General features: G+C 47.4%; 2 protein-coding genes across 2 annotated transcripts in view; one reads left to right on the plus strand and one right to left on the minus strand.

Moving 5' to 3' along the window:
- Nucleotides 1-2,629, minus strand: part of rpl14 (ribosomal protein L14) — a 5,545-nt gene extending 2,916 nt beyond the window's left edge. Inside the window, exons 1-3 of the mRNA XM_067981690.1 lie at nt 2,522-2,629; nt 1,597-1,698; nt 13-107 (exon numbers count right to left, since the gene is read on the minus strand). Of these exons, the coding sequence (XP_067837791.1) occupies nt 13-107; nt 1,597-1,698; nt 2,522-2,524 (200 nt within the window). The 5' untranslated portion in view covers nt 2,525-2,629. The remainder of the gene's footprint in view (nt 1-12; nt 108-1,596; nt 1,699-2,521) is intronic.
- A 20,345-nt stretch (nt 2,630-22,974) lies between these two features.
- Nucleotides 22,975-55,217, plus strand: gask1a (golgi associated kinase 1A). The gene is made up of 4 exons (XM_067981702.1): nt 22,975-24,112; nt 39,112-39,234; nt 49,682-49,785; nt 54,619-55,217. Exons 1-4 carry the CDS (start codon nt 23,066-23,068, stop codon nt 54,818-54,820), a joined length of 1,476 nt encoding a protein of 491 aa, XP_067837803.1. The 5' UTR covers nt 22,975-23,065; the 3' UTR covers nt 54,821-55,217.
- The last annotated feature ends 16,872 nt before the right edge of the window (nt 55,218-72,089 follow it).

Here is a 72,089-nt window from a genome sequence, read left to right on the forward strand (position 1 = left end):
TCTAGATCTTACCTATGTGGTATTTGAATCTTGAAATCAGTGAGCTGCATGCATTTAAATGGCAAGGCCTGTCTCCTTACTCCACTGCAAGGGCCATCCACCAATGCCTAGGAAAGAGTGGCCTGAATTAATGCAGTTCCAAAACCTCTGATGTACATGGTCCTCTTTGCAAATAACGATCTCACAAAGCAAACTTATAGAAAGGGTGGAGAGAAAATAAGTGTATATTCAACAGCCAGAATGAAGAGGATTTTTATGGATTAATTTACCTTAGTGGAAAATGGGAGGGTTTGGGGAAAGGTTCCAGACGGGAAGGACCTGTGACTGAAAGAACACCCTCTGATGGTAGAGCAGAGAATTGGTGTCTGGTGGAGAGAGGGCAGCTGCAGGGTCAAGTCAGGGGAAGGATATGAAAGCAATAAGCAAGTCAATTCACCAGGATACAGGTAACATGGCACAGATAGGGATTAGGGGACTTAAGACTACAAAGGTGTACGGCCTTTAAAAATATGTCATTTAGACAAAATATTTTCCAGAGCGGAAGTCTAAATTCTCAATTCAATGGATAAATCATTATGGAGGATAGCATTTTACTTAGTCATAGTCATGTAAGCTTAAAGTTTTTAAAAGCACCTTTCAGGCAAATTTTCTTCCCTCTCCTGAAGGTGTTGACTCCTTGCTGGGGTACAAGGACATAAAACTTTTTCTTGGGAGGCAAGAGGCCTCCAAATCACAATCAGGTAAGCTCAGGCCACTATACAGAGGAAATGAAAGCTGCTGGCCACAAACTTGTCCAGTTGCCCCAAGTATTGAGTGGGAAACTGGGCTAAACACAAAAATAGGACAGGAAGGAGCCGGCGAGCTTTGAAAATCAGGTTAAAACCAGAGAGGCCTAGGATGCACAACAGCACCAACCCAGTGCCTGCAAAGCTTTAAAGAAAAGCAACGTGACTACCAAATGTTGACATGCTTCAACAATGACAAAGTGTTAACATGTAGGCTGCATATACAAATGACAAGTCCTGGCCAGAATGGAGATGATTGGGTTAATCACCATAAGTGACTGGGATTGATTTTATACACATGTAATGTGTGTTATGTAACCATCCTCCACTCGCTGCATTTTGCTGGAGAAAGCACCCTGCTGTACTCTGGAGACTAGTCATTCGCTGTAGTTTCAGAGACACTAAATTAAAACAAGTCCCATCCCCACCTCATTGCCTGACAGCAGTGCCAATATACACTTCAAGACATATAAAGCATTGCAAAACTCCATGGAAGTAGTTGATGATGTGTACAGGGGGTGCACACCAACTTTATAGAAGATATACAACACACATATATCATATATACATACATGATATACACATACATGTAGATGATAAATATACACAAATAATACACACACATTTATATAAAATACAGACAAGACATAAAATATAATTCTGCCACAATGAGATCAGTCTCATAGAAAACTATTGTCCAGGTACCAAAGTTAAGGTCCAGACTACACAACCAGGGGGGAGAGTTTCACCTGCAGAGATTGAGGTCTGGAGTTTAATATGAAATACAAGGGAGAAATGCGAGCGCACATACCCTGTTCTGGTCAATAACATCGACAATAGCCACCAGCTTGCCGGCGTGTGGGCCAAAGGCGATATAGGCAACGCGGCCAATCTCCACGTAACGCTTGTACACCTGAAAATAGAAGAAAGCAGAATGAAGAGTGAGCCGGGCCCCTCACCCGCCCGCAACCGGGCACCGAGCCGGGCCCCTCGCCCGCCCGCAACCGGGCACCGAGCCGGGCCCCTCGCCCGCCCGCAACCGGGCACCGAGCCGGGCCCCTCGCCCGCCCGCAACCGGGCACCGAGCCGGGCCCCTCGCCCGCCCGCAACCGGGCACCGAGCCGGGCCCCTCGCCCGCCCGCAACCGGGCACCGAGCCGGGCCCCTCGCCCGCCCGCAACCGGGCACCGAGCCGGGCCCCTCGCCCGCCCGCAACCGGGCACCGAGCCGGGCCCCTCACCCGCACCGGGCACCGAGCCGGGCCCCTCGCCCGCCCGCAACCGGGCACCGAGCCGGGCCCCTCACCCGCACCGGGCACCGAGCCGGGCCCCTCGCCCGCCCGCAACCGGGCACCGAGCCGGGCCCCTCACCCGCACCGGGCACCGAGCCCCGATCTTATCCACCCAGGCCCACAATCTCTCTTCCCCCACCACCAACAGCCTCCTCCTCAGTCACCCGGGCCGCAGACGGACGGCGACCAGTGGATTCACCTTCCCGCTCAGCGCCGCCCGCTCCTCCCACCCCGGGGCCGGGCTGGGTGCCCGCCGGCAGCAACACGCGGCCCGGCCCGGCCTGCTTTCAGGGTAGGGGGCGGGGGAACCGGCCGGTGGAGCGGCCCATTTATTTATGAACAGCCGAGTTCCCCCCCCCCCCGGCCCGCAGTGAATGTGAGGCGCTGCGATGTCCGCGAGGCCTCGGCCGTTATTTTCCGTCGCCCGGCGCGCGCCGCACACTCACCATGGCGCCTGTCCGCGAGCAGAGAGAGAGAGAGAGAGGGGGAGGGCCGGTTTCCGGTTCCGCTCTTACACTCCGCACATGCGCCGTAACACCTTTGCGATCGCACGCGTCGCAACCGATCCGTTTCCCCAACCCCCCCGCGCACCGCTACGGTCGCACCGCGCGTGCGCGAAGTCAGCGGTCTGCTCCGAGCGTGGCCCTGAGGGTAACACCCGCCCCCTTTCACCTCCTCCCTTCACACCCTCCAGGGCCCCAAACACTCCTTCCAGGTGAAACAGCGATTTACTTGTACTTGTTTCAATTTAGTATACTCTATTCGCTGCTCACGCTGCGGTCTGTTCCACATTGGGGAGACCAAACGCAGACTGGGTGATCGCTTTGCCGAACACCTCCGCTCAGTCCGCGAGCGTGATCCTGCGCTGCCGGTCGCCTGACCTTTTCATTCCCCGTCCCGCTCCCACTCTGACCGCTCTGTCCTCGGCCTCTTGCACTGTTCCATTGAAGCTCAACAGAAGCTCGAGGAACGGCACCTCATCTTTTAATTTTTTACATCCTTCTGGACTCAACATTGATTTCAATAACTTCAAATGTAAGGAATCTTACAACACCAGGTTATAGTCCAACAGTTGGACTATAACCTGGTGTTGTAAGATTCCTTACATTTGTCCATCACCGGCATCTCCACATCAATAACTTCAGGTGATGACCACTGCTCCCATTTTTTCGCACAGCAAGTGCTGGTAATGGTTCTGTTGTGGCCATTTACACCTTTAGACCCATCTTTTGTTTCATTACTTGTCCTATTACCACCCTCCTTACCTTGCCCCATCATCCCTTTTGTCATTTAATCACTCCTGCCCTCCACCCTATCACAGACCTTCCCGTTTGTTCTTTCCTCCCCTCCCCTTCCTCTCCCTCTCCCCGCGCCCCCCCCCCCCCCCGGGTCTGGCTCTGTACTTGCTTAAAAACTGTTTTATCTTTGACTTCTTCCGGTTCTGACGAAAGGTCATCGACCTGAAATGTTAACTCTGTTTCTTTCTCCACAGATGCTGCCTGACTTGCTGAGTATTTCCAGCATTTTCTGTTTTTATTTCAGATTTCTAGCATTCATAGTATTCTGCTTTTGATTTAACATAGACTGTCTGCTTTTCAATTCTTTCCCTTTAGAAATGAACCCCAGTGCTGTGTTTGCTTTTTTTAATGGCCTTTTTAACCTGCATCACTACTTTTAGTGATTTGTGTACCTGTACCCCTAGATCCCTTTGCTCCCCTATCCTATTACTCCATTTAGACTCTTATTTTCCAAGGAGTATGTGGCCTCCTTATTCCTTCTACCAAAATGTAACACCTTACACTTATCTATTTTGAAATTCATTTACCCATTCCGCAAGTTTATTAATGTCATCTTGTATTTTGACGCATTCTTCCTTTGTATTAACTATACCTTTCAATTTGGTGTCATCTCAAATTTTGAAATTGTACTTCCGATTCTTGAGCCGAAATCATATTATGTAAATAGTGAACAACAGTGGTCCTAGCACCGATCATTGTGGAACACTGCTTCCCACCTTTTGCCAATCTGAGTAGCTACCCTTAACCCCTACTCTCTGTTTTCTGTTTTGTAGCCAGCTTACTATCCATTCTGCTACTTGTCCCCTGACTCCTCATGCTCTGACCTTAGCCATGAGTCTACTACGCGGTACCTTATCGAAGACCTTTTGAAAATCCAAATATATTACATCTACTACATTACCCTTGTCTACTCTTTGTATTACATCTTCAAAGAATTCAATAATGTTGGTCACGCATAACCTTCCCTTTTGAAATCTGTGCTGACTCCTACTCTTCATTATATTTTTGGTTTCTAGGTGTTTTTCTATTACATCCTTGAGTAAAGATTCCATTACCTTTCCTACCATCAACGTGAAGCTAACTAGTCTATAGTTCCCTGGACTTGTTCTATCTCCCTTTTTAAATATAGGAATAACATTAGCTGTCCTCCAGTCTTCTGGCACTATTCCCTTTTCTAATGAATTTTTTAATATATTTATTTGTGCCTCTATTACCTCTTCTCTAACTTCTTTTAATATTCGCAGTTGCAATCCATCCGGTCCAGGCGTTTTATCCTCTCTAGGCTTGATTATTTTATCAATTATCTCCCCCTTTCTATTTTAAAAGGGACATCTTGCTGGTCCTTAAAAAGGGTAAAATATAAAAATTGAGTAAAGGGTCATATAATTACATTGAGTTACATCGAAACTACAGCACAGAAACAGGCTATTCGGCCCAACCAGTCTGTGTCAGCATTTATGCTCCACATGAGCCTCCTCCCTCCCTACTTCATCTAATCCTATCAGCATACCCTTTTATTCCTTTCTCCCTCGTGTTTATCTAGCTACCCCTTAAAGGCATCTATGCTATTTGCCTCATCTACTCCTTGTGCACATTCCACGTTCTTACCTCTCTATGGGTAAAGAAGTTTCTCCTGAATTCCCTATTGGATTTATTAGCGACTATTTTATATTTAGGGTTAGGGCTAGTTTTGGTCTCCTCCCAACCGAGCCCCCACTAGTGGAAACATTTTCTCTACGTCTACCCTATCAAGCCCTTTCATTATCTTAAAGACCACTAGCAGGTCACCTCTCAACCTTCTCTTTTCTAGAAAAAAGAGCCTCAGCCTGTTCAGCCTTTCCTGCTAAGTACACCCTCTCAGATCTGGTATCACCCTTGTGAATCTTTTTGCACCCTCTTCAATGCCTCTTTATGATACGGAGACCAGAACTGTTCACAATATTCCAAGTGTGGGCTAACCAAGGCACTATACAAGTTTAACGTAACTTCTATGCTTTTAATTTCTATCCCTGGAGAAATGAACCCTAGTACTTGCTTTACCTTTTTTATAGCCTTATTAACCTGCGTCGCTATTTTTAGTGATTTGTGTCTCTGTACCCCGAGATCCCTTTGCTCAATAATCAAGGCCGCTGAGTCATAGAAGTTTACAACATCGATGGAGACTATTCGGCATACCAAGCCCATATTACACTGGCTGTGGGGGGGGCGGGGTGGGGGGGGAGGAGTGGAGGTGACGAGGGCACCAAAAACTGTGATGGTAACAGGTAATGCCTGCAATGCGTATTCTCTCCATCGGTGGCGCTGCAGCGCTCCCCCTCAACTCTCGGGCAGATTCCCCATTCTGTTCTCACTGAAACTCAGGTATCCTCCCGCAAACAGTTCCAGCTTGCAGTCACATTCCCCTGTTTAAATCTGTTTCTTTCAGTTAACATAAAAAAAGAGTTGTTTGCTTTCTGCTCTGTGCAGCATAAGGAAGTGCTCAAGAGCCCAGGATTGCATACTGCTTTGGAGAAATAAATACATAGCAGCAAGTTGGTGCCTCCCTCCCAACATCTTGCTTCAAAAAAATCTGTAAAAAGGTTCTTTGCCCCAAGTTTTGCAGCTCACTGATGTGTCTCTTTTTTGGCCATGCATCAGAGTCCTCACGAGCCCTTGGACACCCTGATGTTTAGAGGGAATAGATAAATAGCCCTCCTTTTAAACACTTGGCTTCAAAACAACTATTGAAATAGACAGATGACTTAACATCTGCTCTAAAGCACTCCTTCAATACTGCACTGGAGTGTCAGCATATTAGGTGCTTAAGAAAGAAAGATATAATTTTTTTGTCCACAGCAGATCAGCTGGTGAACTAAATTATGTGATTTATGGACTTGCATTCAGGTGACAAGCATGCAGGCATCCTTTCTCCATAGATTCTACTCTGCAATCTAGTATTGAGAATTAATTTGGACATCTTTAATGCATCATATGCTATAAAGTCATCACTATAAAGTTGTCGACATTAAACAAGAGGCAAAACAATGGATATTATTTTACTTATCCATTGGAGAATTCAACATTAGACAAATCTCCAAAGTAACATTGCACAATAATAACAACAACTTGCATTTATATAGCGCCATTAACGTAGAAAAAGGGTGGAAAGGCTTTGGGGAGTCAGGATGTGAGTCACTCACCACAGGATACCCAGCCTCTGACCCGCTCTTGTAGCCACAGTATTTATATGGCTGGTCCAGTTAAGTTTCTGGTCAATGGTGACCCCCAGGATGTTGATGGTGGGGGATTCGGCGATGGTGATGCCGTTGAATGTCAAGGGGAGGTGGTTAGACTCTCTCTTGTTGGAGATGGTCATTGCCTGGCACTTGTCTGGCGCGAGTGCTACTTGCCACTTATGAGCCCAAGCCCGGATGTTGTCCAGGTCTTGCTGCATGCGGGCACGGACTGCTTCATTATTTGAGGGGTTGCGAATGGAACAGAACACTGTGCAATCATCAGCGAACATCCCCATTTCTGACCTTATGATGGAGGGAAGGTCATTGATGAAGCAGCTGAAGATGGTTGGGCGTAAGGTTGGGGAGGGGGCTGTAAATATCTGATTCCCTGTCTAAACAGAGGAAGTTGGGGAGGGGGCTGTAAATATCTGATTTCCTGTCTAACCAGAGGAAGTTGGGGAGGGGGCTGTAAATATCTGATTCCCTGTCTAAACAGAGGAAGTTGGGGAGTGGTCTGTAAATATCTGATTCCCTGTCTAACCAGAGGAAGTTGGGGAGCGGTCTGTAAATATCTGATTCCCTGTCTAACTAGAGAAAGTTGGGGAGGGGGCTGTAAATATCTGATTCCCTGTCTAACTAGAGAAAGTTGGGGAGGGGGCTGCAAATATCTGATTCCCTCTCTAACTAGAGGAAGATGGGGAGGGATCTGTAAATATCTGATTCCCTGTCTAACCAGAGGAAGTTGGGGAGGGGGCTGTAAATATCTGATTCCCTGTCTAACTAGAGGAAGTTGGGGAGGGGGCTGTAAATATCTGATTCCCTGTCTAACTAGAGAAAGTTGGGGAGGGGGCTGTAAATATCTGATTCCCTGTCTAACTAGAGAAAGTTGGGGAGGGGGCTGTAAATATCTGATTCCCTGTCTAACTAGAGAAAGTTGGGGAGGGGGCTGTAAATATCTGATTCCCTGTCTAACTAGAGAAAGTTGGGGAGGGGGCTGTAAATATCTGATTCCCTGTCTAAACAGAGGAAGTTGGGGAGGGGGCTGTAAATATCTGATTCCCTGTCTAAACAGAGGAAGTTGGGGAGGGGGCTGTAAATATCTGATTCCCTGTCTAAACAGAGGAAGTTGGGGAGGGGTCTATAAATATCTGATTCCCTGTCTAAACAGAGGAAGTTGGGGAGGGGGCTGTAAATATCTGATTCCCTGTCTAACTAGAGAAAGTTGGGGAGGGGGCTGTAAATATCTGATTCCCTGTCTAACTAGAGAAAGTTGGGGAGGGGGCTGTAAATATCTGATTCCCTGTCTAACTAGAGAAAGTTGGGGAGGGGGCTGTAAATATCTGATTCCCTGTCTAAACAGAGGAAGTTGGGGAGGGGGCTGTAAATATCTGATTCCCTGTCTAAACAGAGGAAGTTGGGGAGGGGGCTGTAAATATCTGATTCCCTGTCTAAACAGAGGAAGTTGGGGAGGGGTCTATAAATATCTGATTCCCTGTCTAAACAGAGGAAGTTGGGGAGGGGGCTGTAAATATCTGATTCCCTGTCTAACTAGAGAAAGTTGGGGAGGGGGCTGTAAATATCTGATTCCCTGTCTAACTAGAGAAAGTTGGGGAGCGGTCTGTAAATATCTGATTCCCTGTCTAACTAGAGAAAGTTGGGGAGGGGGCTGTAAATATCTGATTCCCTGTCTAACCAGAGGAAGTTGGGGAGCGGTCTGTAAATATCTGATTCCCTGTCTAAACAGAGGAAGTTGGGGAGGGTCTGTAAATATCTGATTCCCTGTCGAACGAGAGGAAGTTGGGGAGGGGTCTGTAAATATCTGATTCCCTGTCTAATCAGAGGAAGTTGGGGAGGGTCTGTAAATATCTGATTCCCTCTCTAACTAGAGGAAGATGGGGAGGGGTCTGTGATTATCTAATTCCCTGTCTAACAGGATGATGTTGGGGAGTGGGCTGTAAATATCTGAGTCCCTGTCCAACTGGACGAAGTTGGGGAGGGGCTGTAAATATCTGATTCCCTCTCTAACTAGAGGAAGATGGGGAGGGATCTGTAAATATCTGATTCCATGTCTAACCAGAGGAAGTTGGGGAGGGGGCTGTAAATATATGATTCCCTCTCTAACTAGAGGAAGTTGGGGAGGGTCTGTAAATATCTGATTCCCTGTCTAACTAGAGGAAGATGGGGAGGGATCTGTAAATATATGATTCCCTGTCTAACTAGAGGAAGTTGGGGAGGGGTCTGTAAATATCTGATTCCCTGTCTAATCAGAGGAAGTTGGGGAGGGTCTGTAAATATCTGATTCCCTGTCTAACCAGAGGAAGTTGGGGAGGGGGCTGTAAATATCTGATTCCCTGTCTAACTAGAGGAAGTTGGGGAGGGGGCTGTAAATATCTGATTCCCAGTCTAAACAGAGGAAGTTGGGGAGGGGGCTGTAAATATCTGATTCCCAGTCTAAACAGAGGAAGTTGGGGAGGGGGCTGTAAATATCTGATTCCCTGTCTAATCAGAGGAAGTTGGGGAGGGGGCTGTAAATATCTGATTCCCTGTCTAATCAGAGGAAGTTGGGGAGGGGGCTGTAAATATCTGATTCCCTGTCTAATCAGAGAAAGTTGGGGAGGGGTCTGTGATTATCTAATTCCCTGCCTAACAGGATGATGTTGGGGAGGGGTCTGTAAATAACTGATTCCCTGTCTAACTAGATGATGTTGGGGAGTGGGATGGAAATATCTGAGTCCCTGTCCAACTGGACGAAGTTGGGGAGGGGGCTGTAAATATATGATACCCTGTCTAACTAGAGGAATTTGGGGGGGCTGTAAATATCTGATTCCCTCTCTAACTACAGGATGTTGGGGAGGGGTCTGTAAACATCTGATTCCCTGACTAACTGGACAAAGTTGGGGAGGGGGCTGTAAATACCTTATTCCCTGTCTAATTAGAGGAAGTTGGGTAGGGGGCTGTAGATATCTGATTCCCTCTCTGATTAGAGGAAGTTGGGTAGGGGGCTGTAGATATCTGATTCCCTCTCTGTTTAGAAGTTGGGTAGGGGGCTGTAGATATCTGATTCCCTCTCTGTTTAGAAGTTGGGTAGGGGGCTATAGATATCTGATTCCCTGTCCGATTAGAAGAAGATGGGTAGGGGGCTGCAAATATCTGATTCCCTGTCTGATTATAGAATGTTGGAGAGGTGTCTGTAAATATCTGATTCCCTGACGGATTACAGGAAGTTGGGGAGGGTTCTGTAAATATCTGAGACCCTGTCTGACAATCGTTTGTCCCAAGTTGCTGTGTTTTATCATTAGTTTTAATTGTGCAATTTAATTAAAATTAAATACCAAATGGAACTTTTTAGCATATCATTTAACTTTAGATGGAAAGCTGCTTTCTGCTGGAGTGAAACTTATCTCATATTAACAGTCAATTACCTGTGAACCCTAAAAGAATGAGGCAGCAGCAATCTTATCAAGGAACAGGAGTAGTCGTACTAGGATTGGTTTATGATAGACTGACAGCTATTGTATAGAAGCTGAATAATACTGGTTAATAATCGCATTTCTACCCAAACTCCAGGGGAAGCTTTTCATTCAACTCGTTCGGTTGTCAAACTGTGAAAACAGCAAAGAAAATGAATCTAGAATAACCCATTATTTATGTCAATGCAGATCTGCTCTGCATATCTGCAGGCAGTAATGCCCAGCTGGGCTCTCGCTGTGCATCCTTTCCTGACAGCTGCTCCCTACATATTTACTTGGACTCTCAGGCAATGAAATCCAAAATTAACCTTTACCAGATGTATTCTTAATCCATTCTTATCCAGCAGTTGAGCTTTGCCAGTCCACACTGACAACTGTTTGTAGTGCTTGTCATTTAGTCTCTGAGACCCATGACTTTAATTTCATATAGACAATAATTAACCCTATACTAGTTGATCTCACACATTATGGCATGGACAAAGATATTTAAAAACGTGTTTCTCCCACTGTCTGTTTCTTCCTTTCTCCCCTCTTTCTGTTTCTCACTTTCTCTCACTCTTACTCTGTATGGTTCTCACACACATTCTCGTATAGTCCCTCTTTCGCTCTGTTTGTCTACTCATTCTAACTCTTGTTTTCTCTCTCTCTCCGTCTAAGTCTATCCTCTCTCATCTGTATGTCCCTCTTTCAGTTTATGCCTCTTACACAAGTTCCTTTACTGACGTACTCAAATTACATCTTTTGCCTTTTTCAGAAAACCCATGGCACACAGGAAGATGGTAAGCCAACATATACCTGGTTAGAGATGGGTGTTGGGGCCAGGTGGATAGAGGCCTGGGTCAGGGAGAGAGCGGGAAGGAACAAGGTAGATTGTTAGAACTGGAAGTGAGCAGAGATCATTGTCTGAGGCTGAGAGGCAGCAGGAAGATGCAGTGCCTGAGTTTGTGACTGGGAAAGCATGGAGACCGAAGTTGGCCATAAGAGGGCACAGATCCTAAGGCTGCACTATTTGAAGGAGAACAGCAGAGTTCTTCCGATGTCCTCGGCAACATTTAACCATCAACCAGCACTATCAAAACAGACTAACTGGTCATTATCTCACCACTGTTTGTGGGACATTGCTGTGTGCAAATTAACTGGGTCTTGCTTTAATGTTTTATCCAAATGACGGCACCTCTGACAAAGCAGCACTCCTTCAGTACTGCGCTGGAGTGTCAGCCTAGATTATGTTCTTAAAGGGGGCTTGAACCCACAACCTTCTAACTAAGAAGTGAGAATACTACCAACTGAGCCAAGCTGACACTTGACAATTATAATATGCCATAAAGTATATCACGTGGTAGTTTCTTGTGTGTCGGCAGAATTTTTATTGTTTTTGTGTTCCCTCGTGTTGTATTTTCTTATTATTATTGGTTTTATTGTAGTTACCATGACAACAGATGCGACAGGGCTCTTTTTTCTAGAAAAGAGAAGACTGAGGGGTGACCTGATAGAGATCTTTAAAATTATGAAGGGATTCGATAGGGTAGACGTAGAGAAGATGTTTCCACTTGTGGGGGAGTCTAAAACTAGGGGCCATAAATATATGACAGTCACTAATAAATCCTATAAGGAATTCAGGAGAAACTTCTTTACCCATAGAGTGGTTTCAGCTGCCTAGGCCCTAAGCTTTGGAATTCCCTCCCTAAACCTCTCCGCCTCTCTACTCTCCCTCCTCCTTTGAGACACTTCTTAAAACCTACCCCTTTGACTAAGCTGTCCCAAAAACTCCTTATGTGGCTCGGTGACAAATTTTGATTGATAATCGCTCCTGTGAGGCGCCTTGGACTGTTTCACTATGTTAAAGTCGCTATATAAATGCAAGTTGTTGTAGTTGTGGTAAGAATATGGAACGCACTACTACAAGGAGTAGTTGAGGTGAACAGTATAGATGCATTTAAGGGGAAGCAAGATAAGTACATGAGGGAGCAAGGAATAGAAGAATATGGTGATAGGGTTAGATGAAGTAGGGTGGGAGGAGGCTTGTGTGGAGCATTAACACTGGCATGGACCAGTTGGGTCGATTGGCCTGTCTCTGTGCTTTAAATTCTATGTATGTAATTGTATGCAAGCTGTCGTGAGGTATTTTAAGCAGATTCAATGTACTGTGAATTATGGGTGGCAAAACCTAACAGTATCTGAGACTAGTGGATTAGTATTTTTCCTACATGTTTTCAGACATTTAATTTTATATCAGCATTTTAGTATGGAGGCCTATGTTTTATTTAAACCTCTTACTGTGAGATTTGATTAGAAAATGCAGCAGTGGTGTGATACCTGATTATGTGATCAACACAAGAGAGCAAAAGATTTTCCAGTCCTACTGCAGAGCTGGGCTGCAGCAAAGTCTGACTTCACACTACCGTCCGAGGCTGGACAACTTCAATAATTAAACAATGTATGTGAACCCCCAGACTAGTTTGTATCTGCAGGCAGCAGCTTCGCTGAAGGGCAATGGGTGGGGGTAGGAAGTGATGTGTGTCTACTGCCCCTAAGATTTAAAGGGACGTGGGAACAGTCGTGAACTCGGGGAAGGTCCAGAAATTACTACTTGGTGGAGGCCACCCTGAACTTTCTTGCTGTTGAATTTTGCACCGGTTTCTAACATTTTGGGGGTAAACTGCACATTACGTCTACCCCGTTTATTCCATTTTGGGGATTCCGGGACAGGTTAAGACTGTTTAATGATTACTTAGAGACGGAGATGAAGGGTTGCAACAGGGTGGCAGATTACTTAGAGATGAGGGCAGAGTCTCTTCAATCAGAAACCTCCCGCACACCAGTGTAACTTTTATAACAAATTATCTAGATTCATTGGGGGAGATTTTTCCCCAGTTGTGTTTGGGTGTAAAGCAGTGTTGTCTAATAGAAATTGCTGACTGCCACAGGTGTGGCTATGGTGACACCCTTTTAGCCACATGCACTAATTCTGGTAGAAAACGCCTCACACACACTCTCACAATACAGGTATATGGACTTCACTTGTGTATATTTATTTAACAAACCACTACCACCATTCAATAACCAAGGAAGTAAGGCACTCACGATGATCAAAAAACACTCGCACACTCTGCTTTTCGTCTTACCATTTTAATAAGAAACGCTCAAAAAGGTTAAAGTACACATGCATACACCTAGCGAATAGGAGAATTGAGATCACATGCCCAACAAAGGTGTCCAATTTTCATCAGAAGTGCAAGTAGCCACATCTGGATTTCCAATGTATTGGACAACACTGGTGTAAAGAATGACCTGGGTGCTGCATACAGATAACAATTAGGCAGGGGTTATTTCCCCTTTATTCTTAACAAGAACTTTAAGGCTTTCTTTTGAATCAGACACTTCCCCTGCACCATTATATGTGCAATCCTCCCCGCCTGATTTCCCCCTATGCTCTGTACCCAGGCAATCCTTTACAACCAAGTGCAATGAGGAAAATCTACCCCAATAAATTGTTATAAAGGTTTTTGTTGTTTTCATATTTTTGCACTGTTGCCTTAAAGTTCTCATGAAAAATGAATGAGAGATAATCTACGGCCTCTAATATTACAAACAGATCCCAACCACGTAAAGTTTTCCAAGGAAGGGAATAAGCCAGAAAAGCCACATGTTATTTTTGTGACAGTAACACTGCAAGCAAACAACACAATGATGCTTTTATGATGCAGTGATGTGTCACTGCATGATTTCCAGGGCGGGGTTGTGTTTGGCCAAACTAATAAGGATAGGTTTACTGAGCACTTCTGTAATGAAGACGGTATCCCTCCCATCACCCCTGTGCTCGCTAACGTACATTGGCTCCCGGTCCGGCAATGCCTCGATTTTAAAATTCTCATCCTTGTTTTCAAATCCCTCCATGACCCCGCCCAACCTTCTCCAACCCTACAACCCTCCGATCTGCGCTCCTCCAATCCTGGCCTCTTGCGCGTTTCCGATTTTCTTCGCTCCATCATTGGCGGCCGTGCCTTCAGCTGCTTAGGCCCTAAGCTCTGGAATTCCTTCCCTAAACCTCTCCGCCTCTCTACCTCTCTCTCCTCCTTTAAGACGCTCCTTAAAACCCACCTCTTTGACCAAGCTTTTGGTCACATATCTCCTTATGTGGCTCGCTGTCAAAGTTTGTTCGATTGCTCCTGTGAAGCGCCTTGGGACGTTTTACTACGTTAAAGGCGTTATGTAAATGCAAGTTGTCGTTGCAGTTGTTTATTCAACGATAATGGTGTTATTTCTGTATTTTTAGAAACATCTTTCGCAGCTCATTCTGTTGCACTGAAAGCAAAGGATTTTGCAAAGCAAGAGAGGAACCACAGAGCTAGACTGGGCCAACTGACATTGAAACGAATGAATAATGATTTACTGTGTAAACAGAAACTGCTTCATCATAAACCATTTACTTCAGAAATTTATACAACAGCTTAACCAGTTTCCTGTTCTAATTATGAGTAAGAAGGAGTTTATCTCTTTGAGTATAAAACTCTTGACAAATACCCAAGTTTAGTCTGATTTCTTTAAATTGTACAGAAATGATTAGTAAAATCCTATTTATCATGACCATGTTTATAAATTTACAAGCATTCCTGGTTTCTCAGGTTTATTAACAGCTGTCACAGAACCCGCTGTGTACGAGAGTAGAGATTCAGTGATCATAAAGTTACACGGAGCGTACAGCTGGGTACAGAGCAGCTGTTCAGCACATTTGTTTGAGAGCTGGTTGCAGCTATATGACGGTTTCAGTAAACTTGTGGTCATTGTTTTGGATTGTTTGTATTTTTAAATTTTGAAATATATAGGGCCCAATATTAGAAGGGCGGAGGGTTCGCAGCGGGGGGGTCGACTGGGCGCGTGGGTAACGCGCCCAGTGAAATCGGGGTGCTCCGCACGCAATCGCAGGCTAATTGGATCCACTTACCTGAGCTTCCGGGTTTCGCGCTGGAAAGCTGCGCAGCGGGCGGACTGCGCATGCGCATCATAAGCTGTCAGCTGGAGGAGCCCTATTTAAAGGGGCGGTCCTCCACTGACTGATGCTGCAGAAAATAGGAAAAATTACAGCATGGAGCAGCCCAGGGGGAAGGCTGCCTCCAGGTTTAATGATGCCTCACTCCAGGTATTATTGGATGGGGTGAGGAGGAGGGGGAGGACAGAGATCTTCCCCCAAGCGGGCGGGAGGAAGCGGCCTGCCTCTGCCACCAAGAAGGCCTGGCTCGAGGTGGCAGAGGAGGTCACCTGCACCACCAACATATTGCACACCTACATACAGTGCAGGAGGCGCTTCAATGACCTAAGTAGGTCAGCCAAAGTGAGTACACTTACTCATTCCCCTACACTCTGTCTGCCACATCACCGCCCCCACCCCACATCTCCTTCTGCACGGCCAACACTACTCTGTCACATCACCCCTCATACCCACTCAAACCTCATCCTCATCTTACCTGCACCTACTCACCTCGCCAGTACTCATCCCGCCACTACCACTCAACCCAATCCTCACACAATCTCATGGCTCTATCTCATACTCACCCTCTCATGCATCTCTTTCACGGTCAGCCTCACTCAACCTGCCACTAGCTGTGCTGCAGCCACAGGGCATGCATCACATATGTGCAGTAGGAAGCGTAAGACAAACGTGTCATGAGCATGAAGGGGATGCACAAGGGTGTTTGAGGGTTTGTCATGGTTTTTACTTATATTTAATTTCCGATCAACTCACATAACATATTATATTGTCACCACTACTGTCACGTCTTTGAGAATCTTGTCTGGTTTGTGCAATAATGCCCTTTCCTGAGGATCACAATGAAGCCCCACAACTGATGCCACCCATTGTGTCACTGCAGAGTGGGTGTAGGTGTATTTGCAGGGCTTTTTGTGCAGACGACTGAGAGACGTCTGCGATGTCCCCGGTGGTACACTGGAAGAATGCGGAGGAGAAGTTGTTGAGGGCAGTGGTGACTTTGACAGCGACAGGTAAGAAGATGGTGCTCGGGCCAGCCGGGAGCAACTCGGCATGAAAGAGGCTGCAGATGTCCACGACTACATGTCAAGTGACTCTGAGCTTCCGTGTGCACTGCTGCTCAGAGAGGTCCAGGAAGCTGAGCCTCGGTCTGTAGACCCTGTGGCGAGGGTAGTGCCTTCTGCGACGCATCTCTCTCTGCGGTTGCCCTCCCTCCTGCTGTGCAGGTGGATGTGTCCCAGCACTATGTTGTGGGGCTCCACGTGTCAGAGACAGACAGCGTGGCCGGCGAGGCTGGTGATGCTGTTCTTCCTCCAGGGAGGTCATGACTGCAGCTGCGGCGGCCCCCATCCGGAGGATGTACATTTGAGGGGGTCCGCAAGGTAGGTAAATGTGTCTGGACACTGGGGTAAGTGTGCAAGTTGGTGAATTTTATTGTTAGGAGGAGGGTGGTGGAGGCCAAACTTTGCCCAAAGTGACAGAGTGGCCTCCTGCAATGGTGCTCAGGCCAGCCGGGAGCAGCTCGGCATGAAGGAGGCTGCAGATGTCCACGACTGCATGTCGAGTGACTCTGAGCCTCCGTGTGCACTGCTGCTCAGAGAGGTCCAGGAAGCTGAGCCTCGGTCTGTAGACCCTGTGGCGAGGGCAGTGCCTTCTGTGACGCATCTCTCTCTGCCATTACCCTCCCTCCTGTCAAATGGACCTTTGCAGCTGCCACAGGCTGATGGCTGCAACACATCCATTTCAACAGGGAGTGTTTCCCCCAGTACGGGAAACAGTCCCAGTTGTTTGGAAAATCCCACCCCTCCTAAAATATCATGTTAATCAGGTCTGTAAACGACCTGAAGTACCTAAATGATTACCTTAAGTGGCATGCCGCCGGCTTTAATTGCCGGTGGAAGTCCCACATGCGGGGCTGCGCGCGCCTGTCAGCGCGTCACTGGGGAACCTGGAATTGGGGGGGTTGGAGCCGGGCTCCAGACCCGCCCTGGGAATCCCCGATATTAGCAGCCCCCTCACCACGAACACACCCGCTTGGGGGTGCGAAAATCGAGCCCATAGGCAGCTCAGACAATGGTGCTAGAAATTGGTCCACACAGCGTCCTTTTCTCGGGCGCTGCTCGGACTAAGGCCCGATATGGCGGGCAGGAAGCGCCTGCGCATTTCCGGCTGGTATTGCACTACCCACCATATTGGGTAAGGACAAACAAGAGACGTCTTTTACCTACGCCTGAAGCAGGTGTTAGGCCCTTTGCATATGGAAATGATGGGCCTAACGCCTGTATGAGGTCCTTTTCTGTAAGATTGGTTTGCCCAGAGGCAGCCCGTGCCAGAAAAGGAGTGCTCCTCCCAAGCCCACAGTAAAGGACCTGATCGCTGGCCCCGACCCCACCTCACCTCACCCCATCACTCCCAATCCCTGGCCCCTCTGCTCCGACCTGATCCCCGTAATTCCCGACACTGACCACCTCGATCTCCAACCTATGGCCCCGTCTCGATCCCTGACCTCAAACCCATGGCCCCATCTCCATCCCCAAACTCCAACCCATGGCCCCGTCTTGATTCCCAACCTCCAACCCATTGCCTTATCTCGATCCCCGAACTCCAACCCATGGCCCCATCTCGATCCCTGACCTCCAACCCATGGCCCCGTCTCGATTCCCAACCTCCAACCCATGGCCTTATCTCGATCCCCGAACTCCAATCCATGGCCCCAACTCGATCCCTGATCTCCAACCCATGGCCTCATCTCGATCCCTGACCTCCAACCCATGGCCCCAAATCGATCCCTGACCTCCAACCCATGGCCCCATCTCGATCCCTGACCTCCAACCCATGGCCCCATCTCGATCCCTGACCTCCAACCCATGGCCCCAACTCGATCCCTGACCTCCAACCCATGGCCCCATCTCGATCCCTGACCCAGGCCCTAATCTCCAACACATAGCCCCATCTTGATCCCCGACCCCTAACAACTCTTACCTGAAGGTCGCTGGAACATTAGCAGCAACCCAAACTTGAAGTTCTCTTCACCGGCGGGCTCTTGGTGCTTCGCTGGGAATGGTGAAATGAGGCCCGAGGCCCAATACCTGGAGAGCCTCAGGCCTCACCATTCAGGCACGGGCAGCATGGACTACACCCCCTCCCCATGCGCCCAAAAATGGTTGCGGCCCTGTTCCTAGGCCAACCTATTCCCCTTCAGGGATTTTTTCTTCCTGCTCGTTAAACACCTCACCTTCCTGTCTAAAATTACAAATATTTGTTTCTTGTGTAAAGTGGATCTTCACGTAGAAATAAAGCTTTTATTGTGAAATGATCTTCCACACATAAATGGGCCTCCCTAGAAGGGGAGGAGACTGATGGTCAGTTTTAACTGTCTTTCTGCTGGTACTTTTCATTCTAGAGTTTTAAATTACGCTCAGTTCACTGCAAGTGATGTTCAATAGACCCGAGCCTCTTGGAGCAAAGGAATATATACGAACCTGGGAGCTTCTGATCATCACGGACTACTCTTCAGCAGCACGAAGCAAAAGAAATATATTTCACAGGAGGCAATTGAACAAATGGTTTGTACTGAACTTTTTGCACTGCAACAGGAAAGGAGAGTTACCTGCTTTCTACTAAAAATGGAAAATAGCACAGAAGGGTCTGTGAAGCAAAAGTACTGACACCAAAAAAAACCACTTGTGTAAAGACTGGCTCCAGTATAAAACTGGCTCCAGTATAAACCAGCTCAGGTTTCGTGTTAATATGCTGCTGCTGCACAGAAGAGAAAAGCAGTAAATCCCTGCTAGCCACTTCATGAAGGAGCGGATAGAAGATACCTTATTGAATGGAAGAACTTTTAACATGAATGTAAAAGATATATTTCAAAGGATGCAAGAGAATCGTCGTTGCTGAGGAGTAATGGTATGATTTTATTACTCTTATCAAAGTGTTTTGTACATTTATTTTGAAGTATAGAAACACTCAGCTCAATCTTCCAAGACAAATGCCATTCACAATCTATCTCAGTGCAGTTACCTGTGAGAGAGTGAGGCAAAGATTCACAACACATAGCCCTGGCTCGGAACTCTGAAATTCGATGCTGTACCTTCAGTCCAAGTCCCAGCAGGAGGACAGAGGGATGTTAAAACCATGTCGTGGAGTCATAGAAAGATGTGCTGCACTGCAGTATTGATTCCAGTAGATAGATACTTTGTTTAATCCAGGTAAAAGTGTCAGCTTGGCTCAATGGGTGCACTCGTGTCTCTGCAGCACAAGATTGTGGTTCAAGCCCCACTCCAGGACTTGAGTACATAATCTAGGCTGACACTTCAGAAGTGCTCTGAACAAGTGTTGCATTGTCAGAGGTGCTGTCTTTTGACGGAGAGGTTAAACCGAGGACCTATCTGTCTGGTCAGATTGAATGTAAAAGATTCCATGGCACATTTTTTTGAAGAGGTGCATGGAGCTCTGCCAATGTCCTGGCCAGCATTCATCCTTCAACCAACACCGCCAAAACAAATTAATTCATCTTATTGTTGTTATTTTTATTATTTAGTAATGGAGAAAAGAAACTGGGGGTTAGTTTTGCTCTGCGGGAATAGTGGATGGTTTTAGCAGAGGAGAATGAGACCCTTGATGTGGTCCAGCCAGAGCTGTTGATGGATGGCTAAACCAGTTGTGCGGCAGAAACGCTCAAATCCACACCCCTTGGACTTGAGGGAACAAAAATGGGGCCATACGGAGGAATAATATCATTTACACATGAGGTCCACATCAACAGATTTTCCTGGGCCTGTACCCAGGCACATTGGATTACTTGGGTGCAGCAAATATCAGAAAATCAGGCAGGTTAAAGTGGATTCTTGTAAAGGAATCCGCCCGATTTAAATGAGCAGAAGGAAAATCGGGCAAGGTCCATTACAGGGGTGTGCTCCGGCCTGGCCAGTTTTTTGATACTCGCTGCTCTCTGGTGATCCAGTGCACCTGGGCACAGACCCAGGAAAATCTGCCCTTTAATACACTGCAACCCTTAACAAAAATGTACTTTTAAGAGGTGGTCTCTGGAGATAGAATGTGGGATTCCCAAATCAGGTACAGAAGTTTGAATCCCAGTATTGACTTTAGCAAAGAGTGGCACAGACATGATGGGCTGCATGGCCTCCAATGTGCTGTAAACATGTACTTTCATTGTGTAAGTGCTGTCAAATCATGGCCATGGTGTAGATGATGATGTGGCAGTGAATGTGCCATCTTGGAGAGGAGGAATAAATTATATTATTCCTCGGTATGGCCCCATTTTTGTTCCCTCAAGTCCAAGGGGTGTGGATTTGAGCGTTTTTGCCGCACAACTGGTTTAGCCATCCATCAACAGCTCTGGCTGGACCACATCAAGGGTCTCATTCTCCTCTGCTAAAACCATTCACTATTCCCGCAGAGCAAAACTAACCCCCAGTTTCTTTTCTCCATTACTAAATGTTTCCTTAAACCCCATCTCCCCTTCCCCCTCCACCATTACCTCCAACAACAAGTGTAAGAAGCTCATGGAATTCTAAGATTGAGACCATCTTGCTTCTGTCTCTGCTGCCTTCTAATCTTCCCCGTACCCTCCAACCCAGATCTCCCTTCAGCAACCCCTCTGCCCTAGCCCTGAACCTGCATCTCTCTAGTTTTTCTCCTGTCTCCTCATGCTTTCTTTGAGCTCATTTTGTCCACGGCAGCCATCCCCTGCTCCCTTGATCCCAGTCCCACTAAACTGACATTGGAAATGGTTCCCTCTCCTCAGGTAGTGACACTCTCCCTTTCAAAACCACCCTCATCACCCCCCTTCCTCAAAAAAAACTCCTGACCCCTCTGTTATTGCAAACTACCACACCATCTCCAACCTCCCTTTCCTCTCCAAAGTTCTTGAACTTGTTGTCGCCTCCCAAATCCATGGTCATCTTTCTCGCAGCTGCACGTTTGAATTTCTCCCATCAGGTCTCCGTCCCTGAAACAACACAGAAATGGCCCTTATCAAAGTCACAAATGACATCCTCTGAGACTGTGACTGTGGTGCATTTTCCCTCCCTGTCCTCTCTGCAGCTTTTGACATGGTTGACCACATCATCCTCTTCCTCCAATGCATTTCCTCCGTTGTCCGGCTCTGCGGGATTGCCCTCACGTTGTCCAATTCTTACCTATCCAATCGTAACTAGAGCAATGGCTTGGGGTTTCCCCCAAGTTTTTTCCTCAGTCCCTCCCCTTCCTCCTCCTCCTCATTTAAATGCTGCCCTTCAGTGACATCACCTGCAAACATGGGGTCAGCTTCCACATGTACAGGAACGACTCCCAGCTCTACCTCTCCACCACCTTTCTCAATCGCTCCATTGTCCCTATGTTGTCAGACTGCTTGCCCGATATCTAGCCTTGGATTAGCTACATTTTTCTCCAGTTAATCATTGGGAAGACCGGAGCCATTGTTTGGCCCTTGCCACAAACTCTGTACCCTTGCCACTGATTCCATCCTTTTCCCCAGCCATTGTCTCAGGCTAAACCAGACCGTTTGTGATCTCGGCGTCCTATTCGACCCCAAGCTGAGCTTCCGAACCCATATCCTCTCCATCATAAAGACCTGCTAATTCCACCTTCATAATATCAGCCAAGCCCCTCCACCCCTGTCTTAGCCCATCTGCCGCTGAAACCCTCATCCATGCCATTGTCAGCTCCAGACTTGACTATTCCAATCCTCTCCTGGCCGGCCTCTTATCCTTTACTTTCCATAAACTCCAGCTCATCCAAAACTTATCCTATCCTTCACCAGGTCCCAATCACCCATTATCCCCTTTCCTTGCCGACCTACAGTGGCTCCTGGCCCCTCAACGCCTGCAGTTTAAAAGTCTCAGTTGATGCTTAGCATTTTTCTCTGTCGGACTGTTTCAAAGAAAAGTCCCAAAATTGTTTCTGGAGAAAAAACATTTTTTCCTCAGCTGATGGTTTCTCCTGAAACCTATTTGTTAATACCAGTTGCTTATGCAACAAGAGCAGCTGAAGATGGCTCGCCATCATGGGGAGATGTTCCCAACTACTCAAAGCAATTTGATTCAAGGCAACAGTGTTCAATTATTAAGGTTAACATTTTAGAACAAAATCTAATTTGTGAACAGTGGGAGTTAACCCAGAGAGTGGTTAGAATGTGGAACTTGCTACACTCGATGTAGTTGAGGCGAATAGTATAGATGCATTTAAAGTAGATAAATACATGAGGGAGAAAGGAATAGAAGGATATGCTGATGCGGTTGGATGAAGTAGGGTGGGAGGAGGCTCGTGTGGAGCATAAACACCGGCATGGAACAGTTGGCCTGAATGGCCTGTTTCTGTGCTGTAATTAGTTACTGCTTGTTTTATGTGATCAACAACATTTCTATGTTTTGCTGAAAAAATCTCCGCAGTTTTCACTAAATGGTTTCGTAAAATGAACTAATATTCACTGCATTTTCCATCAACCCTTTCCAGTAGCTTGTAGTAATGAGGATTGAGATTTTTATGAAGCTGTGCAAAGATAGTCCAATTTTGTTGAAATATTGTTTTCCCCCCCACCGCCCCTTCCTTCCAGGCACCCAGATTTTCATTGAAGAGAAGGTTAAGGAAGAAGCCTGTGGTTGTCTGCTGTTTCTTCACTGCCCTGTCCATGGTGGTGATAAATACTTTTCCATCTCTTCATTTTGACGACAATATATCTGGCCTTGATTATCGAGTCCCCAGCCAGCTATATGGAAAACTCACTCGGCAAAGAAGATTGTGGAAAAACGCTGGCTCCTTCCCCAAGCAAACAAATATCTTCTACAGACACGACAAATTACTACCAATGGAAAAAAGTCATCTAAAGAGATGGCTTTCGAGTGATAAACCACACAGCTACATGCAGCCATTTCAAAAGCAGTACAGCTATGGAGAAACGTCCAAAGATTCCAGCGCATCAGAAGAAACAAACAAACTGCCGCAAAAAAGGCATAAAATTAGAAAGATATCGCTGCCTGAAGTTTTAAAAGGTCAGATGCAGGAAGTCAACAAGGATGCTGAGGCACGTCGGGTGGCAGGGTCTCAGAAGAATGTCCCCATATGTTATCAGTCCTCAGTGGAAAAGGCCATTTTACAAGCTCGTAAGCCTAATGGGAACACAACAGCAATCCAGGATGCTGGGAAGAGGTCTGAAATATCCTCTATTTTGAATTATACAGCAGATATGAAGGACGTGCAGTTCCTGCAGCCTCACTGTAAACCAAACATTCGAAGCACTGCTGCTAAAAAGCAAGTTTCACCACAATTTAAAATTCTTTCAAAGCAGAACAGAATGCTTATTCAGAAGGTATGGGGCAATGAATATATGGGACCTGGAAAAATACCATTCTTTAACAGTGCAAGCGTAGATTTTTCCTTGATAAACAATGGGAAAAGTGAGCATCAGACTACTTCACAAACAAGCAGGAGGATAACTGAGCCTAAGCCATGTGATGGTATTGAAACAAGTCTTCCAATTTCAGATGTAGAAAATAGCATTCGGTTTCGTGAGAGTCCTCCACCCTGGTTTGACTCGAGTGACATTGAGAAGATGAAACTGTTGGCTACTGGTTCAGTGATTGCAAAAGCACGGATACCAGCTCATGGGCAAGTAATCAAAGTAGGTCTAAGCTTCCATTCTCCCATTGTGATCCATGACCTCATGGGTCATTGTCAAGAGGGATTCTGTGGCCTGATAAAGCGGCCTAGTGACCTTCACGAAGTCTTAGCATTTCATTTGGACAGAGTGCTGGGTCTAAACCGGAGTCTTCCTGTTGTAGCCCGAAGATTTAGTGATGGATTGCTCCCATACAGGTTCACAGACGGAGTGGCCAGACCAGTTGTTTGGTGGGATACAGACATTCAACATCTGGATGATCCAAACAATGACCAAAATTCATTTGAGCTGAGCTGGTTTCAATACCAGGCTGTGCTGCGCCAGCAGTGTGGCAATAGTGATGTTCCCGAGAATCACACTGTGCCCTGCCTTGGTGTAAAACACTCCGAGTGGGGCAAGTTAGCTCTTTTTGATTTCCTGCTACAGGTAAGACTTCTTTTAAGTGTAGAGCTAATTTTCAACAACTTTTAACAAACTTACACTTGGAAAGAACAGATACGGCGGGTAATTTTACAGGTTTCAGTGAGAAGGCTTGCTTTGCCAGGAGGGTATATTGGAAATGCAGGTAAGCAGTTCCCATGACTGTGGGATCATTCATCTTAATAGTTGGAACATTTATGGTGCTTGAATTTTTGATTATGCCCCAGCAACGGATATTCGTAAAATCATCTCCATAAAGAAAGAACTTGCATTCATACGTAGCATCTTTGTAAGGCAAAGTTGTGCAGGGTGCAGCTCACCACCACTATCCTATAGACCCTAGCCAGACTATATTTCAGAGCACCCCAAGGCCAATCCAGGTGTGCCAGGTACTGGTCATGGGTCATGTGACTGCATATTAAGTCAGTGTCCTATTTACATCATAGGACACCAATTTTGCATATTTACGAGACCCTGTGGTGTGGGCCTGACATACTGCCTGAAACAGGCCAGTTAAACTGGCAGCAGGCGGGAGTATGGCGAGAACCCAGAGAGGGGGGAAACGCTGCCTCTATTTAGACTCTCACACGCCTCGTTCTCATCGGTTGTGGGGGGTGAAAATCGTCCCTATAGGTTCACACTGACACACACACGCGCATTAACTCACACACAGACACTCTCACACGCATTAACTCACATTGACACACACACTTACACTCACTTACACATGCATTAAGTCACACACACCCTCACACTCATTAACTCACACATTTACACTCTCATACTCACACATGAACTGACACACATATCACACACACAGACACCCTCATGCATTAACTCACACTGACACATACACACTTACACACTTACACACGTGCATTAACTCACACACACCCTCACACACACAAAAACAGTTTTTTTTTATTCGTTCATGGGATGTGGGCGTCGCTGGCGAGGCCAGCATTTATTGCCCATCCCTAATTGCCCTTGAGAAGGTGGTGGTGAGCCGCCTTCTTGAACCGCTGCAGTCCGTGTGGTGAAGGTTCTCCCACAGTGCTGTTAGGAAGGGAGTTCCAGGATTTTGACCCAGCTACGATGAAGGAACAGCGATATATTTCCAAGTCGGGATGGTGTGTGACTTGGAGGGGAACTTGCAGGTGGTGTTGTTCCCATGTGCCTGCTGCCCTTGTCCTTCTAGGTGGTAGAGGTCGCGGGTGTGGGAGGTGCTGTGGAAGAAGCCTTGGCGAGTTGCTGCAATGCATCCTGTGGGTGGTACACACTGCAGCCACAGTGCGCCAGTGGTGAAGGGAGTGAATGTTTAGGGTGGTGGATGGGGTGCCAATCAAGTGGGCTGTTTTGTCCTGGATGGTGTTGAGCTTCTTGAGTGTTGTTGGTGCTGCAATCACCCAGGCAAGTGGAGAGTATTCCATCACACTCCTGACTTGTGCCTTGTAGATGGTGGAAAGGCTTTGGGGAGTCTGGAGATGAGTCACCCGCCACAGAATACCCAGCCTCTGACCTGCTCTTGTAGCCACATTATTTATGTGGCTGGTCCAGTTAAGTTTCTGGTCAATGGTGACCCCCAGGATGTTGATGGTGGGGGATTCGGCGATGGTAATGCCATTGAATGTCAAAGGGAGGTGGTTGGACTCTCTCTTGTTGGTGATGGTCATTGCCTGGCACTTGTTTGGCGCAAATGTTACTTGCCACTTATCAGCCCAAGCCTGGATGTTGTCCAGGTCTTGCTGCATGCGGGCACGGACTGCTTCATTATCTGAGTGGTTGCGAATGGAACTGAACACTGTGCAATCATCAGCGAACATCTTCATTTCTGACCTTATGATGGAGGGAAGGTCATTGATGAAGCAGCTGAAGATGGTTGGGCCTAGGACACTGCCCTGAGTAACTCTTGCAGCAATGTCCTGGGGCTGAGATGATTGGCCTCCAACAAGTTGGGACAATCCAGCAGTCCACTTTTTAAAAAAAGTTGTGGGAATATTATTGGCCAGTGTAAATAGGAATGCCCGGTGCCTCTTACAATCCACCTCTGTGTACCTCCTGGATTCTTTCTCAATGAGTTTAGGTCTTTACTAGAAACCAGTGCAGAGAAATCTCCAGCTTGTGCGTCAGTGACTGGAGATAATGGGTTGAATTTTCCTGTTGTTGGCAGTATTGTGGTGGGGTGGCTTGGGCCTGACCCCTTTGACCACACTGTAACCCTGACCCACTCTCCTGGGTCGGGGCCCATTAGGCGTGAACTCGACGGGATTCCCCAACCAATGAGAAGAGGGCCCACCCGCTGCAAGGGCAGAAAGGGCTGGCGGTGCTCCAGCGAGACATTCCCTTTTTTTATTCGTTCATGGGATGTGGGCGTCGCTGGTGAGGCCAGAATTTATTGCCCATCCCTAATTGCCCTTGAGAAGGTGGTGGTGAGCCGCCTTCTTGAACCGTTGCAGTCCGTGTGGTGACGGTTCTCCCACAGTGCTGTTAGGAAGGGAGTTCCAGGATTTTGACCCAGCGACGATGAAGGAACGGCGATATATTTCCAAGTCAGGATGGTATGTGACTTGGAGGGGAACGTGCAGGCGGTGTTGTTCCCATGTGCCTGCTGCTCTTGTCCTTCTAGGTGGTAGAGGTCACGGGTTTTGGAGGTGCTGTGGAAGAAGCCTTGGCGAGTTGCTGCAGTGCATCCTGTGGATGGTACACACTGCAGCCACTGTGTGCTGGTGGTGAAGGAAATGAATGTTTAGGGTGGTGGATGGGATGCCAATCAAGCGGGCTGCTTTATCTTGGATGGTGTCGAGCTTCTTGAGTGTTGTTGGAGCTGCACTCATCCAGGCAAGTGGAGAGTATTCCATCACTCTCCTGACTTGTGCCTTGTAGATGGTGGAAAAGCTTTGGGGAGTCAGGAGATGAGTCACTCGCTGCAGAATACCCAGCCTCTGACCTGCTCTCATAGCCACAGTATTTATATGGCTGGTCCAGTTAAGTTTCTAGCCAATGGTGACCCCCAAAATGTTGATGGTGGGGGATTCAGCGATGGTAATGCCGTTGAATGTCAAGGGGAGGTGGTTGGACTCTCTCTTGTTGGAGATGGTCAGTGCCTGGCACTTATCTGGCGCGAATGTTACTTGCCACTTATGAGCCCAAGCCTGGATGTAGTCCAGGTCTTGCTGCATGCGGGCTCGGATTGCTGTATTATTTGAGGGCTTGCAAATGGAACTGAACACTGCGAACATCCCCATTTCTGACCTTATGATGGAGGGAAGGTCATTGATGAAGCAGCTGAAGATGATTGGGCCTAGGACACTGCCCTGAGGAACTCCTGCAGCAATGTCCTGGGGCTGAGATGATTGGCCTCCAACAACCACCACCATCTTCCTTTGTGCTAGGTATGACTTCAGCCACTGGAGAGTTTTCCCCCTGATTCCCATTGACTTCAATTTTACTAGGGCTCCTTGGTGCCACACTCAGTCAAATGCTGCCTTGATGTCAGCGGCAGTCACTCTCACCTCACCTCTGGAATTCAGCTCTTTTGTCCATGTTTGGACCAAGGCTGTAATGAGGTCTGGAGCCGAGTGGTCCTGGCGGAACCCGAACTGAGCATCGGTGAGCAGGTTATTGGGGAGTAAGTGCCGCTTGATAGCACTGTCGACGACACCTTCCATCACTTTGCTGATGATTGAGAGTAGACTGATGGGGCGGTAATTGGCCGGATTGGATTTGTCCTGCTTTTGTGGACAGGACATACCTGGGCAATATTCCACATTGTCGGGTAGATACCAGTGTTGTAGCTGCTGAACCTGAAGAGGTGTGGGCGAGTTAAAGGGCCTCAGATCCAGTGATCCATAGGTCTTTGGAGACACAGTGAGACGCAGAGCAATCAAACCCTGCCTCTCTGTCACCATTAACTTCAGAGACGGCGGTAAGACGCAGAGCAATCGGACCCTGCATCTCCATCACCATTTACTTGCAGCAGGGCAGTGGAGGTGTGACCGGCCCAAACTGGGCTTCTGGAGGGAAGGAATTATAGGCCAGGGCTTGAATGCACCCTAACCCTAACCCTTGGAGAGATCCAGGCACCAATCTCAGCCTGAACCCACAGGCGGGCCCGCTTCCTCCAGGATAGCAGGTTGGCACGAATGCAATTCTCGGCCTAGAGGTTTGGAAATGTGCTATCGAGGAACATAACATTAAAGATGGCTACCCATTGGAGGCTGGCTGTACCATCAGCACCACCCAATTCTTCCTGGTTTACCACCGCTGTTCCCTCTCAATCTCGGGCTGGATAGCAGAAGGAAATTAACATGCCAGGACGGCAAATACTTCAGAATAAACCATTGAGAAATGCAAGTAACTTGAGATATTGTTTGCAATTGCCAAGTAACAGCACCGAGACATTGCTAAATGATACGGAACTCATGCAGAAACCAACAGACTCTCTGAACAAGACTGTGAAGCTGCAGCTGTAGTGTCAGTGCTGTGATTCATTAAATAGTTTTAATAAGCCATAGGTTGGAAGTAATTCAGTGATTAGCCACGACTCTGCACAGCAGACATTAATTACCATGATTAATCATTGAAACAAACTTTCCTGATAATCTAAATGAAAATCTGATGCCCAAACGACAACAGATAAAAAGCACATGCTTTCTGCCACGGAGAACGTGAACATTTTTGCTCGCCATTCAAGGTGCATGTTATCCTGTTATCTAACATTAGCATAAATGCTTTCAGTTGTCAAATGGGACTGTTGTCAAATAACAGAGAAATGGAGATACTTCCCATCTCCTCACACGCAGTAAGTGCGCCGTTCCAACTATATATTATTTCAAGAATCTTGTGTTTGCACGCGCCTCCTCTCCCAAAAACTCAGCGACCTGTTGTCACGGTTCCGGCCACCGACTCATTCTGAGGAGTGAACAATCATGAGCTCCCCATGGACAGAGGCCAGAGTCCAGAGCCATCAGCTTCTTCTGAATCTACAGTGGAAAATTAACCTTATTATTCCTCAGAGCGAGATAAGCGATTGCTTCGCCTCAGAACTTTCCTTATCCTCCCCTTGTGGTGCCCCTTTCCCCCTTACCTTAGACCCCAGAAACACTGACAGTAGCTGGCTGGCCTGGGAAGGGGCGGGGGGCTGTTGCCATTTCCCCCCCCCCACAACGATGAACAATTTGGGTGCCCAGGAAGCCACTTTAAACCTCTCCACACCCCAACACTTTCTGTCCTCTTCAATTTCGGGGAAGGGTCCAGGCACCAACCTCATCCTGGACCCACAGGTAGGTTCCTCTGCCTCCAGGAACAAAATTTGCAAACGAATTTCTAGGTCTAGAGCTTGGAAATATGTGATTGAAGAACACAGAATTAAAGATGGTTACCCATTGAACGCTGGAAGTACCATCATATGCCAGCCAGTACACAGCAAGTCACAGTCATTAAAGCAGATTACTACTTTTCAAGAATGATAGGCAGTGTCTAAATTTCGTTTACACTTGTTTTTTTGTTTGATCAGGTGTAAGAATGTGGAACTCGCTACCACAAGGAGCAGTTAAGGCAAAGGGATAGAAGGAAAGGCTGATAGGGTTAGATGAAATAAGGAGGGAGGAGGCTCATGTGGAGCATAAACACTGGCATAGACCAGTTGAGCCGAATGTCTGTTTCTGTGCTGTAGTTTTGATGTAACTCGATTTTTGATACGTGCAGAAAGCCATCACCATAGAGAAATTCACTTAAGTAGGGTTTCAGTTTGCCTGACGTGGAGTCCGCACTCTCTCCTTGTAGGGATCTCACTTACCTGAGCGGAGAATTTCCGCACGAGGTGGCAGAGCCAAGGCTTAGGGTGTGCATGGGTACTGGTAGCGTTTAACTAGCTAAAGCCCCGCACAGAGCACTGGTAATCTTCCCACTGCTTGTCCAACTCGGATCACCCTACAACAACAACAACTTGCATTTATATAGCGCCTTCGACATATTAAAACGTCCCAAGTTGCTTCAAAGGAGCGTTATCAGACAAAATTTAACACCGAGCCACATAAGGAGGTATTAGGTCAGGTGACCAAGAACTTGGTCAAAGTGATAGGTTTTAAGGAGTATCTTAAAGGAGGAGAGAGAGGTAGAGAGTCAAAGAGGTTTAGGGAGGGAATTCCAGAGCTCAGGTCCTAGGCAGCTGAAGGCACGGCCACCAATGGTGGAGCGATGGAAATTGGGAATGCGCAAGAGACCAGAATTCTTAGAGGATTGTAGGGCTGGAGGAGGTTACAGAGACAAGGAAGGCCGAGGCCATGGAGGGATTCGAAAACAAGGATGAGAATTTTATAATCGAGGCGTTGCCAGACCGGGAGCCAATATAGGTCAGCGAGCACAGGGGTGATGGGTGAACAGGACTTGATGCGTGTTAGGATACAGGCATCAGAGCTTTGGATGAGCTCAGGGTTATGGAGGGTGGGAGGCCGGCCAGGAGAGCACTGGAATTTTCGAGTCTGGAGGTAACAAAGGCCTGGATGAGGATTTCAGCAGCAGATGAGCTGAGGCAGGCGAGACGGGCGATGTTACGGAGGTAATGTCTTTAGGGTATTGCCTTCGAGGGTTATTTGGAGCCTTTCTAGAGTTATAAAGAGTCCCTGATGACCACTCTCTCCCTGCAGGTCAATGAGCCAGCAGGACTGGAGTACTGCAGACTGGTCAGCTCAGCTTATCGACTCGCTTCCAATCTGCCATTGTCAGACATGTCATGGAATAAACTCAATCCCAAATAGACCTTACTCGCTATCCTCCTGATCCCTCCCCCTCCCACCCAACTAGGACCTAGGACGACAGTCACTACTTCGTCAAATCCTTAAGATAATTTTTCCAAGACTAATGTTACATATGGAATTGTAGATTTTCTGAAAGGCTCACAGTTACAGCTGGGAAAGCCATCTTTGGAAGTGAGTTGTCAAAACAGTCCAAAAGAGTGTTATAAAATCTGAGTTGATGTGGTTTCCAGCATATCTGTCGAATTTCAGCAAGCAGTGCTACATTCCTTCAGCAATGCTCACAGCACTGTACCTGGTCCGAGCTCAGCCTGCCACCTGATAATTGATGGTGCTCCCGTTTGCCTGGGCTAGTATCTGCAGGGTTTGACATGCTGACACTACCTTACACCACCACACTAAACGAAACCCAACAAGACCGCTTCAGTTTTCTAAAATTAACTAAACTGAGACATTGGACATTCTTTGCCACCATCAGTCTTTTCACACAGTGAGTTGGCCGAGATTTTTTTTGCTTTGGTGCTTTTGCCGTTGCAATTGTGTCAGCATGAGACTCCCCCCACCGGACAGATCCCCTGATGATACCCATTAATTTCCTGGGCTTAGCCTAATTTAAACTTTTTTAGTGTGCCCTTGGTCTGCACTGTGCCGATGGCGGGGGGAGGGGCAGGGTGTGGTGTGGAGGGGAGGGAGTGAAGAGGTGGGGAGGGGGAGAAATCCCTGCTCCTGCAGGACTCTTGCCAGCCTGTAACAACTTAAAACAGCCGTCTCCCTCCAGGCCAGGGAAAAGCAACTGGCCTCTCCAGCATGCGACAACATGCCCTGCGATCAATTGCACTCCGAGGGTAGGCTGTTTAATCCTTAAAAAGGCCTCTGCCAGCCCTATCAATACTGGGTGCCTGTTGTGTACAAGTGTTCCTTATGTCCAGCATTGCGATGATGGTAATGACAGGACCAGTGGTCTATGACATTACACCACAATTTCTGCCTTTTTTCCCCACGATGTCCCTTCATATTTGGGCAGGGATGCTCAACATCGGGCAGAAATGGTGGCGCAGGATGGCTATGAGGGCAGAAATGGGTGGAGACCCAGCGCAACAGCTCCCTTCCCAACTTTCTGCCCCCAACTGCCAGAATTACAATGGAAAACCTCCTTATTAGTCTTACAAATTAGAATTAATCATATAAACTGTTTGTACCCATGTGTTGACTTAGAATCATAGAATGATACAGCACAGAAGGAGGCCGTTCGGCCCATCGTGCCTGTGCCAGCTCTTTGAAAGAGCTGTCCAAAGATTCCCTGCTCTTTTCCTGTAGCCGTGCAAATTTTTCCACTTCAAGTATTTATCCAATTCTCTTTTGAAAGTTATTATTGAATCTGCTTCCACCGCCCTTTCAGGCCGTGCATTCCCGATCATAACATCTGGCTGCGTAACATTTTTTTTCCTCATGTCGCCTCTGGTTCTTTTGCCAATTACCTTAAGGCTGTTATTGAGTTTTCAGCTTTTTGGGGCAATATCAATTTATGGTAATTTTCCAGGTTGATACACTTGAGTTTTAGTGATCGAACCTCAAAAAGGATACATGTGTCATCGTAAGGGGTTCAGAGAAGAGTGAGCAGGATGATTCCACGTCTTAGGGCATTAAGTTATGAAGAAAACCTCAAGCAACTAAACTTATTTTCACTGGAGAAAAGACTGAGGGGAGACATGACACAGGACTTTGAAATAATCCAAGGGATAGAAGAAGTTGAACAGAGTGCTCTATGACCTATATTGGTTCCTGGTCCAGCGACGCCTCGATTTTAAAATTCTCATCCTCGTTTTCAAAATCGCTCCAAGGCCTCGCTCCTCCCTATTTCTGTAACCTCCTCCAGCCCTACAACCCTCCGAGATCTCTGTGCCCCTCCAATCCTGGCCTCTTGCGCATCCCCGAATTCCATCGCTCCATCATTGCCTTCAGCTGCCTCGGCCCTAAGCTCTGGAATTCCCTCCCTAAACCTCTCCACCTCTCTACCTCTCTCTCCTCCTTTAAGAAGCTCCTTAAAACCTACCTCTTTGACCAAGCTTTTGGTCACCTGTCCTAATATCTCCTTATGTGGCTCGGTGTCAAATTTTGATTGCTAACGCTCCTGTGAAGCACCTTGGGCTGCATTAAAGGCGCTATATAAATGCAAGTTGTTGTTGTTTATGAGTCACTTTCCCTTTCAAAGGTTATGTTGTCCATAAATGGACCTCATGATCCAGGAGCTGCATTTCTCACAGAGATCTCATAATCTCAGGACCCTCACAGATCCTGTGTTCACAGTCCCACCACCACCTTCTCAGGACAACCAGAGACAGGCAATAAATGCCGGCCTTGCCAGCAACGCCCACATCTCCAGAATGAATTTTTTTTAAATACAAAGCTAGGCTTACTCCCATCATGAACACTGCACCTGTCACATTATTTCCTTCACGGAAAGGTTCTCATGGGTGCCTCAACTGAGTTGCTGACTCCATGGGCCCGATTTTACCAGGGGTGCGGGTTCCCGGCGGATGTTCAAGCGGGCGCGATGAAATTAGTGGGTTTCCCGCGCGATCGCAGCAGGCAACGCACTAATTGGATCCACTTACCTGCTCCTCCGGGTTCCCCGCTGCTGATCTGCGCGTCGGGCGGGCTGCGCATGCGCAGTAAGATCTGTCAGCTGGAGGCGCTCTATTTAAAGGGATAGTCCTCCACTGACAGATGCTGCAACCAATAGTAAAGATGACTGCATGGAGCAGCTCAGGGGGACGGCTGCTCCCAGTTTAATGATGCCTCACCCCAGGTATCAATACATGGGGTGAGGAGGAGGAGGAGGACAGAGATCTTCCCCCCGGCGGGCGGGAGGAAGCGGCCTGCCTCCGCCACCAGGAAGGCCTGGCACGAGGTGGCAGAGGGGGTCACCTGCACCACCAACATATCGCCCACCTGCACACAGTGCAGGAGGCGGTCCAATGACCTCAGTAGGTCAGCCAAAGTGAGAACACGTAGTCTTTCCCCTACACTCCGTCTGCCACTTCACTGCCCCCACCCCACATCTCCTTCGGCACTGCCAACACTACTCTGTCACATCACCCCTCATACCCACTCAAACCTCATCCTCATCTTACCTGCACCTACTCACCTCGCGAGTACTCACCCTGCCACTACCATGCAACCCAATCCTCATACAATCTCATGGCTCTATCCCATACTCACCCTCTCGTGCATCTCTCTCACGGCCAGCCTCACTCAACCTGCCACCACCTGTGCTGCAGCCACAGAGCATGCATCACATATGTGCAGTAGGCAGCGTAAGGCAAACGTGTCGTGAGCATGAAGGGGATGCACAAGGGTGTTTGAGGGTTTGTCATGGTTGTTACTTCTATTGAATTTCAGAACAACTCACATCACACATTCTATTGGCACCACTACTGCCATGTCTTCGCGAATCCTGTCCGGTTTGTGCAATAATGCCCGCTCCTGGGTATCACTATGAGGACGCACCACTGATGCCACCCAGTGTGTCACTGCAGAGTGGGTGTAGGTGTATTTGCAGGGCTCTTCTGCGCAGATGACTGAGAGACATCGGCGATGTCCCCGGTTGCACCCTGGAAGGCTGTGGAGGAGAAGTTCGGGAGGGCAGTGGTGACTTTGACAGCGACAGGTAGGAAGATGGTGCACGGGCCAGCCAGGAGCAGTTCGGTATGAAAGAGGCTGCAGATGTCCACGGCTCCATGTCGAGTGACTCTGAGCCTCCGTGTGCACTGCTGCTCAGAGAGGTCCAGGAGGCTGAGCCTCGGTCTGTGGAACCTGTGGCGAGGGTAGTGCCCTCTGCGACGCGTCTCTCTCTGCGGTAGCCCTCCCTCCTGCTGTACAGGTGGATGTGTCACAGCACTCTGTTGTGGAGCTCCACGTGTCAGAGGTGGACGGCGTGGATGGCGAGGCTGGTGAGGCTGTTCGCCCTCCGAGGAGGTCATGACTGCAGCTACGGCGGCCCCCATCCGCAAGATGTACATCTGAGGGGGTCCGCAAGGTAGGTACATGTCTCCAGACCCCGGGGTAAGTGTGCAGGTTGGTGACTTTGACCGTCAGGAGGAGGGTGGTGGAGGCTAAACTTTGTCCCAAGTGACAGAGTGGCCTCCTGCAATGGGTGAGGGTCTCTCCCCCCCCCCCACCACCTGTCAAATGGACCTTTGCAGCTGCCACAGGCTGACAGCTGCAACACGTCCATTCGAGCTGGGAGTGTTTCCCCCAGTGTGGGAAACAGTCCCATGTTGATCCAAAATCACACACAGTTCCTTAATCAGGTCAGTCAATGACCTGAAATAGCAAAGTAAATACTCTCAAGTGGCATCCCGCTGGCTTTAATTGCCTGCGGGATTCCCACCAGTGGGGGCTGCGTGCGCACGCTGGCGCGTCAGCGGGGAACCCGGAAGTGGGCGGGATCCAGGCGGGATCCGGTCGGGGTCCTCCATTTCACGATTTTCGAGGCCCCCCCGCCGAGAACGCACCCGAGAGCGGGTGCTAAAATCGGGCCCCATGAGTAGCTCGTGGTGAGAGTGCATTACCATTCGCTGCACCATTACGATGCTTGCAACGAACGCAATGCTCCACTGTAGTAATCGAGCATTTTTGTCACATGTCAAATTGAACTAGACCAATGGAATATGATCTAAATACTCAGGGCAACATGTGCCATAGAGATACAGCTACAGTCCTTGCAGTGTCCACACCACTGTAAGACATTCCTTCTCAAACAGTCAACTACTGTCCCGGCTGAGATCAGCTAGCTCAGCAAGGTATCAGCTGTGGCTCAGTGGGTAGCACTCTCGTCTCTAAGTCAGAAGGGTGAGTTCACATTCCCACTCCAGCGACTTGAGCACAAAATCTAGGCTGACACTCCCAATGCAGTACTGTCAGAGGTGCCGTGTTTTAGATGAGACGTTAAACCAAGCTCTCAGGTGGATGTGAAAAGTCCCATAGCACTATTTCAAGGAAGAGCAGGGGAATTCTCCCCAGTGTCCCGGCCAATATTTATTCCTCAACCAACATCACTAAAACTTATTATCTGGTCATTGTTTTGTGGGGCCTTGCGCACAAATTGGCTGCCGCGTTTCCTACATTACAACAGTGACGACACTTCAAAGTAATTCATTGGCTGTAAAGCATTTTGGGACATCCTGCGATTGTGAAAGACGCTATATAAATGCAAGTCTTTTTTCTTTTACACCAATTCATACAGTAACAGCTTGCAGCTCAGGGAATCGAGAGGATGCCCCTTGCCTCTGTAATTCACCTGACGCAGCATGATCCTGATACTCTAATTGGACATATCCATAAGGATCAGAAACTCCTAAGTGTAGTCCTAATTCAGGGCCCGCGCTGAGAGCTGCTTTCAACCTGCTAGAAGCAACCTTACAGTTTGTCGACCAGGCCACCCGATTTGGATGCTGTTTTTAGGTTGAAACCATTAAGGCCTTTCCACAGCCAATCCAACAGCAAGACTACCAATTTCCACCTCAACAATATTGCACACCTCAATCCTACCCCACCCTCATTGCCCCCATAATATCCCTCATTCATTATTAACCTCGAGGCTCAATCTCACCAACATTTCCCTCAATGGTCCCTCATACTCCATTTTACATAAATTCGAACTCAGGCAGAACTCTGATATAGCATCCTATCCCATACTATGTCCCACTTACCCTCCAACCTGTCCAGTGGCTGCTGATTTCCCCAATGCATTGATTTTAAAATCCTTGTTCTTAGCTCTGCAACCAGCTCCAGTCCTTCATCCCAGCTGATGCCTTCCACTCTTCTGAGTCTGGACTATTGTGTGCCCCCCCCCACCCCGCCTTTCTCCATTCCCTCAGTAGCAAAGCCTTCAACCACCATGGCCCTACTCTCTGGGACTCTCCGAAACCCCTCGGCTTCTCTCACCCCTTTCAAAAGCCACCTGAAAACCTACCTCTGATCTCCCCTAATATTTCAACAACAACAACTTGCATTTGTACAGCGCCTTTAACATAGTAAAACGTCCCAAGGCGCTTCACAAGAACGATTATCAAACAAAATTTGACACCGAGCCCATGAGAAGATATTAGGACAGGCGCCCAAAAGCTTCATCAAAGAGGTAGGTTTTAAGGAGCGTCTTACAGGAGAGAGGGGTAGAGAGGCGAAGAGGTTTAGGGAGGGAATTCCAGAGCTTAGAGCCTTGGCAGCTGAAGGCACGGCCGCCAATGGTGGAGCGATTGAAACAGGAGATGCGCAAGAGGCAAGAATTGGAGGAGTGCAGAGATCTTGGAGGGTTGTAGGGCTGGAGGAGGTCACAGAGATAGGGAGGGGCGAGACCACGGAGGGATTTGAAAACAAGGGTGAAAATTTTAAAATCGAGGAGTTGCCAGACCGGGAGCCAATGTAGGTCAGTGAGCACAGGGGTGATGGGTGAACAGGACTTGGTGTGAGTTAGGATATGGGCAACAAAGTTTTGGATGAGCTCAAATTTATGGAAGGAGGAAGATGGGAGGCCGGCCAGGAGAGCATTGGGATAGTCAAGTCTAGAGGTAACAAAGGCATGGATGAGGGTTTCAGCAGTGGATGAGCTGAGGTAGGGCAGAGACGCCTTATTCCTACTCGGTGTCTCTCTTACGAAGCTTCTTGGGATGTTTTGCTACCATCAAAAACACCTACATGTGTTGCCATATATCATTTGTGGAAGGAGCAAGCCTAATGTTTTAATAAACCACAAAATAGGGTAATTGTCAGAGACTCCAAGTCCAGCAACGTCTCACTTGAGCAGGGGTGTCGATTGGAGAATCAGGCGTCAGGGTCAGTGTGTCCCTGGGAGCGAGGCATTCCCGATATCCTGGCCATTGAAGTGAATAACTAGAAGATTGAGAACCCTGTAATCAAGTATGCTCACCTCCACTCCTGGTTCTCTAATCGGCATTCCCGATGTGGAATCTGGGAGAATTTACCACACTGATGTTGGCCTGGCAGCTTGTGTAAACTGTCAAGCCTCAATGTGCAACCTCTGTCGCAATAACTATGGAGACGGTCACATCACTGGAACCAGTCGATGTGACAGATTACTCTTGTCATATCTATTTACAAATATACCCTGGAATTTTGCAGCAAATTACAGTGAGATTTTCAGTTGCTGACGCTGTTCCTTGCAATGTCTAATTGTTGCTGTGCTGGGGGGGATCATAGTGATTTAATCACATTTAAATCAATAAAATCAAGCTTCAAAATTCAGCAACTTCACTATCCTGAATTTTCATTTTAGAACCTTTAGTCGGTATTGGGTCTGATAATGAATGGCCAGTGCCTGTTGTGTTAATACACATCGAACCCAGAGTCCCATACAGTCAGGTTCACTCCACACCTGAGGCACTTTGCATGCTCCCAGTGTGAAAGGCCAGTGCACTGGGAGATAGCAGAGTATACACAGGGCCCATTAAAACCCCTTCAGATGAGGCCTGCACCACATCAAGCAGCTGAAGTTCCTGAGAGGTGCACTAGCCTCTTAGTGTCCATTACAAACGGGCGCTGCAAGGGAGGGCCGCATGATTTTAAAGTTTTGTTTATTACCTGGGTGGCCCTGTCAATTCAGTTTACCTGCTGCCTCAGTGTTGGGCCTAAAGGCCTCTTCTGTTCAGGTGCTGTCCTCCTTCTCCCCCCCTCCCCACTCTCCCCAAAAAGGCCTTTTGTTCCTTAGCACCAGCCACCATTGCTGGTGCCGGAAGTCCCACCCCCGTGAACTCGGAACAACCTGCAGCAAGTGGAATTCGCATGTATTACAGGGCGAAGTCAGTTCATTTCAAGAGCAGGTGTAGAGAGTGCCTGAGTGGATGGGCCTGGGGGTGGAATGCAGGGCTGCGTTATCATCCCCATCATTGGCAGCAGTGTCAACAGAGAATGGCTCTTGGTCGAGATCCTACAAACATTAACTGGCTCATGGGGAAAGTCCTGGCTTTAACCGCCGCCTGTGCGCTTCAGTCTTTTGAATACAAGGGAAATGAGGCCTCCCTGGGATAACGTTCACTGTCAATTCTACTGTAGCTGGTGATATTGTTATGAAATTTGCACTAAATTCTCTCTCGACATTCAGGTTTCTGAGAGAAGACCTGGCTCTCACTGGCACATGTCCTTGTACTTTGAAAGGTGTGTAGATGCTCCAGACACGTGGCAAATGCTTATGTATCTGTTACATTCACAAACGAGCTTTTGTTTCCCCAGGTCCACGATCGCCTGGATCGACATTGCTGTGGTTTTAACCCAGACTTCTCAGAGCCTTGTGTGGAAGAACTGCTGCATGAAAAATGTAGGAATCTTAAGGAGCAGCTTCTTGTGCATATCCTGGTATGTGAGGAACAGGAAACCTTAGAATGGTCCCATGAAAAAAGAAAGAACTTGCATTTCTATAGCGTCTTTCACAACCTCAGGACGTCCCAAAGCACTTTACAGCCAATTAAATACTTTTTGAAGTGTAGCCACTGTTGTAAATTAGGAAACATGGCAGCCAATGTACCACAGCAAGCTCACAAACAGTAATGTGATAATGACCAGATAAACTGTTTTAGTGATTGGTTGAAGGATTAATATTGACCAGGATACTGGGGAGAACTCCCCTGCTCTACTTCAAATAGTGCCATGGGATTTTTTACATCCACCTGAGAGGGCAGACAGGGCCTCAGTTTAATGTCTCATCTGAAAGACGGCACCTCTGACAGTATAGCACTCCCTCAGTACTGCACTGGGAATGTCGACCTAAATTTTGCGCTCAAGTCTCTGGAGTGGGACTTGAATCCATAAGAGGCGAGAGTGCTACCAACTGAGCCACAGCTATGTTTCACTGCCACCAAACTTTCCACTATCTGGGGATCTCAGGTGTATGCTCTGACTACGTGCTAAACACCTGCACCAGTGCTTTAGAGACTGCAGAAATACCATGGCAGCAGGCCAGAGATTTCAATCTGTGGCTGAGGTTCAAATCAGAAGCAAAACTGTTTCACTGCTGGCACATGCTATATGTTGTATCTCTATTTCCACCCCCCACCCCCCCCACCCACCTTACTGACATATGCTATCTACTGTATCTCTATTATCCATCCCCAGATGACACATGCTATCTACTGTATCTCTATTATCCACCCCCCTGATGACACATGCTATCTACTGTATCTCTATTATCCACCCCCCTGATGACACATGCTATCTACTGTATCTCTATTATCCACCCCCCTGATGACACATGCTATCTACTGTATCTCTATTATCCACCCCCCTGATGACACATGCTATCTACTGTATCTCTATTATCCACCCCCCTGATGACACATGCTATCTACTGTATCTCTATTATCCACCCCCCTGATGACACATGCTATCTACTGTATCTCTATTATCCACCCCCCTGATGACACATGCTATCTACTGTATCTCTATTATCCACCCCCCCGATGACACATGCTATCTACTGTATCTCTATTATCCACCCCCCCGATGACACATGCTATCTACTGTATCTCTATTATCCACCCCCCCTGATGACACATGCTATCTACTGTATCTCTATTATCCATCCCCTGATGACACATGCTATCTACTGTATCTCTATTATCCACCCCCCTGATGACACATGCTATCTAATGTATCTCTATTATCCACCCCCCTGATGACACATGCTATCTACTGTATCTCTATTATCCACCCCCCTGATGACACATGCTATCTACTGTATCTCTATTATCCACCCCCCCCGATGACACATGCTATCTACTGTATCTCTATTATCCACCCCCCTGATGACACATGCTATCTACTGTATCTCTATTATCCACCCCCCCTGATGACACATGCTATCTACTGTATCTCTATTATCCACCCCCCTGATGACACATGCTATCTAATGTATCTCTATTATCCATCCCCTGATGACACATGCTATCTACTGTATCTCTATTATCCACCCCCCTGATGACACATGCTATCTAATGTATCTCTATTATCCACCCCCCCTGATGACACATGCTATCTACTGTATCTCTATTATCCCCTGCCCCCTCCTTCCTTGCGGGATATATTTCCACTGATGCTGACAGCCTTCTGGTGCCTCACTCAAGAGGCTTATCTTCACGCACTCTCCCCATACCACTTGATGCCTTTTGTGTCTAGAAATCTATCTAGCTCCTTTTTAAATATATTCTATGCCGTTCTAGTGACTCACTAGAATGGCAATACCTGCAGTGCAGCTCACCAGAGAAGGGAGACCAATGAGCCATAATGAGGCAGAAAAAACAGCCCTGAACTCTATTTAGTACGCGGCCAGGTAACGGTCGCCGATTAGGGGAAAGAAAGCCCATGGACAAAATCAGTTGGCGCAACACATAAAAAAAAGTAAAATGAATGGTTAGAAGGAAAAAAGGGCAGTGTTGCACAGTAGTACAGTTCATTTATATGTCAGCACATTGTGCTATGGAGTGTTAAGACATGGGTTTATGGCCATGATTTCCCACACAGTGATCCTGACCTCAAATACATTACGGGACACACTGAGGACAGGCGGAGACAACAACAGATGGATGAGCAGGTGCTGTTCTCGAACATTAATGAGCTTTCAGAGTAGCATTGCTAAGAAACTGAGAGCAGGTTGTTTTGCCAACTCTCCTGATCACGCATTGAGCCAACCAAAAAAAAAAGGGAGAACTAATTTTTTTTAAAACTAGAAAAACCACAAGACTCTCCAGCTGGATAGGGACTGGTGGCAATGGCGCCATCCAGTCTCAAACCACTTCCAGTTGTGAATTAGTGATGTCCTTCATTTGTGGGCCAATCCCAGATGGATGTTTCCCTCTATCCCTTTCTCCCAGCTGCTGTATTCTGAGAAGAGACTTGGCAAATTGAGGGCTCAGTAGGTGGAAAACCCAAGAGAAGAAATATTTAGGAATTTCATCCATTGCCCACTCCTTCATAAGGAAAGTCCCAGCCCTAATTCCCCACCTGTCGTGTCACCTGCTACTGCTCAAGCTCTGCAGCCATAAAACTGTGTGCTGCAGATGCAGAATTTCCTGATTTTGTGCAGTAACATGTACTAGGTTAGTTCACAAGATCATGAAATTCTGCTTCTGCAGCACTAAGTTAAGTGTCTGGCTACAAGATCAGGGGGCCGGGACCGCAGGGGCAAGGAACTAGTTACCGCATCAGGTCTGAGCAAATAAGTTGCCATTATGGATACTCAACCACACTAAACACACAGACCTGTCGCTCCATGATGCTCAGTGCATCAATACCCAAGTCTGCCAAGCAATCCCTTGTTGCCAAGAGCCACTACTGCTCTATTCCACATGGCAGGAATAAAGATGCTAATAAAAGATCCTGAAATCCAATGTAATAAAAAGGAACTTAACTTACTCAGTAGTGGCCTTGGTCATAGACCTTTAAAGATGTTTTTCAGTTGTTCATTTTTTTGTTGAGCTGTCGACTTTTTAGGGGCTAATCCAGCTTTTTTAAAGCTGTTTGTCGGCCTTTTCGAGTTTTGTAGGTTGGCCAGTTAAATAATCCAGGCACTGTAGATTGTTGCAGAATGAAAGAATCACGGCTGCTTCCTGGATAACGGGCATTAATGCGCAGGATCATAATTCTGCAGCCTGAAACTACTTGCGTATTCAATGGGGTCTCCTCTTCTTCATCTACGTGCAGCCCCTTGGCGACATCATCCGCAGACATGGGGTCAGCTTCCACAGGTATGTCAGTGACACCCAGCCCTACCTTTCCACAACCTCTCAGCTGCTTCTGTGCTAAATGGCCACATCAAGTCTAGGATAAGTCACAGATTCTTGCAGCAAACTCTGCCACAAACTCTGCTCCCTTGCCACCGATTCCTTCCCCTTTGCCAATGCCTGTCTCTGGCTCAACCAGGCCTTTATCAATGTTGGCATTCTGTTTGACCCTGAGCTTAGTTTCAGAGCCCTCATCCTCTCCATTACAAAGATCACTTACTTCCACCTCTGCAACATTGCCCACCTCTGTTCAATCACCGTTGAAACCCTCATGCATTTCTTCTTCATCTCCAGACTTGACTACTCCAATGCTCTCCTTGCTAGTCTCCATCCACCACCCCACATAATCTCCAACTTGTGCAAAACTCTGCCGCACTCATCTTGTCCAGACCAAGTCCCGCTCACTAATTACCCCCGTCTTTGCTGGCCTACTTTTGTTCTCCGTCCCCATTCACATTAAATTTAAAATCCTCGTCGTTATCTTTATATTCCTGAATGGCCTCCAATCCCACCCTACCTATGCAATCTCTTCCAGTCCAACATCCCCTCCAACACTCAGTTCCTCTGACTCTTCCTTTTGTCCAATCATTGGTGGCAGAGCCTGCGTCCCTCTCCACCACCCTCACTTCCTTTAAAAACCTTCACAAAACCTGTGTCTTCACCAAGCTTCCGGTCACCCCTCCTAATCTTTCCTTTCCTGACTCGGCATCCATTTTCCCTTTGTCTATTTCTGAAGTGCCTTCAGGATGTATTTTTACGTTAAAGTAGCTATATAAATAAAAGTTGTTATCGTCATGTGGAGCTTCGATGGCCACGTGGGTTCCATCTATAATACTCTGGACTCTTGGAAAGCCTGAAACCAGTAACAGTTCAATGCCCTCTCCAGTTGGCGTCTCCTTTTCAACAGGAATGTGACAAAAATGTTTTCCTCTGGCAAACATGGCATCAGTTACTTGTTTTATATAGGAATTAACTGAAGACTTGCTTATCTAGCAAATGTCCTCTGCAGTAGCTGACAAAGACCTTGGGCTCGATTTTACCAGCGGGTTCCGGGTGCGTTCCCGGCGGGGGGGGCGTCGAAAATCGCGATATCCAGGTGCGTCACCGGATCGCGCCTCGATCCCGGCCACTTCCAGGTTCCGCACCGACGTGCGGGGTTGCGTGCGCAGCCCCCGCTGGTGGGAATCCCGCAGGCAATTAAAGCCAGCGGGATGCCACTTGAGTGTACTTACCTTGCTTGTTGAGGTCATTAAATGACGTGATTCAGCTGTCCTAATAGGAAGTGTGGGATTTTACCTTCAACCGAGACTGTTTCACACACTGGGGGAAACAGTCTCACTCCAACCGGACGTGTAGCAGCCAGCAGCCTGTGGCAGCTGCCAAGGTGCACTCCACAGGGGGGGGGGGGAAAGCCCTCACCCACGCAGGAGGCCACCGCGGCACATAGGGCAACCCCTGCCCTCCAACACCCCCCTCCAAGCCAGAGGAAACACCGACGTGAAACCGCAGCCCCAGTGCGAGGAAACACCTACCTACCCTGCACAACTCCTCAGACCAACACCTGCCAGATGGGTGGTGCGTTGACATCCTCGGAGGACGAACAGCATGACCAGCCCCAGCAGCCTCACAGTCCACGCCGTCCGCCTCAGCGATGTGGAGCCCCCCAACATGGTGCTGTGGCACACCCACCTGCACAGCAGGAGGGAGGGCAACCGCAGAGAGAGATGCATCGCAGGAGGCACTACCCTCCGCACAGGGTGTACAGAGCGAGGCTCAGCTTCATGGACCTTTCCGAGGAGCAGTGCATACGGCGGCTCAGAGTCAATCGCCAGGTAGTCGCCGACATCTGCAGCCTCCTTAACGACGAGCTGCTCCCGGATGGACCAAGCAGCGTCTTCTTACCTGTCACCGTCAAAGTCACCACTGCCCTCAACTTCTTCGCATCCGGATCCTTCCAGGGTGCCACCAGGGACATCACCGGGGTCTGTCAGTCCTCTGCACACAAGTGCATAAGGCAGGTCACCGATGGGTTGTTCCGCAGGGCCTCGCACTACATCAACTTCGCCATGGACGAGCGCAGCCAGATGGAGAGGGCGGTTGGATTCCATGCCATGGCTGGCTTCCCACGGGTACAGGGTGTAATCGACTGCACCCACATCGCAATACGGGCACCTCCGCATGAGCCAGGGCTGTTCATCAACAGGAAGGGGTATCACTCCATGAACGCCCAGCTCATCTGTGACCACCGCCAGAGATTCCTACACGTGTGCGCCAGATACCCCGGCAGCTGCCACGATGACTTCGTCCTCAGGGAGTCCACCATCCCGCCCCTCTTCCACGCACCCAACACCGGCAACGGCTGGCTCCTCGGCGACAAGGGGTATCCCCTACACACGTGGCTCATGACACCTCTGAGGAACCCCATCACCGAGCCGGAGCGTCGGTACAATGACAGCCACACTGCTACCAGGTCTACAATTGGGCAGACCATAGGGCTGCTCAAGATGCGCTTCAGGTGCCTTGATCGTTCTGGGGGAGCGCTCCAATACACACCATTCAGAGTGGGACGAATCATAGTTGTCTGCTGTGCCCTGCACAACATGGCCCAACAGAGAGGGGTGCCGCTGGAGGAGGCCCCATCAACACCCGCCACCCACATTGAGGACGGCGATGAGGACGAGGAGGTGGAGGTGGAGGAGGAGGAGGGGGAGGAGGAGGATGCGCCAGAGGATGATGTATGACCCATGCGCCGAACCCCGGCTCACCGGGATGCTCGCCGGGCCAGGGAGGCACTCATATGTCGACAGTTCTCCTAGAGTCAGACACTGCGAGGCGCTCGCATCTCCTCACCTGCACATGCGAGGGCCCATACCCGCCCCCTCCACCGAAGAGTGTTGCCAGTACTCCTGCACCCACAGCAGTGTGCCCAATGGGTGGCAGCAGGTGTCCGCCGTCACGATGGGCTGCACGGAACGCACCTATTGCACAGGCCGCAGAAGAATGGACGAGAGGTGGCAGGAGTGGTGAGAATATAGTGTTTAATATGTACATGGTGCAATACTATAAACAAAAAGTGTACAAATTAACAGACACCCTGGTGCATTCCCTTTGTGCTTATAATGCCTTTGGCTTTCGTTTCCGGGTACCCCTACGTGGTGCTACCCCTGTGGCTCCAGCAGAGGTAGTGGCAGGTTGCTCCTGTTCTTGCCCTGACCGGGTAGATGCTTTGGGCCGACGGCCCCTGGGTTTCGGTGCCCGTGAGGGCACCTCCACAGACTGCTCCTCCTGCACCTGTGCAGGGGCAGACTCGGCCACCTGGAGAGGAGGCACCATTGCGGGTACTGGTTGAGAGGGGAGCAACGGGTGGGACGTGGGGGCACCTTGGGTAGCGTCCCCGCTTCCATGTCCCCGTTCACCATCATCCCTCTCGTGGCCTCGGCCCACATCACCCCTTCCACCCTGCTGGACCACAGTTTGGATGACCTGTGTGAGGCCTTGCAAGGCCACCCCTAGTGTATCCGTCAGCCTGTTTATGGCGGCGGAATGTTGCTCACCCTGAATCCGTACAGCCGTTGTCAGGGCCTGCACGGACTCGATGTGGAGCTGTGCGTGACGCTCGAGGGAGGCTAGCCTGTCCTCCACCACAGACGCTCCCGCACCTACCCGCGACACTGTGTCGCCGGTACCCTCCTGTGCCTGCGCCACCAATGCCCGCATGCAGGAGTTGGACTCCTCCATCACCTGCGCAATTGTGGACAATGCGCGCGGCACCTCTCCCAGTACCTCGGCAATTAGATGGTGCCCCTCGACGACTCTCCTTTTGACTGGTGGCCCCCTGGGTTCAGCATCTGGGTCCGGCTGAGCAGAGCCTGGAGATGAGTGCTCCCACCGACGCGGACCCTCCACGGCTGCCCCTGCCACCAGGGTCTGCTCATGCTCACACGTGCGCGGTGAATCACCAAGTGCAACCCCAACTAGTTGGCGAGGGGGACCCACCGAGGTGCCTGTCTCTGCGCTGGTGGATGGTTGGCTCATATGTGACGATGCACCCTCAGAGACCGGCATGTCCTCTGAGGAATCGCCCTCCTCGCACACAGCGCTCGCAGACGGCCCTGCAAGAGAACAGAGGGCACTATGAGGCATGTACACAAACGTTACGGTGTGCCTGATGCCAGGTGATGATACGGTCACCCGCGATCATGAATGTTGAGTGTCAGCTTTCCCTTACCTGCCGTTTCTGCAGCGCCAGACTTGCCATCCGCAACAGAGAGGCAATGTGGCGTGCCGGCGAGGTCGAGCGCCTCCACCTCCGCATCCGTCAGTTCGACCACGTGCAGCGGGCCCCCTCCGGTGCGGGCCCTTTCTCGGTTGTTCTTGCATCTCTTCTCCTGTCAAGGCAAAACACAGATGCGTGAGTGAGTGCATATTGCATAGTGAGACGCATCAAGCATCGGTGTGGGTGGGTTGAGCGTGGGGCAGATGGATGGGAGGATGCGTGTGCCACATGCCCATCCCATTGCATGGGGATTGGGGTGTGTGGTAGTGTTCGGGTGGGGACAGGGACGGTGGGTACTCGCGGGCACGGCGAGGATAGTGAGTGAGTGGCTGTGAGGATTGCTGTGGGAGCGCTGTGGTGGCTCTGCTGGAGGGGTTGTGATCTGTTTGGCGTGATGGTGGGGACGGGTTGTGGGAGGGTGCGTTGGTGTACTCACCTTGCCGGACCTAGTGAGGTCATTGAACCGCTTGCGGCACTGCTCCTATGTCCTGGGGGTGTTGGCCCTGCTGCTGACCTCCGCCACCACCTTTGCCCATGCCTTCCTGGTGACGGAGCCAGGGCACTTGCGTCCGTCCGCTGGGAACAGCGTGTCCCTCCTCCTCCTCACACCCTCCAGCAGCAGCTGCAGCGCGAGGTCGGAGAAGCGTGGCGCAGCCTTGCCCCTGGGTTGCACCATCCTGTGTTGCCTCTAGCTTGCAGCAGGAGGGGCTTTGGGGGACTGCCCCTTTAAGTGGAGCTCCTCCATCGCGAAAACGGTAGTGCGCATGCGCAGCCCGCCGGCACGCAGCTGGGGAGCGGAGAACCCGGAACCACGGCTTAATGTGCTCAATTATCCCGCGATCGCGCGGGGGGCGCACTCAATTAGCCGTCCGCGTTTTCCACGCTCCCGAAGGACCACCCGCTGGGAACCCGCAGGCCTGCTAAAATCGGGCCCCTTGTGTCATAGAATCTTGATGCTACGAGAAGAGCCATCTCAGTCCTCAGCTAATTCTTAGGTCAGCCTGCAGCAGCTGAATTAGGTCGATCACTGCTTTTACACTGAAGCACAGGCGCCAAAGACAGATCTCCTCTGACACATAACCCCATGTCGGAGTGGCATAGTCTGTAAATACAGGATTTGTGGTACTGAGTGGAGTGCACATTGGGGTGTCTGTGGACCTGGAGATATCGGCTCCCATCCTCAGCCAATTCCTGCAGCACGACGGGAATCCTGACAGGAGGTCCCAGCCCCTTATGTTGATGGTCATACAGGGGTGGGGGGAGGGGTAAGAGGGGGACAGGGAGGGTTCGTACCACAAGGCCACGCAGGAAACATAGCCTCACGACTGGGATCTGATGCATCTGGATCCCAGTGAAGTTTCCATCTGATCTAGCGGACTCCCACTGAGGTTGTGGCAGGTGTCCACCACAACGGCTGCACATTTTTGGCCCCAAGACCAATTTTGAAGTACCACCATCACCAATTTTAAAAATAGAATTATAAGTTCTATGATAATCATGGAAAAGATAGATCGAGAGGGATAGAGAGATAATTGTGTATCTCTCACGCCTCCAGTCACCATACGCGAGTGTTTGTCACACTTGCACCTGATTGGATCAAATACCATTTTCATAAAAAGATACTGAATCTGTATCACATCTACAAGGAATGGTGAACACCAGCAGGGCTACTGCACCATTATTTTACTCTTTTCACTAGAGACTCCATGAGACCATCGTTAGACTGACAGATCACACCTGAATAGGCACAGATAAATAGCAAACAGGAACGGAAACCACCAATCAAGAATGAGCATTCAGCAACCACCTACCAATACAAATGGGCAAATCGATGAAATGGGTCAAAATATTTTTTGAAAATCATTTTTTGGCAGCCATCTTTATTTGTCAATCACCTCAGGAGAGAGTCTAATAATAAGAATTCTAATGGGAAAAAGATTTTTAAAAATTCACAATAATATCAATAAACTGACCGGCACGGTTTATTTTTGTGGGTTCGAATATCCTCATGAATGTTGTTTGGGGGCCTGTCCCTGTGTTAGAAGCCTGGTATTTCAGTTTTGCTGCTTCCCCAAGTCCCTGAGTGAAATAGCTCGAGTCAAGCAGCCAATTCCCATGTCGTATTGGTGGACTACAAGCCCCAGACTGCATTGAAGATGACCTTGTTCTCTTCTTTGTGTGTATTGGACAGGGAGGGTTGGGAATACACTGCCTGTGAATGCGTGGGTGCCCGAGACAGGGGGAGAGAAGTTGCAGATCTTCTATTAAGAACAGCAGCCAGGATTATGGCCTGGTCCTCTATTTAAATGCAGCCCCCTTATAAAAGGTGGTCAGTGGTGAGGGGAGGGAAATCACTCCTTTCAGGGAGGGGCCCCTGATAGCCAGCCACTCTCTTCCACCGCAAGTTTCAACTTCTTCGGTGGGTGGACTCCCCTAGTTGCGTGAGCACCCGCCATTGCCATTCAAATTAAGCAAACTCACCTTGACCCCCTCAAATATTGGCATGGGGCAGCGGCGGAGTTTCCTGGGTGGGCACACTTATGCAGAGATGTATCCCTTCCCCCTACCCCATCCCTGTGGGTTTTCAGTCCCATAATCTCCAGTCTCCTCTGCTGCTGTAAAGCGTAAGCAATAGAACCAGTAAACGGTCCAAGAGGGCCAATAGAAAAATGACCATCCCAGTGGGATATTAGGAATAGATCCTAAACCTGAACTACTTATAATCATTAATGAACATAAATTGTTACATCAGGTTCGAAAAGGCGATCCATCTCAACTTGTCTACATAGACAACGCAGGAAGGCTCCGACAGCCCAAAGAGAACCTCAACTTCAGACTGTTGGAGGGCATTGATGAGTAAGTATGTTTTCAGTGACAGACTTCCAAAAACATGGTTACACATCACTTCCCAAATTCAATAACATCTAAGGCTCCATGGCTGGAGGATTTGACGCCTTATCCTCACGCTTCATTTGTTCTTCTTCAGTTTCCGGACCCTTTTTACAGCATGTAGCCTCCCAGCCAGCAACACATTGCTTCTGCTGCTGCTGCTGTTGCTGGTAAGACGAGATTAATGTGACACACGAGCCCAAGGACTTTACATATAAAACAAAGACTCCAGACTGAACAGGAGATTAAAGCCAGGGGTATAGTGCACCAAGTGGTGCTGCAGCCGATGCAGGGCACTAGCTGTCTGAGACCATCTCTTCCAGGTGCTCGTCCTGCCTGTGCCAAATCCGCACTGTGACTTTGGCAGAGCGGTACTCAAAATTGTAGTGTCAGCTTGATACAAAAACATAAGTGCAACACTAATGCTAACTTGTGATTAGCTTGGGCAAGAGGAGTTGAGGTGGAGAGATTAGAGAGTGACACAGAGTGATGGGGTAACTGTCCAGCGGAGAGATCAGAGAGTGACACAGTGCTGGATAACTGTCCAGTGGAGAGATCAGAGAGTGACACAGAGTGATGGGGTAACTGTCCAGCGGAGAGATCAGAGGGTGACACAGTGCTGGATAACTGTCCAGCGGAGAGATCAGAGAGTGACACAGAGTGATGGGGTAACTGTCCAAGATCAGAGAGTGACACAGTGCTGGATAACTATCCAGTGGAGAGATCAGAGAGTGGTACAGAGTGCTGTCTAAGTGGAGAAACACTTAAGCATCTGCAACACCAAAGGCAGCATCTGGAAGATGAAAGTGACCAGATGTTTTCGCAAATAGTCTTGTTAGCCGTGGAACTGTAAATAAGTCTGATTTTCCTTGGTCTGATTGTTTGGTGGGCTGCACCTTTCATTCACCGATGCTGCCTTGGTCTGTGGTTCTATTGGCAACATAATATAGTAATGTCAGTGAGAAGATGCTGCAAAAAAATGCTGTCTGAAGGCAGTGTCCATCCAGTGCTGTCTGAAGGCAGTGTCCATCCAGTGCTGTCTGAAGGCAGTGTCCATCCAGTGCTGTCTGAAGGCAGTGTCCATCCAGTGCTGTCTGAAGGCAGTGTCCAATGCTGGCTTATTACTCAGATTCAGCAGGTAATTGTAGTTTAACGAGTTACATAATGAGATGGTGCAGCTGACTCCGTTTTTGGACAAGGTGAGGTTGCCAGTCAGCTTTGTAGAATGTTTATCTTGGAGATTTCTGAGATACTGAGGCATGAAGAGTCAGATTCATCTGCCCATCCTTCCTGGATGAAAAATTCTATAAATACACATTAATATATAAAACCAGCTGTTCAAACCAGTTCACTCTAGAGATACGTGTGGAGCAGTGGAATTATTCAAATAGCGATAGAAGGCCTTCTTTGAATATTATGAGCTTTCTGCTCAAACTGGCCTATCTTTGCTGGAACATATATCTGATTCACTTCAATTTGACAAACCTAGGAAACAAATGAAACTCTAAAATTAATATAGCCATAGCAGCCTAAAGGAACACTGGATGTGCACAGACTCAACTGTGCAGTGAGGTGTGAATGATGGCGGAGATTGCATGGTGCCTGCTCAACTCATTCACAGCACTGTAAAACCACAGATTCCAATAAACATGTATTCTGTGTACATGAGGCAACAGTGCTGTGTATGTACATGAGGCAACTTGCCTTTATAGAGCACTGTCAAGGTAGGAAAGGCGTGTCACAGGAGTGCAACAACACAAAAATTGACACGACACATGTCTTAGATGTGACTAAAAGCTTGCTCAGAGGTAAGATTTAACGAGGAGGGAGAGGTGGAGAGAAAGAGACATATAGGGAGGGAATTCCAGAGCTTAGGGCCTAGTCAGCTGAAAGCATGGCCTCCAATGATGGGACAAAGGGAGTGGGGAATGTACAAGAGGCTAGGGTTGGAGGAACGTAGATTTCCTGGAGGGTTGTAGGGCTGGAGAACTGCATACACTCAATGTACATACATGGATGACTCGGGAGATTGAGGCCCTAGTCAAAAAGAAGAAAGAGGCATATGACATGCATAGGCAGCTGGGATCAAGTGGATCCCTTGAAGAGTATAGAGATTTCCAGAGTAGAGTTAAGAGAGAAATCAGGAGGGCAAAAAGGGGACATGAGATTGCTTTGGCAGATAAGGCAAAGGAGAATCCAAAGAGCTTCTACAAATACATAAAGGGCAAAAGAGTAACTAGGGAGAGAGTAGGGCCTCTTAAGGATCAACAAGGTCATCTATGTGCGGAACCACAAGAGATGGGTGAGATCCTGAATGAATATTTCACATCGGTATTTACGGTTGAGAAAGGCATGGATGTTAGGGAACTTGGGGAAATAAATAGTGATGTCTTGAGGAGTGTACATATTACAGAGAGGGAGGTGCTGGAAGTCTTAACGCGCATCAAGGTAGATAAATCTCCAGGACCTGATGAAATGTATCCAGGACGTTATGGGAGGTTAGGGAGGAAATTGCGGGTCCCCTAGCAGAGATGTTTGAATCATCGACAGCTACAGGTGAGGTGCCTGAAGATTGGAGGGTAGCAAATGTTGTGCCTTTGTTTAAGAAGGGCGGCAGGGAAAAGCCTGGGAACTACAGACCGGTGAGCCTGACATCTGTAGTGGGTAAGTTGTTAGAGGGTATTCTGAGGGACAGGATCTACAGGCATTTGGAGAGGCAGGGACTGATTAGGAACAGTCAGCATGGTTTTGTGAGAGGAAAATCATGTCTCACGAATTTGATTGAGTTTTTTGAAGGGGTAACCAAGAAGATAGATGAGGGCTGTGCAGTAGACGTGGTCTACATGGACTTCAGCAAAGCCTTTGACAAGGTACCGCATGGTAGGTTGTTACATAAGGTTAAATCTCATGGGATCCAAGGTGAGGTAGCCAATTGGATACAAAATTGGCTTGACGACAGAAGGTGGTTGTAGAGGGTTGTTTTTCAAACTGGAGGCCTGTGACCAGCGGTGTGCCTCAGGGATCGGTGCTGGGTCCGCTGTTATTTGTTATTTATATTAATGATTTGGATGAGAATTTAGGAGGCATGGTTAGTAAGTTTGCAGATGACACCAAGATTGGTGGCATTGTGGACAGTGAAGAAGGTTATCTAGGATTGCAACGGGATCTTGATAAATTGGGCCAGTGGGCCGATGAATGGCAGATGGAGTTTAATTTAGATAAATGTGAGGTGATGCATTTTGGTAGATCGAATCGGGCCAGGACCTACTCCGTTAATGGTAGGGCGTTGGGGAGAGTTATAGAACAAAGAGATCTAGGAGTACAGGTTCATAGCTCCTTGAAAGTGGAGTCACAGGTGGATAGGGTGGTGAAGAAAGCATTCGGCATGCTTAGTTTCATTGGTCAGAACATTGAATACAGGAGTTGGGATGTCTTGTTGAAGTTGTACAAGACATTAGTAAGGCCACACTTGGAATACTGTGTACAGTTCTGGTCACCCTATTATAGAAAGGATATTATTAAACTAGAAAGAGTGCAGAAAAGATTTACTAGGATGCTACCGGGACTTGATGGTTTGACTTATAGGGAGAGGTTAGATAGACTGGGACTTTTTTCCCTGGAGAGTAGGAGGTTAAGGGGTGATCTTATAGAAGTCTATAAAATAATGAGGGGCATAGATAAGGTAGATAGTCAAAATCTTTTCCCAAAGGTAAGGGAGTCTATAACGAGAGGACATAGATTTAAGGTGAGAGGGGAGAGATACAAAAGGGTCCAGAGGGGCAATTTTTTCACTCAAAGGGTGGTGAGTGTCTGGAACGAGCTGCCAGAGGCAGTAGTAGAGGCGGGTACAATTTTGTCTTTTAAAAAGCAATTGGACAGTTACATGGGTAAGATGGGTATGGAGGGATATGGGCCAAGTGCAGGCAATTGGGACTAGCTTAATGGTATAAACTGGGCGACATGGACATGTTGGGCCGAAGGGCCTGTTTCCATGTTGTAACTTCTATGATTCTATGATTCTATGAGACAATAGCACCATGTACTACAAGTGTACAGAGGCAGTAGGACTGCATAATTTCAAGCTGTAGTAACCCATTGGTCCTTCTACCCGGCCCTTATCTAATGTACCAGAAGATTCCCAAGATCAATTTCTAAATCTAAAAGCCCTGCTAGAGACAGGATCTTCTCTCATCCCTTATTGAAGTCTGTCATCATTGTCTAAATTCCATCCCCTCTGCTGGTATTCTGTGCCACAAATTCATGATATTTTTAGTGAAAACATTTTGCCCAAATTTTCCATTCTACATTTGAAACTCTGAACCCTTGATTTTGCATTTTGTATACAGCAGCTGTAAATTGCCTGGAAGTCAGAATCATAAAATGATACAGCACAAAAGCTGGCCATTCGGCCCATCATGCCTGTGGTGAGCTATCCAATTAGTCCCACTCCCCCAGCTCTTTCCCCATAGCCCTGCAAATTTTTGCCCAGTGGATAACACTGCAGAATGAGACTTGGCCAGCACTGAATAGCTGAATTATATCTTCATTTTTTTTGAATGGTGTTGTGTAGGTTGGGTTTGGAAATGATGCAGCTGATAAAGTTGGTAATGTAATGAAGCAAAGGATGTCGATGAATGGGGCTGACAGGGAGAGAGATGCTATCTTACCCAACATCAAACAACTGAAATGGTTGCACTGATTATCGACGTGGTCTCTCCGAACTGAATTCTCACCTGCTTTTTCTGGAAGTTGACATTCAGCAGCTCTCACCTCCTTTAATAGCATCTCTTTCTTCCATAGGTTTCCTGCGCATGCTGTCTCACTCTTACAGTCTGGATGTTTACAGAGCATGTTGCTGAGGTCCCTACACATGGACAGGGAGTTCTGGGACAGTCACAATGGGATCAAAGGGCTGAAGAAGCTGGTTCAGATCATAGAGAAAAGGGCCCAATTACTGCTGGACTACATCCTGGAGAAAAATATCAAATTAGTTCAGGATTAATGAGAACACAACGCAGACTGGAGTTTAAAGTGGGACGGGATTGAATTCCACCACCGATTGTTTTGAAACCAGAGATGGAAGCCTAATCTAGGAAATAAGTGCTCAATTTTTCATGTTCTGTACATCCTGGGAGTACTGGAGCTGTTGGTATCTCTGAAGACAAACAGATAGCAAATCCAGCATTTCGAGGCTTGTTATAACTTTGTTTTAAGGCACGTGGACACGCTGGATAGTCACCGAGAATTCTCCAGGGAAAGCAGTGGGGAAGGGACTTTTGTCAGCCTGGTGTTTGCACCCCCCTCACCCCGGCCCACTTCCCTAGGTCAGGGACATTGAGATGTTTCAGATGGGCGCAGCTGGGGCACCACCTCAAGTGGGGGTGAGGCAGGGGCCGGGGGGGTGGGGACACAACGGCGTAGGCTAATCGGTTGTGCCAGTCAAATTGTTCTGTGATTGACTGCAGTAGGGAAACAAGGCATTTAAAACTTAACACCTCACCCGCAAACCCCTCCACCCCCAACCCGCTGGCCCTTAGCAACATAGACAGTTGTCCCTTGTGCCCAGTGTTGCTAGTAAATAAATTATGGGATATGCATCGTATGATGTATTTTCCTCATTTTGCGTAATGCTGCCGATGGAATTTCAGGGCCACTGTTAGTAAACTAGACCACACACTGAAATCTATCACCTATAATACAGTGTGTGAAAGAACCAAATCGGTATGTTTGGAATATGCTTATAATTAATATCAGTTCTATTCAGATCGTCCATGTAAGGCTTTGGATCTGATGAGTGGCCAAACCAGAAATGTATTTTGACCCACTTCATTCATGAGTTCTGGTATATTGCCATCTCAAAAGCACAAAGAACAACTTTATGTCTCATCGAAACAGCTAGATTTATTTGAGAAAGTCTACATGTGAGATTTTAAGCTTAAAAAACGCTTTGCGAAATTGTCCTCTGCGCCTGTACATTGTGTACTGATTCCCTGTAATCTGCATTTGAGATCGACCCCATTTAAAATATAGCAGAGAAAGAGCTACTAGTGGGATATAGAGTAGAAGCCAACCTTTCTCAGAAAGTAGCCGTCAACAAAGGGACTCATAGAAACACAGAAACATAGAAAAAAGGAGCAGCAGTAGGCTGCTCCGCCATTCAATATGATCGTGGCTGATCCTCTATCTCAATACCATATTCCCGCTCTCTCCCCATACCCCTTGATGCCTTCTGTGTCTAGAAATCTATCTAGCTCCTTCTTAAATATATTCAGTGACTTGGCCTCCACAGCCTTCTGTGGTAGAGAATTCCACAGGTTCACAACCCTCTGAGTGAAGAAATTTCTCCTCATCTCAGTCCTAAATGTCCTACCCTGTATCCTGAGACTGTGATCCCTCGTTCTGGACCCCCCAGCCAGGGGAAACATCCTCCCTGCATCCAGTCTGTCTAGCCCTGTCAGAATTTTATATGTTTCAATGCGATCCCCTCTCGTTCTCCTAAACTCGAGTGAACTCATGAGGAGAAATGATTAACTTGCACTTTTCTTAAAAACAAAGCCCAAAAATTACCTCTCAGGTCTATGGGAAATGCCATCCAATTGAGAGCCTGGAATCAGAAACACTCAGTTGTACTGGGATCACACAGCACCAAGGGAGCAGAAACACCTCACGTCCCAGTAAAAAAAACGAAATATGGTAGTTTTCTGAAGCCTTCGAGGTTTTGGGTCTTTTTGGACCCTGCAGAGGTTGCATTAGGGAGCGGTAGCTTTAAGACAAAGTCTCTGGACTTTTCACTCTCTCGCTCTCTCTCAATCTCTCTTTGGGAACCACAACAAACTCCTGCCATAATGAGGAGATCTGGACCGGAATTTGGAGTAAGAGCAGAGTGCCCAGCTACAATGGGCCTGTGAGAAATAGAAGGATGCATCTCACTGTTCACGTGAGAAAGCCAGAGTAGGATAGATTATACAACTTCTCACAGACAGAATTATCTTAATGTGCTTAAATTACAGTACTTAAGATTATTGCACCATTTAAATTGTGCTCATTAGTGTAGCTATATCATTTAGATAATGTAGAGATAATTGAGATACCAGCTTGCTTTGATTGTCCCAAGTAATAAAGCTTTTAATGTTGGTCTGTGTTTGTGCTGTAAATTGTTTTGTGACTCAATGTGGCCTGCTCCATATAGCCCGCATTACACATTTAGATACTTGGGGGCTGATTTTCCTCTCCCCCCCCCCCCCCCCCACCACCCCCCAACTTTGCCCAAGTGGAGTGGAGCGCTGCTAAAATGACCCACCTGTGTTTCTGGGTTCATAGGTCATTTAACCATAGTGGGCATGAGTGAGCTCACCTAATGCCTGGGGAAGTGTGCACACCCAAGAGGAGGAAGGAATTCATATGCTGCAGCAGCTTAAAGGCACGCCGGCTCTTTGTGAAGTTAGCTGAGCAGATGTCTGGCAGCAGTGTGGGGAGTAACAGGGCCCCCTGCTTTGATGACAAGGCTGTTGAAATCTTCCAACACCAAGTTACAGCTCCAGAAGGTCCCAAGATGGCTGCCAGATGAGTACAGGAGATGGCTGACTGCATCAATACCAGCAGCACCATGCAGAGGATATGGCTACAATCTGCCAGAAATTCTGTGGGGCTAAAATGCTGGGAGAAATTCCGTGGGGCTACAATCATCGTTCCCTGTAAGCTGCACGCATGCGTGACCGCGCAGCAGTCCGTTGAGTGCCGCACACTTCGGTACTCCGTCTGCGCGCGGGCCAGGATAAAAAGCATGGTCAGCAGACGTCCCGAGAGTGGAGAGGAGCGGGAGGATAAAAAGCACGGTCAGCAGACGTCCCGAGAGTGGAGAGGAGCGAGAGGATAAAAAGCACGGTCAGCAGACGGTCCGAGGGCGGAGAGGAGCGGGAGGATAAAAAGCACGGTCAGCAGACGGCCCAAGAGTGGAGAGGAGCGAGAGGATAAAAAGCACGGTCAGCAGACGGCCCGAGAGTGGAGAGGAGCGAGAGGATAAAAAGCACGGTCAGCAGACGGTCCGAGAGTGGAGAGGAGTGGGAGGATAAAAAGTGCGGTCAGCAGACGGCCCGAGAGCGGAGAGGAGCGGGAGGATAAAAAGCACGGTCAGCAGACGGCCCGAGAGTGGAGAGGAGCGAGAGGATAAAAAGCACGGTCAGCAGACGGCCCGAGAGCGGAGAGGAGCGGGAGGATAAAAAGCACGGTCAGCAGATGGCCCGAGAATGGAGAGGAGCGAGAGGATAAAAAGCACGGTCAGCAGACGGCCCGAGAGTGGAGAGGAGTGGGAGGATAAAAAGCACGGTCAGCAGACGGCCCGAGAGTGGAGAGGATAAAAAGCACAGTCAGCAGACGGCCCGAGAGTGGAGAGGATAAAAAGCACGGTCAGCAGACGGCCCGAGAGCGGAGAGGAGTGGGAGGACAAAAAGCACGGTCAGCAGACGGCCCGAGAGTGGAGAGGAGCGAGAGGATAAAAAGCACGGTCAGCAGACGGCCCGAGAGTGGAGAGGAGCGAGAGGATAAAAAGTGCGGTCAGCAGACGGCCCGAGAGTGGAGAGGAGCGAGAGGATAAAAAGTGCGGTCAGCAGACGGCCCGAGAGTGGAGAGGAGCGGGAGGATAAAAAGCACGGTCAGCAGACGTCCCGAGAGCGGAGAGGAGCGAGAGGATAAAAAGCACGGTCAGCAGACGGCCCGAGAGCGGAGAGGAGCGGGAGGATAAAAAGTGCGGTCAGCAGACGGCCCGAGAGCGGAGAGGAGCGGGAGGAGAGGGTACACGCGGTTTTTACACAGTTGGCGTCAACTCACAGGCAGAAACTGAGTGACGTCACAGGTCAGCAGGTAGCTGAGTGGCACTTTTTTTTCTCTAAGTCAGGGTCAGGGCAGGGGTTTAACTAAGAGCTTAAATCAATAACTTAAACTAGATAAATTAATTAGTTAATAAAACCAAAATGTGGGGAAATGTAAGGTTATTCACTTTGGTAGGAAGAATAGAAAAACTGAATATTTTTTAAATGGTGAGAAACTATTAAATGTTGGTGTTCAGAGAGACTTGGGTGTCCTCATGCAAGAAACACAAAAAGTTAACATGCAGGTACAGCAAGCAATTAGGAAAGCAAATGGCATGTTGGCCTTTATTGCAAGGAGGTTGGAGTACAAGAGTAAGGAAGTCTTACTACAACTGTACGGGGTTTCGTTGAGATCTCAACTGGAGTACTGTGTACAGTTTTGGTCTCCTTATCCAAGGAAGGATATACTCGCCCTAGAGGCGATACAGCAAAGTTTCACTAGATTGATTCCTGGGATGAGAGGGTTGTCCTGGGAGGAGAGGTTGAGTAGAATGGGCCTATACCCTCTGGAGTTTAGAAAAATGAGAGGTGATCTCATTGAAACATAAGATTCTGAGGGGGCTTGACAGGGTAGATGCTGAGAGGTTGTTTCCCATGAGTCTAGAACTAGAGGGCATAGTCTCAGGATGAGGCGTAGAGAAGTAAACGTGGACAAAATATATAAACACTGGAAGACAGAGAGAGACAGAAGAGAAAAACATCTGAACCAGAGACAGCCACCCTCTTCTCCATCATCTGGCCTGTCATCTACAAACTCTGGGTCTCAATCAGGATGTCCCCATTCCTCTGGTGACAGTGTTTACTTCTGAAATTTCTATAACCAATTTTGTTTAATTAAAAAATCCTTGACAGCTCGCCTTATTACAATTATCCATTATTTTGTACATTTGTTCTGTTTGTTATTTACCCTGAATAATGATTTCTAAAAAGATCTTCTATTCAAAGTTGTGATTATTTTCAGGGTAGTGCACACAGACTTTATATGGGTGCACCAACCCAAACTCATTCCACACACAGCCGAAAAAAATTAGAGGGAACATTGGCTACAATGCTGCGAGAAATTCCGTGGGGCTGCAATGCTGCAAGAAATTGTGTGGCCTCACCAGGACAGGCAAGGTAGAAGCCCTCATTGTCAGCTCATACTTACACACTTTACCAGCTATCACTATCTCATGCATTCCTTCACTTTCCTTTCACCTTCCTGTGGGTGCCCATTATCCTGCACTGTGCACTTTCCAACACCCTCCTTTGTCCAGCATCACCTCCTTCAGCAGAAGTTTGCCCAAGCCAACCCATTGTCACATTCTTCAATGACCAACATCTGCACGCTACACCTTCCCGTCTGCACAGTATCTACATAGAGCCCCTTGGACATAGAAAGAGTCCATTCCACCAATGGCACATAATCAATACATGTTTCTGTTTCTTTAGGAACAGGCAGCACAGAACAGGAAGCAGGTGGACCAACAACCTTGCGCCCTCTGACCCCATTGTCAACCCCAGTCCATCACCGGCATCTCCACATCATGCCCATTTAAGTAGCCAGCCTTCCAAATTCAGGGACGGGATTTGAAGAAGGAAGCAGGAGATAGAGAAGCAGGAGGCCCCAGGTCAGGGTTTGTGCAACACTTACCCTTCCTTTTCATGCATCCTATTTAGTCACGCGAGCACTGACACACAAGCTTGCTCCAAGGCCAGCTGTTTGGTGAAGACTGCTCATCAATGAGCTGTTATAAGGACACGCTCTTGACACTTTTCCTCTTTCTGTGGCTGCAACTGTGGCAGATGGCGGTGTGACTGGGCCTCACACCAGGACCAACCCTGCACCTCACCCAACGCCCTATCATTCAGGCTCTCTCCAGCACAGATCCATCCACCCCTGGAGGATTCAGACAGTTTGAGGGATGCACACAGTGATCCACAGAACACACGTGTGCAGGAGAAGGTGGAGGTAGTGACACTCCTGCCTGTAGGGTAATATGGTGTCATCAATGACGCCCTGAGCTTTTGATAATTCTGCCATTCAATAGAAACCCAAGGCTCGGGTTTCTTGCTCCCTGGTATCCATGGGGAAAATCATGTAGCTGTTTGCTCTGGCAAACAAGGTTATCAATCATCTGTTCTATGAGGTGATGCACTGCTGACTGATATTGCTGATGTCCACATTGGCTCCCTGAAAAGAGCTTATAGCAAAAGAGTTCATAGAATCATACAGCGCAGAAGGAGGCCATTCGGCCCATCGTGCCTGTGCCGACTCTTTGAAAGAGCTATCCAATTAGTCCCACTCCCCTGCTCTTTCCCTGTAGCCCTGCAAATGTCTCCTTTTCAAGTATTTATCCAATTCCCTTTTGAAAGTTATTGTTGAATCTTCTTCCACCACCCTTTCAGGCAGTACAGTCCAGATCATAACAATTGGCTGCATAAAAACATTTCTCCTCATCTGTCCTCTGGTTCTTTTGCCAATTACCTTAAATCTGTGTCCTCTGGTTACTGACCCTTCTGCCACTGGAAACAGTTTCTCCTTATTTACTCTATCAAAACCATTCATGATTTTGAAAACCTCTATTAAATCTCCCCTCAACCTTCTTTGCTCTAAGGAGTTCAAGATGATTCTCACTGATTGCTATTGGCAGCACTTTACCTGTTAGTTAGTTAGTTCGAGTCTCCTGTGCCTGGAACACATTTTTTTGCACTGCTGTCTGTCCAGATCAAGATATTTGACTCTGATTGGAGTATCATCTTGCCTTACATCCAGCAGATCGTGGTTTTGATTTTAATATTTGCAAGTCTATAATGGACTAATCTTGTCTCTGGGTTGTTTCTGTAACAAAAGTGATTTTTATGCAGACAAGTCATTAGCCTGACTCACAACCCCAAAACCAGGAGGAACGGTGGACTGGCCTCTGGTCTGGCTCCTACCTTTCAACCTGTCTGACTTGGGTGATCGTAGCACGTGTTATACTCCAGTCGGCATAGCTCTCTGGGTCATAGGAGCACGCAGACCTTCCCACCACATCAAGGTGCAGGCACAAGCCAGGCCTGGAGTAGGGCTGCAGGTTGCGCAGCTCCGTCACTGCCTCCCTAGTGAATTGAAGCCCCCTGAAGTCATTGCCGCTCACTGAGGTCCAGACAATTCCTATTTACTGGCATCCAAACATGCTTCTCCCACCTCCTCTTTCTCCAAGTAAGAAGTACAAAGGGAGTCCAAATGGGACACGCATTGTGCCAGTGGGGTTGGTGGGATCTTCCTGGCATTTCCTGTCCACGTGGCACCCCTACTGAGAAGGCAAACTTTAAAAGTGCTCTCACCTCAGTGGCCCAAAATCACTATCTAATGAAGTTGGTGCCCATCTCTTCAAACTCCCAAGCATTTGAAATGCAGTGTTGCTGAGCAACATGCCCAGTCCATTTGGGCGCAGTGTGCAGCTGACTTTCAGACAGTGAAAATGGGGGATATTGAGTCGCAGGCCCCAGTAACATCACTTGCAGGTCTTTTCAATGTCATTTGCATCGAAATTCCTGTTCCTGGTGCGTTGACTTGACCCCCCCCCCCCCACCATCCCTCCCCAATACTCAATCAGAAGTGAGCGTGAGTCACAAACGAGTTGAAGACCAAGTGCAAGAGGGTCACCAACTCCTTTTTCCTTTGCGTTACGCCCAGGAAGTGGTTGCACATGGGGCATAATGCAGAGATAAAATGGCCTCATGTGGCACATTGAACCACAATTTGCTGTCAAAATAACGGTGAGGCTAATGGCGCTCTCTGTTATTTATGCGCAAATAGTACAGCAACTTCAGGCGAGGGGCAGATGCGCAATTAGACGCAGATATCCAAAAGTTGCTGTCCGAGTTGTGCCACTCCGCCGTTAGCTTTGCGAAAACTGCATCTCGCTGTCTGCCGTTGAAATGCACTGAATGGTGTGAAATTACTGTATTTGCACGGTAGATACGGACTAAACTCGCCACAGAAAGTTAAGTCTTGTCCATTTCAATCTAAGCATCCTTTTAACGACGTGCCAAGTGTTAATTACTGCCAGTAAACCTCTCTGGTACTGAAAATTAACTATTACAAGTGTGGAGTCTCAATCCTTCAGGTTTTAAATGTTGGAGATTTTAAAAAATGGCAAATTTTAAATTTAATTTTTTAAAAAAACTTTTCCTTTCTGTTTCTTTTTTTCCTCTCTCTCTCTCAATCCAATCTTTCTTTCCCTCTCTATTTCTCCTTCCAAACCTGATTTAACATTGTGAATTCACCCACTCTAATTTACACTTCCTTGTTCAGTCCTTGCGCTGTTAATTTCACATTCCTTCAAAGTAATTGGTTAAGGAGATACCCTGTTGCCTGCCCTGTTCACTCAGGTCCCAGATGCCCTGTTTCCCTCGCTGCGACGTTATCAGCTCACACTTTCAGCAACTTGCCACGCAAAAAATTAAAAAACCTAAACATGCAAGGGCAAGTCTAACTAACAGCAGACGCCTTTAGATGCCCTGCCACAGCAAATTATGGCCCAATATTTTTGACGCTATCAGTCTGTGGATCACTGAAATCTAACTGTTGCTTGACCTGAATGTCTAAAATGTCCAAGCTTCAGCGAAAGTCACTTGCAAGGTTTCAATCTTCTAACGCTAATCTCTTTCACAACACCTTGAGAAATGTGAAGAAGAGATGATGTTTAACTGGTTTACAGCACCAGACTCGAATGAACGTGATGGGTTTACTGAGTAAGGCTTCAGTCCTGTGCAGCGGTTAAACAGTTTAATAAAGCATTCCTTTGCCGCTCTATGACTACACGGGTCAGAATACAGCACAAGAATATATCAGTTGTTTTGTTCATTTTTAAAAAAGGTTGTCACTCGCAATCTTCTTTGTCAGAAAACTACAGTAGCTGCATTATATTCACTGGAACCAAGAGGAGAGAAACGAAGCCAGCGTTTACAGACAAACTCACTGTCTGCAGAGGAGCAGCAGGAGTGAAAGGAGCTAAGGTATAGAACAGGCCTAAATAATCAAACCCAGAGCAGTGTGACGTTCTAAACAGGCAACAATCACATTAGAAAACAGGTGGTTTGTACAGCAGAATTTGCCATTCGGAGAGTTGTTGTTTGTACACAAAGCTGTTTGATACATCGGGCTGGATCTTGCTGGAGTGGGGCATCTCACGGCCTGCTCCCGTTAAATTTTTTTCTGAGCCCTTCAGCTTGAAAATGTCTTGCGTCATAACTTGCTGGAAGTGCGGGCTGGTAACGGCGAGGGCAACGGGGCACCGGGGACCTCAGTGAATGACGGGGCCAACAGTCTATCTCCTTAATCAATGAGGTTTAAGGATTGAGAAAGAAACAGAGGAATGATGGAGAAGGAAATAATGTGAATTAAAGTCAAATCAGGTACAGAGAGAGAAATAAAGAGAGGAAAAGAGAGATTGGATTAAGAGAGAGAGAAAAAGAGACAGAAAGGAAAAGAACATTTCTTCAAATTTTACAGGGGGTTGGGGGGCGGGGGGCGGAAATTGGATAAGGCCTATTATTGGGCGTGGGTAGTGTGATCCGCTATTAACCTCCGCCCAATGGTCCTTGCGCAGGCTGGACGAGAACTTCGTCCGGCCTCAGTACTCACCTTCAAGCAGCATTGAAATCCAGGCCTTGCACATTGATTTAAGTAAATGCGCACTTTCCACCAGCAGGGGGAGCCCCAATCTCTTAAAGGCAGGATGTCTCTTACAATCTCTTAAAGGTAGCCGGTACCTGTTATTTGCTAAAAGTAACAGTTTGCTGTCTGCACAGAGTCTGAACGGAGATCAGGCATCGCACACATAAAACACAGATGCAGGTCCCGTCCCTATGTTTACAAACTGATCAATTGTGTTAAAACACTGAATAAAGGTAGCGTACTACTAAATCCCACATCCTCCAAACTGCACGCCAGACCTCCCCAATCTGCCGATCTGAGTTGGTACCAGGCCTGCGAGAGTGCGTGCACCAAGGTTCTCAGCTGATGCACTAGAGACCTTGGTGCAAGAGGTGGACAGAAGGAGGGACATCCTATATCCGCAGGGGTGGGGGAGGCAAGAGGCCCTCCAGACATATGCCCAAATGGCAATGGGAGGCAGCGGGGGACGAAGTCAATGCCAGGCACACAGCATCATCAACATGGATGCAGTGAAGGAAGAAGTTCAATGCTTTGACATGAGTGGTCAAGGTGAGTGAGGTCAACTGTCAAGTGGCGTCTCCGACCAACTGCACCACTAGCTGCAGCCACTGCTCCACGCACTACGCCCCCAGCACCCACATACCAACAAACTCTTTCAATCAAATGCTTCCTCTCACCCTTACACATTACCACTGTTGCAAGCCGCCCACCCACAACTCACACACATTGGCAGTTATTCAACCATAACAGGCACATCACCCAGGCACAAGTCCCGCTTGCTTGCAGGAGAAGGTGGCGCATATCAGGAGGCAGCAAGTGACAGTGGCATTCAGCCCCTCGAGCCTGTTCCCCCATTCAATGAGATCATGGTGGACCTGTGACCTAACTCCATATACCCGCCTTAGCCCCATATCCTTAGTTCACAGAAATCCATCAATCTCAGATTTAGAATTCACATTTGAGCAAGCACCAACTGCCGTTTGCAGAAGAGCGTTCCAAACTTCTCCCACCCTTTGCACGTAGAAGCATTTTCTAACTTCATTCCTGCACGTCCTGGCTCTAAATGTTAGGCTATGTCCCTGCGTCCTAGTATTGAAGTCTAGGAGACCTCCAAAAACAGTTACAAATGCATCGGCAGCCAAAAGCAATAATCCAGCCACTAACCTGTAAATCCTGCACGGTCCCTTTAATTAGTGCATGTGGGGAGTCCTCCAGGCACTCTAAGTCATGTTCAGATGGTCGTGGTTAAGACTGTGCGTTGAGTTGAGCGTTAAGTCCCAAAATGGTGTCTATCACTTTAAATCAGCGCTGCACACTGATTGAAGCCATTTTCTCCTTACTTTACACGCTGCGGGCATTCGGTATTTGCGCATGTGCTAATACTTATACAAAGATGGCGTCCGGCGCACATCATGCTGGAAAGGTGCGTGCGCAGCCAAGACGCCATCTTGGATGTTTGTGAGGTCATGTAGCGCTGAAACAACGGGCGCTACACAGCCCAATTTCTAGCCATACAGTTTTAAAATCTCTAACAACAATTGACTACATGCAGGAATGAGATTGAACAGTTTAAATTGTTCCCAATCTGGGCTAGTAAGGTTGATTGGCATTGCATTAACAATTATCGCATCGTTAAAAAGGTACTTACACTCTTAATCACAAGACTTAACTTTCTGTGGCGAGTTTAATGGGCAATTAATGTGCAAATTCAGCATGTTCTTAAAAATAACGGGGAGGCTGAGTGTGAGGTGCCATTTATGTGAAGCAAACAGCAGGGCGGAGTAAATCGAGCAGCAAGTTCTGGAGATTCGCAACTCACAGCGTATCTCTTCATCCCCTGAACTTGCTGGCTGATTTGTACATTAATAACGGTGTACGTCGTTAACACGCCATTAGTTTTCCAGCAAGATCTGGCCCAATATTTCGCTAAACTCCCTAAACAGAGTTGCTCCCAACATTGTACACAGAGAATTATTTAAATAATTGTGGTATCTATTTATTTATTTCCCTACCTGAAGTGGCTAGGGAAAATATTTATTTTTCAGAAAAAAAAACTTACTGTTCTAGGAAATCTCTTGCAAATCTTGTTCCAATTTCTTTCAGTAGTGATGTGTCTCTACTTCCTAAACACAACACCTGCACCCCTTTGAAATAGCATAACCTCTGAATCACTGCAAGCAACACAGGGAATCTACTACTATATAAAAGTCTTGTGCATAGCATGAGTCCCCGTCACCTCTCAAGTGTCGCACTTTGTTACAGATGCAAAATAATCTTTTAAAAATAAAGTTTTTTAAAAAAAAAGAGAGCCAGTTATTTCCTTTTGTTTTTTCCCCAAGGCCAAGGGCATGAGATTTATAAATAGCGACAGAAACTTCTCTCAGCAATTAGTCCCTAATTGAAATCAGGATGTGCTTATTTAGACCACTTTGCCACAGAGAGTACCTGATCAATGGTTTTAAAGAGACAGGCCAGGTTAAACTCTGCACTATCTTAGCAACAAAGTGTCATAACCATGTTCCAGATTCCAGACTACCACAGGAGTTCAGCTTGTTTTTAAAAAAAAATGGAACGGCCATTATACTGTAACTTTCGCATTGACTTGGAACGATTTTGAGTCTGCATCAGAACGTGGGTACACAAGGCAGGAAATGTGGTCCCCCTCCAGGAGACCATATCACCCCAGTCAGAGTTTACTGGTGCAGTGTAACCACACAGTGTGCTGTCTGGATAAGGACTTCCGACCAGTCTATTCGCACAGGAGTGCCAACAAACCCCACGATATTGGGCCAGATTTTGCCGTCAAAATAACGGTGAGGCTATTGGCGCTTGCTGCTTTTTGTGCGTAAATGGTACAAGAACTTCAGGTGAGGAGCAGATGTGCGGTTAAATGTGAATATCCAAAAAGTGCTGCCCGAGTAGCGCCGCTCCCTCGTTAGCTTCGTGAGAACAGCATCTCGCCCTTAGCCTCCCTGTTTTTGTTAGGAACTTGCTGTATTTGCCCATTAATTACCCATTAAGGGCGCCACAGAAAGTTAAGTCTTGACATTATAAACGTAAGTACCCTTTTAAAGATGTGATAAATATTAATGACTGCCAATCAACCTCTCTGGTACTGAAAATTAATTATTACAAGTGTATAGTCTCATTCCTTCAGGTTTTGAATTTTTCAGGAGATTTAAAAAATGTCAAATTTAAAACTTTTTTTTAACTTTTCTTTTCTGTCACGTTTTTCTCTCTTATTCCAATCTTTCTTTCCCTCTCTTTATTTCTCCTTCTGTACCTGATTTGACATTGAATTCACCCCCTTTAATTCACCCTCCTTCTCAGTCCTTCCGCTATTTATTTCCCAGTCCTTAAATCTGATTAGTTAAGGAGATACCCAGTTGCTTGCCCTGTTCAATCAGATCCCAGATAACCCATTTCCCTCGCTGCGACGTTATCAGCTCGCACTTTCAGCAGTTTTGTGGGCAAAAATGTTTTGAGCTGAAGGGTGCGGGGGCAAGTCTAACTAACGGCAGACGCCATTAAATGTCCTGCTACAGCAAAATCTGGCCCAATAGCTGATTTTATTTCATCACAATTGGGGAATTGGCCTGAATATTAATGCAGACTAACCAATGATTTATAGATTTAAATTACCTCTTTGTTTCTGTACTGTATGCCCGTAAGTATAAAACCAAGATCCCATGTGCTTTATTTTACTGCCTTATGAACTAGTCCTACTTTTAAAGATGTGTGCGTCTGGACCTCTATCTCTCTGTTCTTCTACTCCTTTCAAAGTTTTACCATTTAGTGTATATTTTCTTTCCTTTTTCTTCTATATCACCTCACATTTCTCCAAATTAAACTTAATCTGGTATGTATCTGCACAATCTAACTTGTCCATGTCCTCCTGAAGTCTTCTGCAATCATCTTCACATTAAACCACACTCCTATTGTTGTGTCATCTGTAAATTCTGACACTGTGCCCCATGTACACAAGTCCAGACTATAAGTGTTGAGAAAAGCAATGGTCCCAACACCAACCCCTGGGGGAACACCATTGTTCATATCCCTCCGGTCCAACAGAACATCCATAACCACAACTCTCTGTTTTCTACCCCTTAACCAATTTCCTATCCATAATGCCACATTCCCTTCCATAACACACGCCTTAATTTTACCAACAAGCTTCCTATGCAGCATCTTATCAAACACCTTTTTAAAATCCATGTATGCAGCATTTTATTTATCGATACACACTGTTGTCATACAGAATTACTTAGGGGTAATTGGGGGTAATATACTGGCATGGATTGAGAATTGGTTAACAGACAGAAAACAGAGAGTGGAAATAAATGGGTCTTTTTCAGGTTGGCAGACTGTGACTAGTTGGATACCGCAGGTTCGGTGCTTGGGCCCCAGCTATTCACAATCTATATCAATGATTTGGATGAGGGGACCAATCGTAATTTTTCCAAGTTTGCTGATGACACAAAACTGGGTGGGAATGTAAGTTGAGAGGATGCAAAGAGGTTTCACGGGGATATATTCAGGCTAAGTGAGTGGGCAAGAACATGGCAGATGGAATATGATGTGGAAAAATGTGAAGTTGTCCACTTTGGTAGGAAAAACAGAAATGCAGAGTATTTTTTAAATGGTGAGAGATTGGGAAATGTTGATGTTCAAAGGGACTTGGGTGTCCTTGTACAAGAGTCACTGAAAGCTAACATGCAGGTGCAGCAAGCAATTAGGAAGGCAAATGGTATGTTGGCCTTTATTACAAGAGGATTTGAGTACAGGAGTAAAGATATCTACTGCAATTATATAGGGCCTTGGTGAGACCACACCTGGAGTATTGTGTGCAGTTTTGGTCTCCTTACCTAAGAAAGGATATACTTGCCATAGAGGGAGTGCAACAAAGGTTCACCAGACTGATTCCTGGGATGGCGGGATTGTCGTATGACGAGAGATTGAGTAGACTCGGCCTGTATTCACTCGAGTTTAGAAGAATGAGAGGTGATCTCATTGAAACATACAAAATTCTTACAGGACTCAAAAAAGAGGATGTTTCCCCTGGCTGGGGAGTCTAGAACCAGGGGTCACAGTCTCAGAATACGGGGTAGGCCATTTAGGACTGAGATGAGGAGAAATTTCTTCACTCAGAGGGTGGTGAATCTTTGGAATTCTCTACCCCAGAGGGCTGTAGAGGCTCAGTCATTGAGTACATTCAAAACAGAGATTTATAAATTTCTAGATATTAAAGGCTTCAAGGGATATGGGGATGGTGCAGGAAAATGACGTTGAGGTAGAAGATCAGCCATGATCGTTGAATGGCGGAGCAGGCTCGAAGGGCCGGATGGCCTACTCCTGCTCCTATTTCTTATGTTCTTATGTTCATAGAATATTACAGCACAGGAACAGGCCTTTAGGCCCAACTGGTCTATGCTGGTGTTTATACTCCAGAAGAGCCCCCTCCCACCCTACTTCATCTCACCCTATCAGCATACCCTTCTATTCCTTTCTCCGTCTTGTACTTATCTAGCTTCCCCTTAAATGCATCTATACTATTCGCCTGAACTACTTCATGCAGTAGCAAGTTCCACATTCTCACCATTCTCTGGGTAAAGAAGTTTCTTCTGAATTCCTTATTGGATTTATTAGTGACTATTTTATATTTATGACCCCTAGCTTTGGACTCCCCCCACAAATGGAAACACCTTCTCTATGTTTACTCTATCGAACCCTTCGTAATTTTAAAGACCTCTATCAGGTCACCTTTCAGTCTTCTCTTTTCTGGAGAAAAGAGCTCTAGCTGAATTGTTGCTGAACTTGTTTTCAATGGAGAAAAGTAGATTGAGGAGGACATGAAACTGATCTTTAAAAGGCTGTGGCATCAACGGTGTAGCCATCTGCAAGTGTTGTGTCTTCAAAGAAATTCTATTAGATTTGTCAGATGTGATTTGCCTTTTACGAATCCATGCTGGTTGTCCTCAGCTAATCATGTCTAGGCGAGTATTAATCTTATCCTGTGTTATGGTCTCTAGAATCGTACCCACTACAGATGTTAGGCTTCAGAGCGAGCCAACATCAAGTCATGGCTGTGCAAGAAAATTAACGAAACCCAACAACACAGCCTCTGGGCATCTTATCAACTTACCTTTCAATGTTTTTCTTACATTTTGTTTCAAGATGACAAACAAAAAAGTGAAAATCCAAACAGGAAAACCGTTTAATATTTAACAGTCAAAATACAAATGTATTTTCAAAAAGCTTGCAAGAGGAAAAGCATGCCTTAGTTTATATATTGGTCAAGCTGTACATTTCCTTAACACAGTATTTACATGAGGGTATACTGATATACAGTTGTGTGTATTTGTATAGTAGTTGTATATACTTCAGGAACAGGGTGGCCAAGAGGGCTGGGGACACAGATGGGTACGGCCACACAGATGTTGCCCCACCTTGTTGGGTTGGGTCACGTTTCTTACACAGTTGGTGGCAGGGTGATCTTGTTGACTGTCTGGCATCATCTGGTCATCTTTAATATTTATAATGGCAAAGAGTGGAGCTCACTGCTTACAGTTGGCAGCATAACACCAGTCTGCCCACTGAGTATTATTCGCCAAAGCCACCTATCTGGGACTAGCCAATGCAGTACAAAACAAATATAAAATGTTATTAGTAAATCACACGGGTTCCTTCAGTGAAATAAAATAGTAGCTAGGCTCACTATAATGTAGGTTAAACAACAAAAATATGTTTTGAAAGTACTAAAAGAAAGGATTTGCATTTATATAGCACCTTTCACAATCTCAGGACATCCAAAATGGATAAATACTTGAAGGGAAAAAATGTTCAGGGCTATAGGGAAAGAGCAGGTTACTGAGACTAATTGGATAGCTCTTTCAAAGAGCCAGCACATGCATGATGGGCCAAATGGCAGTCACTGTTGTAATGTAGGGAAACGCAGCAGCCAATTCGCGTACAGCAAGGTCCCACAAACAGCAATGAGATAAATGAGCAAATAATTTGTTTCAGTGATGTTGGGTGAGGAAAAAATATTGACCAGGACACCGAGGAGAACTCCCATTGCTCTTCTTTGAAATAATGCCATGGGAGGGCAGACGGGGCCTTGGTTTAACGTCTCATCCGAAAGACGGCATGGTGAACACTGAGCTGACCTGCTCTGTCAAAGTACATTGTGTAATGCAGTTGTGTTGTGCCTATGTGCATTGGGATCCAATCTGACAGCTCGGCTTCAAGGCATTTTGAATGTGAGGTATTGAGCCAATTCCTTGCGCAATGTGCTGTGGATTTGTGATTAGGGTAATGAAGGGCACTACCTGTCCACTATGGCTAATTTGTCCCCTTCACTTGCTGCCTTGATAGGAACAGGAGTAGGCCATTCAGCCCCTCAAGCTTGCTCCACCATTCAATTAGATCGTAGCTGATCTGTATATTAACACCATTTACCCACCTTGGTTCCGTAACCCCTAATAGCCTTGCCTAACAATTTTTTTAAAAATGTTTTAATGTTTAATTACGCAAATAGAGCTCTTGCCCTTTAGGGGTACGTACAGGTCTTGTATTCTACCAAATACTTCTTTGAACAACTCCCACTGTTTGTAGTTCTATCCATTAATAGTTCTACCCAGTCTATTAGAATCATAGAATCATAGAAGTTTACAACATGGAAACAGGCCCTTCGGCCCAACATGTCCATGTCGCCCAGTTTATACCACTAATCTAGTCCCAATTGCCTGCACTTGGCC

The sequence above is a fragment of the Heptranchias perlo genome, chromosome 3, assembly GCF_035084215.1.
Source record: "Heptranchias perlo isolate sHepPer1 chromosome 3, sHepPer1.hap1, whole genome shotgun sequence".
NCBI classification, from domain to species: Eukaryota; Metazoa; Chordata; class Chondrichthyes; order Hexanchiformes; family Hexanchidae; genus Heptranchias; species Heptranchias perlo.

Bases quoted from the DNA above. Each gene is read 5' to 3' on its own strand.
- gask1a (XM_067981702.1), top strand. From the start codon at position 23,066: ATGCAGGAAGTCAACAAGGATGCTGAGGCACGTCGGGTGGCAGGGTCT. The intron at 24,113-39,111 runs GTAAGACTTCTT...TTGTTTCCCCAG, and splicing joins TTTTTGATTTCCTGCTACAG to GTCCACGATCGCCTGGATCG. The intron at 39,235-49,681 runs GTATGTGAGGAA...TTGTTACATCAG, and splicing joins AGCTTCTTGTGCATATCCTG to GTTCGAAAAGGCGATCCATC.